Genomic DNA, 58,654 nt, shown 5'->3' with positions numbered 1-58,654 from the left:
GCATGGGGAATTTTTTCACGTGAACAAAGTTGATGAATGAAAAATGGGAAAAGGGAACATATTTCATGTAAAATATTGATTTGCGATAGGGGTGATTATAAACATAATTTATTTAAATATTGCTTATGATTTCCCAGCTGGAAATTGCTGGATCAAGCTGACTTTCGCAGAAGCACTCACATGCCCTGAATTTATCATAATTTCTGTAAAATTTTAACAGGACAAAATCTACACGTAATATAGTACTGAAAATCTATAACATTTGCAACACCCAGATAAAAAATATAGTTGTACATGATGACTGCAATAATAACAGGATATTCATTAATATTGTGATAATTGTAATTATTTATATGGTTGCTGCAATCATGTGTGATTGTAAGGAATTCATGATGAATCATGATTGCCACAAACACATACTTAATTACTACAATCATATCGATATAGGATTACTACAATCAAATGAATCGTAACTGTAACATATTATGATTGCAGCAACCATGTAAATAATTACAGTGACCATAATATTGTTAATTTACAAATATATTTTATTTCTGGGTGCAGCTACAACTTGTCACTACTAAATATCGACAACCAAATTATTTTAAACATCTCATATTTCTCTAAAATTAAAAGAAGCAGTTGCAAAAATACACCATGCTTGAGGTATTTCCAGCTGGAATTTATTTAAGAAATGAAAACAAAAAAAAAAATACTTCATATTACGTATTTCTCACATTTTACCTCAGTAGTTTTAAGGAATTAAATATATACATATATGAACTAATAAGTAAAAAAGGAAAACTAAAATATCTCATACTAAAACCACCAAAAACACATCTACACTAGTTACTTCTCTTCAAAAATAAACAAGACAAAATGAAAAACTACCGAATTAATTAAAAATTTAAAATTGTATTTAACTTAAGAAACGTAAATGGTATAGACAACAACTAAATATTTAACTGGAAATGTGCTAATGAAAGGAATTAAGTAGAAATAATACTACAACATAGAAATAAAACCCATTTGTTTTGAGTAAACATTTCCATGAAAATGTTATAAAAAATTATGAATGAGTTTTAAAAATTACGAAAATTTTATTTAAAATGTAAAACAAAATATTATATGGGGTTTAATACAGTGAGTGACAAAAATTAAGTTTCGAAGGTGTAATAAATTATTGTAGTACCGTTCGGTACCGTTAATATAATTAATATTCATTAATTATAGTTTGGTATTTTAAGTCATTATTTTTAACAGACTGGTTTCGAAATACAACACGAAGAGAAAAAACATAGTTCGGCATGATTAGAGCAATTATACTGTATTCTTTGTAAGAATATATTGTCTCAAAAATATCTTTTAATGATAATATGATTACTATTGATCATAATATGATCATATTATGATCATGTATGAAAATGATATTACGACTATATTTGATCGTATTGTTACGAAATTGTACTTGAATTCAAATATAACGATTTTAACGGCTGATTTAAAGTTGCATAATGCTTTCAAATAGCAGTGCCCAAACTTTAACATATCTGTGGGCATTATTAACATTGAATAAAAGCTTGAAAAAAGTTGACCATTGATCGTAAGTATGGCAACGCTGTTTGCTGCGACCGTATATTCGAATTCGAATATTCAGTTAAAGAACATTGTAGAAAGTACACCACAGATGGCGTATGTATTAGACAGTTAAAGAGCAATTTAGAGTGCAGATGGCAGTGTTATAAATAGTGGCAGAGGTTGCAGTAGTGAGTGAGTTTATGAGAAGCTTTTCGAATAAACATCAACTGAGTGCCTGTGTGCTGCGTTTTTCAAGTGAATTCGTGTACATTATAAAGTGTGTCTGTATTTCTGCGAATTTATAAACTTGTATAAAAAAACATTGAGTGACAAACATTCTGTTGTTGTACATTTTTAAATAAATAAAGAGTTGTTACAATTTTTAAACTACTAAACGGCTTTTATTTGCAATCAAAAGTATCCGGTTTATTTAAAGGAAATAAACCAACGTTTTGAAAAGGTTAAAACGTAACAGTATTTTATGATACTAATAATGATCATAATATGTTTGGTCTACAATCCTCATAATATGTTGCTCTTAGATTATTTTTACCACAACCATGTTTTTTCCCTGCGTATAGATAAGAATTTCGAACACAACCGTTCAGGGCAACGACAAATTTAAGTCAGTGCTGATTTTACAAATTCGCTCAAGTTTTATAAATGGTGGCAGATTTGCTTAAAATATTAAACGATTTTGTTTACAATATTATTATTGGACGTCATAGGTTAGGTCAGGTTCCATGGGCAGCCACTCATCAAGCAGTTCACTTGTGTCCATTCAAAACTTATCTCATTGTGATACCCAAGAAGTAAACAGCAGGATACTTATACTACATCCGTTGTTTCCAATGTGATGCAACCAGATTCTCTGATGTCTCAGAATCGTCCTTGATAACTCATTTAAAAACAAGAGGAAGGTGGTTCCAAAAATACGTTTATTTGAGGGTCATAAAATCAAAAAGTTGGATATGGTAAAATACATTGGGAATACTGATATAGCGACTAGACTATGCCACTCTTTGGCGTTGTGGAGATCCTAAACTTGTTAAAATTATCGAAATGGATAAAATTGGAAGATTGTAAACCAAAAACGTAATCAGAAAATGTGTTCATTGTTTTAAAAATATTGTTCACCATAAATATATCTTGAACTAAAAGTGATAACCATGTGTGTTAAGCATATATATTGTAGATATATTACTATCTAAATAATATTTCTTGACATTTGGAACTGAATTTTTGGTGATTTCTTTATGGGTCAACCAAACTAAACTTGCTTTGTCAGTTTCCAAAATTGTATTACAGATGAAAACAGGCAGTTATGATTGCCCTCTGGTAACGCAACTGAAGTTAAGTTGCCATCCATAATCCACCCATTAAATTTTGTTGGCCCGAGATGAACAACTTTAGTGGTCCGCCCACTAGCCACCATCCCAACTACTAGCCCATGTAAATACAAAGCAACTCACTACTGACTATTTGAAATTTCATTCATTCACGAGTTATGATATTATTTCCAAAATCAAAAGTTTGTAAGTCACTGTGCAGTGGCGAATTATACATTGAGGCCAGATATTACGTTTTGTCAAACAAAAATAACAAATCATATGCCCGATAAAACAACATAATACATTAAACTAGCATGTATTTTGTTATTGTAAGAGTTAGGTTTTTGACAATTACGTCTCGTCTCTACCCTACTCTACTGAGTTTAAGATTTTATGTCACTCACTAAAACTTATTTCATATGATAAACTTTACAATTCCATTTATAGCTATATATATTTATTATTTTACACACATAGAAAGTTTTAAAACAGAACAAATTTTAATAGTTTATCTATCTCCTAAAATAAACACATAATTCAAATCTAACGAACATTATTTAAACCCATGATACAATAATTGTAGAAGGTAGAATCACTAGGGAGAGTTTTCAAATTTTGATTTTGATTTTTTTCATATTTTTATTGGTTTGACGTTACAAGAATTGTATAATTGAGACTTTATTTCCTACTGAGTGTACCTTATATTGTTGTGTCATGATTTAAACCATGACACAACAATATAAGGTAGACTCAGTAGGAAATACATGTAACATCAAACAAAGGAAAATATGAAAAAATCTAAATGTCTAAGAACAAACAAAAATTATTTCTAGTTTTGTTAAACAAAATTATTTTGAAACATTTGATTTAATAAAATTGTGGACAATAAATCTATAAAGTATCAAATATTTAGTTGATTTTTATTTATTATAATTCCTTTAGCTATAGTTTGATTTACAATTTCTTTAGCTGATACTTTTCGTAATCCATTTGATTTTGCTGAAGGAGAATATGAATTAGTATCAAGCTTATGTTAGTCTAAAATTAAGTGGAACTGGAATGTACACAATTGGCAAGAATATGCATTAAAGGGTTAAGATGCCAACAAAATATCTATCCGTCTGTATGTTGAAATCAACTTTCCGTAGCCCCCAAATAACTTACAAACATGATTGATATATCAATATATCGGGAATTCGGCTCGGTTGCTATTTTAAATCGAAAAAATCGGCCCACAAATGGCAGAGATATAAGGAAAAAACTGGGACAACCTCGATTTTTGGCCTATTTTTTATTTATATCCGGATTACTAGTCATTAATATAGACAATATTGATATCGAATGATAAATATTTCAAAGTCCATTGCAACGATGTATATAAAGCTTACAAAATCAAAATCGGAAAAAATATTTTTTAACCCGAATTTTCCAAAAAAAACAATTTTTTTAAATTTTGTTTATCTTACAATATTTAAAATTTTTATTTTGAAGTATAATTTGGTGAAGGGTATATTAGATTGGGCACAGCCGAATATAACTCCCTTACTTGTTTTGTTTCCCATCCTATTTCAAATATACATATAAATATTCTGAAAATAGGACAAGTTTTTTATACCAAAATGTTCTTCGTAAAGATACCTTACAGAAAAATATAAAATTGTTATATGTTATTAAAGAAAGTTATGTTTTAATAAAAAAAGAGTAAAGTCACCTTTTGGACCAAAAAAACAGCAAAAAATCTACTATTTTTGGAATTTTTTAATTGAAAATCGTTTATTTTTGAATCCATAATTGATATTGCTCTGAAGTCTTCTGTATATTATTGGTAATTTAGTTATGTAACTAACAAAAGAAATTCAATTCCAGTCGGTCCAAAAGTACGATCTATATTTTTAAAAAAGCTGACCAAGGTATGGTAAAATTTTCAATTTTGAAATGCCTATAACTCGGAAATTATAAGAGATAAATAGCGCACGCAAGACCTAGCCAAGCGATTTCCGAAAATATTAAAAATTTTACATGTCGATGGTACCCTAATTTGATCCCCCATAGCGCCGCCCCTGGAGCATATGTAGAGTCCATTTTAATAGCTTAAACTAGAATACTCCTTGTATACACTCATGTCATATATTATCCCGATCGGACCAGCCGTTTACAAATGCCAGATTTATTTCCAAAAAATTTTTAGTCTGCCCCACTGTGTACAGTTAGAATCAGGTTATCGAATATACTTAAAAACAGATTTAGTTTTGGCGGCACCAAAATCATTATCGACCTATGTTATGTTTATTTAACAACAAACCTTTTAAATGTATTAAATATCTCGAAATGAAGTGTTGAATCCACAGTTAGACGTCATAGAGATAAATATTGAAAACTCTTCCTAATGATTCTACCTTGTGTATTATTGTATCATGATTTAAACTAAAAATTCAATTTATTTGAATATAATTACAATATGTACATTTAATAGAAGTTTATGAAAAAAAAAATAAAACTACAAGAACCCCTGTATAACAACAGTTAAAATGTATAAACATACATACGATACATATAGAAAAATATATAACAAATTTGTATATTTTTTTAAAAACTATTTTCAAAATCTATTTAAAACTAAACTGGCAACAGCAACAACAAAACACGAAACCACAGAAATTAAATAAACTACACAAACTCACCCTAAACAAAAATAAAACACACAATTAGTTCAATGTCAAAACAAACGAAAATCAATTAAATTTAATAATGAATAAAAACAAACAAAATAAAGTAAAATAAAACTCCTAATAAATACTCAAAAGTACTCGTACTACAATATATTTTAAAATTGAAATTTTACTATAGGTTTTGACAAAAGCGTTGATTTATATTGTTAAATAAATGAAATTATTAATAATCCATACTCATGCAACAATGAAATGAATTATTCATTAACTTTATTTTTAATTTAATTTTATAGACCCAATTACATACAAACAATTACTTAATTAATAAAAAATATTGTTATTTATTACTACATACATACTTACATACCTATTAATGATTACTTATTTTGATTATAATTATGATGATGATAATGATAGTGATGATGATTAAGTTAATTATTAAGTATGTTGGTTGAATGATAATGATGCTTGTTTTTAGTAGCACTAAAGTGGAACAATTAAAATACAATTAATTATTTAAAACAATTTTAATAATGTTATGTAGACATTAAAGCATATAAATACTTACATAACAAAATAAAAATATAGAAAAATTATATATATTAAATTGACAAATATTATATTAATAATATAGAAATTATATGAAACGAATTGTAAAGCTAATAAACAAACATTAATGAATAAAACAAAGAAAGACATTTAATAAAAACAAAAGTTTTAGAAATACCAAAAAATATATATATTTAAAAATTTGAAAATTATAAATAAAATAAAAGAAATTGCAATAAATTAAAATAATTATAATATAAAAAGGAAATTCTAATAAAATTTTAAAACCAAATACAAAAAAAAATAAGCCACATGAGAGTTTTATTATGGTTAAACGGAAAACAAGGTATGGTATTGAAAACTAGTTAAACTGAGTTTAAACGTTAGTGCGATAACACTGTGGTACACTCAAAAATAACTTGCCGAATGACCTAGTACATGTTGTAGGTCTAGCAGAGTGTATTACAAAATATGCAATACACAATAGTAAAATTAAATAATTTTATAAAATTTTGGGACTTCATTTACCTTTCGTGATTTTCCACGAATAAAAATATAAAATTTGAATTAATGTAAAATTTTAACAATTAAAGATATCATAACAAAATTTTGAACCAATATAGACTCAAATGTCCTTAAATCAATGGCATTAGCATTTTTGAAATTTTTTATTTTCAAATACCGAAATTCCTAAAACGGGGAAAATAGGTTCCAAAAACAGAGTTTTTTAGAAAAGTGCCTAATGTGACGATATTTACCGTGTGATAGTAAAACTACTTAGTAGGTATTTAAGAAACATATGGGGTTATACAAGTATGAAGCTTTTTCGTGGATCGGTGCTTTGCCTTTTTATAATTTTTTACTCAAACCGAAATTTTTTTTTAAAAATTGTCCAAGTTTGGATAGGACTGGGGGGTGATATGTCCGCTTAAGTGAGCCAAATTTTTCTTTACACGCTTTTGCATTAAGTTATCTTTCCCGATCATATAAAAATTCTATATAGTCCCGAAGAAATTTTTTTTCTACAAAAGAAAAAATATATGGGCTTCTTTGGGAAAAAACGTAAAAAATACGGCCCTTCTTACAAGTTCCAACTTTGGAAGCCTATATCTTTTTATAGGGAAGAGATAACTGTTAGCAAGTTATTTTATTTTATTTAGAATTTTATCGCCAATATAGCTGAAATAAATTTCGGCCCTCCGTTCGAGCAAAATTTGCCTCTATTAGCGCTAGGAAGCTGAACGAACGTAAATCAACTCGAAAACACCTCAAACCATGCAAAATTTCGTAACAATATCTCCAATAGTTCCCAAGATACCGAATTATTTCCAAAAAAAAAAGTTTTTAAACCACTGTGCGGCGTTAATTGTAATTAAAACAAAAAGTTTTCAGAGAATTATCTTAATATTTTTTATTATGATAGGAGGATCTATGACAATTACGTATGAAACAAAATATCGGCCAAACGTTCGCCACGGCTTCGGTGGCATATCTCTATCCGATGGTCCATATTTTCAATTACTCTGAGACATAATTCAGGTTCAATGTCGTTAATGTGCCCAATTATCTCATCCTTTAGCATTGAATTGTTCCTGGCCTATTGACGTACACTTTTTCTTTTAAATCGGTTAAATAATGACTGAGTAAATAATGTTTAAATTTGCGGGTCCAAAAAAATATACTTTTGCCTATATCTCGAAAATTTGAGGATGTATTGGAACTTTTAAAACCGGTTTTGTAATACACTCTGCTAGACCTACAACATGTACTAGGTCATTCGCCAAGTTATTGCACAGTTATTGTACCACAGTGTTCTTAATTAGTTTTAAAACGTTGAAACGGTTTATTTGATTGAAACCAGAGTATGGAAATAAATAAATCGAAACGTTTGCTATCGTTTTGTTTTGTTCTTTGCAGTGAGTAAAACAAAAACCAAACATAAACAATAAGAATGATTGTTCCATTTTGTTTTGTATTGTTTTTGCTCATGAGCGCAAACTCTACATTAATATAAACGTACGCAGCTAGAAAAGAAAAGAGTAAGAATAATATTGAAACATTCTGATGAAAAACGTTTAACAAACGTTTGGTAATTGATTTACTCATTATAATAGAGAACACAGTACAAAAAAAAAACAAAACGAATAAAAAATACGTTTCTCTATCTGTTTTGTACTCAAATGCACGATTGTAACGGTAAATTAAATAATGCAGATGAGTGAAAAGCTAATCGTTTCGTTTTCTCTCTTTGTCACTTGAAAAGTTTTTGTTTTGTTTTTGCTCATGTACAAAAAAAAATTTGATTTGTTTTGTACATTTTTCAAACGTTTGCGAAATGTTTGGTTTGTTTTCGTACTCTGATTTAAACATTCTTGAAATTTGAAATTAACAAATTTTAAAAATATTGGGTGTATGACTTAAAAATGCGCGATTTTTTCATATTATTAGCTTTTATTTTGAAACATTTGTACAACATAAATTTATTCAAAGTAATGGCCATTTTTAACTATGACCATTTCCCATCTTTCTGGCAACATGTGGATGCCGCGCCAAAAGAACTGCAAATCTTTTGAGGCAAAGAACGAATCAAGCCAATTTCGGATACTCTGTAGTGAAGAGAGAGAGAGGTCATTCTGCATCGATCGAATCAAATACTAGTCGGACGAGGCAAAGTCTGGCATATATGGTGGGTGAAGCAAAACTTCCCAACCACTTCTTTCTAAATAGTTTTTAATAGGTATTACATCAAGTGGCCTAGCGTTGTCATGATGGAATATTTCGGTTTCATGTCTGGCCTCTTTTTCGGCTCATGCTCGGTTTAAACGAATCAGTTGTGTTTGCTACAGGTTTCCTGTGATGGTTTGGTTAGATTTCAGCAGCTCATAATAGATAGGACACTTTTGCATTCACCAAATACCGAACATTATCTTACCGCCATGGATATTTGACTTTGGTGACGATTCGACTGTGTGGCCAGGCTTCACATACGATCTCTAACGCTTCGGGTTATCGTAATGGACCCATCGCAAGTAATGATTCGGCGCAAAAATGATTTTCTTCTACAGCGTACACGCAGTATTTGAGACAAACGAAATCGTCTTTGAAGTTCTTTCGGCTTAAATTCGTATTGTACCCAATTTCCCTGTTTTTGGATGAATCCTGCTGCTTGCAAACATTTTGAAATTGCTGATTGAGTAGCTCCTAATGATTTTGCAAAATCTTGTTGAGTTTTACAACAATCTTCATGGAGTAATGCCCCAAATTCTTGGTCTTCAAACTATTTTGGCTGGCCTGGGCGATCTTTGTCTTCCGTGTCAAAATCTCCACTTTTGAACCGAACAAACCATCTCTCGTACGTTGAAACCTATTCAACACATTCACCATGTAACGACAGGTTTTTCCACCTTACGCTGGGGTAGAGCTCGCGGCTCCCAGGGTTCGTTACACAAATTTATTTTAAGCCAGGGGATTAAAAAGCCAGTTTCTTTTTCTTATAACGTTATAAATAGTACTTTATTTTATACACTAACACAACACTTTATTATGACGTTAGCCACCGACAGACGTAGTACACTGTTACGAAGAGGGGGGGCACGGCGATGACGGGGAAAGGCTTCCCGTAGTACTCTTTCACGGAGGTACGGAGATGACGGGGAAAGGCTTCCCGTAGTACTCTTTCACGGAGGTACGGCGATGACGGGGAAAGGCTTCCCGTAGTACACTCTCACGGAGGTACGGCGATGACAGGGAAAGGCTTCCCGTAGTACACTCTCACGGAGGTACGGCGATGACGGGGGAGGGCTTCCCGTATATACTCTCTACGTCTTAGGACGCAGGGATTCTCTCCGTTGACCGCGGCACCACCACGGGCGTCAACAAGAGGGAGTACCGGAGTGGGAAGATGATTGAGTAAGCTGAGCACGGGTATAACCACAGAATCCCACCAATACTCAATTACCACAGTTTTATTAGGTGGCAGAGGTATAACCCCTTCTCCGACTAATAAAACCTTTAGTAAATCTCACCAGAAAAAAATGCAAACTACGAGAGTGGGTATAACCGCTATTCTCGGAGTTTGAGATATTATTTAATTGTAAGAGGTATAACCCCTAAACAGCTAAATAAGATCTTACCTCTTCGCCGGCTGCTGGCTGACTGCCTGATTATTCACAAATACTCTCCTTTTATAGGGCAGATCAACCATGCATACATACACAATAGTTAATACACAGCGGTGTTACTGTCCCATGGTTGCAAATTAAGTGTACTGATATTTGTTTTGTTTTCCCTACTTACTACTAGGTGGCGTTACTTAAACTAAATACAATTAACGTTTAGACAAATTTGAATAATAACAAATAAAAACTAATGTGAGGCAAAAACAAGTGCCTACGACTTTTGCTCGTCACAACCATAAGCTTCGATGAGCAATAGGTGTGCTTCGGCGGCACTTTTTTTCAAACTAAAGAAGTAAAGCAAAACTTCCCGCATATGACGCTTTGTTGGCACAAAATTCTAAATTTTCAAAGCAAAAAATGCTTCTCCTTTACACTAAAATGTTCAATAACAAAGTGATTCTATTCAATTTCAACAATATTTTAGTAAACTTTTGAGAAAAAAAATTATTTTTTCAAGAAAACCGCAAAATTTAATTTGGAGGTACAAAAAAACTTTGCTAGATACGAAGATGGGTCAAAAAGTCCCAAAGCCTTTTTGAATGAAACACAGGCTTTTGGACGAAAATAAATTTTATTTTTCAACATAGTCTCCTTTGAGCTATATACACTACTTTGTCCAATGTTTTAAAACTTTGTTATCCCTTGCAAAAGTAGTACCTGTCGAGGTCATCAAAATCGGTGTTTTTGTGAGATTATTTCATCGTTGGAGACTAATCGCTTTCCGTCGAGAGATTTGTTCAGGCTTGAAAAAAAAAATAGTCACTCGGGGCTAAATCAGGAGAATATTTTGGAAGAGGGAGCATTTCGTAGCCTAATTCATGGAATTTTGCCATGGAAACTGCACATGTGTGTACCCTTTTGTACACAAACGCGGCAGACGTCTTTTGGAAAGCTTTCTCTTACCCAAGTGATCATTCGAAATTGAAAACACGGTGCCATGTGAGATGCATATGGCTTCCATAATATCTCTCACTTTCAATATCCGATCGACCAACACCAAAGCAACAAAGAAATTTAGTAAACCATTTTTTTACAATTGAATTGGATGGTGCAAAGTTCCTTTAGTATTTATCTAGCTTAGTGTTGATAAATACTAAGGGAAATGCTCAATAACCCGAAAAAATAATGCTCAATAAGCCGACGAAATTCTCTTTTTTTCCAATTTCTCCGCAAATAACGAGGTAGTCTGCTATCAATGGCTGTCAAACACAACCTAAATGAAGCAGCTTGTTCAAATTTTGACAGGTGTCAACTGACAGATACCTGTTGACAGGAGCAGTGTTTCCCTTTCAGTTAAGAGCCAGAAAATTAAAATTCAAGATTAAACTCGGAAGGATATAGGGAAACCCCTATCAGCATATTTTAAACATTTTCTATTTTAGAGCATAAAAATATATAAAAGCTTTATAATTGCCATAAGAATTTTTTTCTATGAAGCAATATCAGTAAAAGATATTGCTTTGATATTTTTTGAATTTTTTTTTATGAAATCGGTCATACATTAAATCCGATATTATGAAAAAAGTGTATAAACTATAAGAGATAAATATAACACGTTTTTTGTATGCCCAATCAAGGGCTTTAAGAATATATTAAAATCTTTGATTTTAAAGCATTTATATTATTGGTCATTATGGGAAGTGGGTGTTGCCCATCTCAAGGTCATGCATAGCATGATAATTGGCATATTAGTTATCATAAATATAAATCTCTACATGTTTCTGGCTAATTAGTTTAATACCACTAAATTAAACATACCTGACACTGTGGCCTAGTTTAAGTTATCCGATCTAATTTAAATTAGTTTCTATAGATACTGTTTTGTTGGGAAAACATAATAATAAATAATTAATTAGACAATGGGCAACCGTATCGTTATCATTTAAAACAATTATAATAAATAAGGAAATTCTAATAAATTTTAAAACCAATACAAACAAATACCTGCAACTACTTTTATTATGCCATTAAAATAACAAGGTATAGATAGTATTGATACATATATTCGAGTGTATGGTTAGTGAATTGTGGTAATAAACATTAACCCATAAACGCAACAACTTACTCAGCTTAATGGCGAGATAATTTAGGAATTACATTAGAATGAAGATACGCATATCTACAAAGAGAATATGATTCTCATTCCTAAAGCGATTTCGCTCACTGACTACCAAAATGCATTTGCATGAATTTGCAGCCATTTATTACGAAGTAAATATTATGTTTGTATTCTACTTTAAGCTCGATCAATATTTTGATGACAATCTAAAATCTGATTAACTTGATAAAGGTTCTACAGATTATAGCGTTAAACGAGTAATAATCCTAAAATATCCTCAATTATAATTTTAAGTTTTTAGTAAAAGCGTTAAAACTTCTAAAGACTAGTACCTGTTGTGTCAATATTTTGATTATTTTATGCGCATATTTTCCAATAATAAATGATTTGCATGTTATCACAGATGACAATGTTTTGATTTACTTCGATTATTTAGATTAGTTTCGTGTTCTTCACATGAAAAATTAGTTTCTGGATGAAATGCAATGTTATTGCCAATTAATTTTCTTGATTAGATTTTCATATAAAAATCTAATTTTACTACTAAGCTTATAATATTACTAAGATTACGTTTATCTTACTTAATATACTACTTATATGTAAATTCCCATTTGATTACCTCTTCAGAGGTAAATGCTCTCAAAGGGTTTAAATACCACTACTTGTTCATGGACGTACGTACGTACGTAGGTACTCGTACATGTATTAACTTGTATATAAAATTTTATTGAAGTAGAAATTGTGGTAATTTTATACATTTTACAATACGGGTATTTATTTAGTTTGTATGTGGTATGAGTACATTTTCCCGAGCACAGCCATTTATGTGTAGGTACCCAGCAGTTCTAGGAGACAGTCCCGAACTATTGATTTTATCCATCATTTAGGGTGACAACTAGTTACATAACTATCTACGTGACTAGTTATTTTAACACGGGCATATCCAATTGACCCTTTTTGATTACAATGAGACTGTCTGATAGCTAGTCCAAAGTAGTCAACGCATTGGATTCTCATACTGGTTGCACAGCGTCAGTTACCTTACTAGTTACTTTATCAGTTACATAAGTAGTTATTTTTACATGTACGGATGCTAATTGACCTCAAATAGTCAGATAAAAAGACATATCATAGACAGATCAATTAACTATTGCTTGTAAACAAACCTTCCTTGGGTAAGATATATTAATTGACTTCCTATATAAAGTGACTATTGACATCATGTTATGTTACACGAGATATTAGTATACTTAAGCAAAAATAAAAATGAATTGCATGAAAATAATATCAACACAATTTGTATAAAGCAGTTTGTACGAATTGCTCAAAAAACGTTTAAAGTGACTACACTCCAGATTACTTAGAGACACTTAAGTGACAATTGTCTCCACGCTAGATTACCTGGGATGTATAAAGTAACCAATTGTCTTCTCTCTGCACAGTGTACATATGTGTCAAATGACCCAAATGATAGGATATTAGTGACAATTACCGTCTATAAGGGATACATTGACTACTTGCTTAACTGCTGGGAATGTTCATATACATACATTACGTACCAGGGATGGCAAAAGAATTTTACAATTGTTATTTAAGATTTAAATTTTTCAGTTATTAATATAAATTTTCTAAAATTTTTACAAAAACCAAAAAGTATAAAATTTATATACATACATATTTATATTAAAATTAGGCAGTGTAGTTTTAATTAGTTATTTGAAGTAACACTTAAAAATGCGGAATTCACAACAAATGGCGTATCTTTTGAAGGCAGTTTTTGTCTTTAATAACTTATATGTCATATCTGTCATTTATTCTCAATTAGCAATTGATCATTATATTGGAAAGTACAACGTTTTTTATTTGCTTCGATAATGTAGAATGTTGTACCCCGCGTCATATGCGGGAATGCAGCTTGAACGCTATAAAATAAAATAATTTTTGCATCAAATCATTACTCTGTATTTGAAGGAAACAAAAGGATCCTATTATATTATGAGCTGCTGAAGTCAGACCAAACCATCACAGGGAACCTGTACCAATCGCAACTAATTCGTTTGAAGCGAGCATTGGCCGAAAAACGATAACACGAAGCGTAAGAGGGAACCTTTACCGAACGCAATTGATTCGTTTAAAGGGAAAATTTGCCGAAAATCGGCCAGATATAAAACAGTAATATTCCATCATGACAACGCTCGTTCACATGTTGCAATACCTGTTAAAAACTAAGTCATACACCCAATATAAGGTACGATATAATTAAAAACATGACAATCACTTGTTTCCTTAAAAAAAAAATATTAAAAATATTCTACGACAAACTTCCAACCCTATCTATTCTTTTATAGATGACAGCAACATTTGCCATTCATATTCACTCAGTTAAAAACCAAGACTGTCGGAGATTGGGGCAATGAGGCAAAACATGAATGATTCGGGATCGGGACCTTGTGGCCAATGTTTAAAAAACTAGACTACAAGTAGCAGTAGCAACGACAAAACATAAGTAGTCTAGTTAAAAAATTAATAAAAACTAGGAGTCAATCAATTACTACTACTACTGCTACCTTCACATTTTGGCAGCAGTAGCTGTAGTAGTACCAATAAAAGAAAAATTTAAAAGTAGCAGAGTAATTTATTTGCTACCTTAAAAAATAAAAAAGTTTTTGTGTAGCAGAGTCATTTGTTTTTTATTAATTCTGCTACTTTTAAAATTTAGTAGTAATAGAAGTAGCAGTTGAGGTAGTAGAAAAAGTAGCAGTTTAGGTAGCAATAAAAGAAGTCAAAAATAAATATATTCAGCCAAAAAGTATATTGTGTGTTGTTGTTGTGAATGTTCGGCTTTTTTGTTATACACACAGAAAACACGATCTTTCTGTTAGCTGAGACGATTAAAAACGAATAATTCATTCAAACACTCTCAAAACAAAAACAACACACAGTGTTTAATTTTGTAAATTTTGGTGTTATGACTGGAGATTTTCTTTTTTGACTACTTCTATTGCTACCTCAACTGCTGCTTCAACTGCTTACTTATAAATAATAAAAATTAAAACTCGATATAGAGCAGTAGCAATGATTTGTATGCTACTACTCCATTTACAATTCATGTTTTATTACTAATGCTCTGTTAAGAGTTTTATATTTTGAAGGTAGCATTAGTATTTAAAAAAACAAGAAAACGAAAAAAGACAAATGCTACTGCTACCGCTACATACACTTTTTTGAAGGAGTAGTTGTAGCAATTGTTAAAAATTTTTTAGTTATCGTAGCTTTTTAAACACTGCTTGTGGCAATCTCTGAATGGGGTGACAGAAATACGAACGACAGACTATGTTGCTTCATCTGTATTTATGGATGGTGTAAATATTGTGGAATCAGATGCTCTTGATGTTCTTGCCATGAGAATACAATGTGGTGTCCGCTGGTCTATACAGTGTCTCGGTTTTCTGAAACGGATCCTCACAGATCTCCTCACTATTTACGCCACCTATATCGGACCAAAAAAGGAATACAAATCTCATGTATGGGCCGCGTACAGTAAAGCTGGAGCACCAACGCAATGTGGGCTGTGTCTCACTGTTATATATGTACAACAATGGAATGTGATCTGATGAAATTACGGAACTTGTTCCTGATACCCGTAGATATTTACCTAATACACGTTTTGCATTAATAACACATCCCTTTATGGTCGATTAAAAATTCGTTCTTCAGCCGTACCGGAATGACAAAATCAATATAGCATTAAAAAAACTAAAATAGTACCAATTTTTCCATCCCCGATACGTACTAGTAAATACAATGTGAAAACCATAAAAGTAGTTGTATGGCATTTTACGACAAGAAACGAAAATACATGCAATTTATCATCATGATGTTGGTTTTTAGTTCACAAAAAAACAAAAATATTGTTAAATAAAATTTTACAGACACGTGTTAAACCATGCGTACGTATTTAGTATTCATAAATATTAATGTAGTGTGTAGGTACTTGTACAAATATGCATGTATGCATATAAAATTTATATAAAAGGATGTTGCATAAATTAACTATGAATATCATAAAACAAATTGAACAATTTAGCTAAATTAGTTGTAAAAACTAAATAAAATTCTCGCAATAATTTTCTAATATATAGTTTTTTTCCCCCAAAATGATTTTTATTTTAAATTTACATTCGCAGAACTAGTTTAAAGGAAATTTTATGACCAGGGCAAGTTTAAATATGCACAAAATATGCAAGCAAAAAAACTGTAAAATATGTACACGAATGTGCAGAAAAATACACGGATAAGAATAGGAAAAATATAAATTAATTGAAATAGGTATTTAGTTATTGTGAGATGATTTCATCGTTGGAGTCAAATCTCTTTCCATTGAAACATTTCTTTTGGTTTGGTAACAAAAAATAGCCACTCGGTCTAAATCCGAAGAATAGGGCGGAAGACGGAGAATTTCGTTACTTAATTCATGGATTTTTGCCATGGAAACAGCATGTGTGTGTAACCTGTTGTGCACCCGATTGTCAGCAAACGCCGCAGCCATCTTTCGGTAAGCTTTTTCATACATGATCATTCAAAATTGAAACCATGGAGCCATGTGAGATGCATATGGCTTCCACAATCTCTCGCCCTTTCAATCTCCGATCGGCCAACACCATATCGTGAATTTTTGTCAATTGTTTCAGGTGTAGAGACCTCAACCGGGCGCCCCGAATGTTCGGCATCTTCTATGCTTGTACGACCACAACGAAATTCAGTAAATCACTTTTTTACCATTGAAATTGATGGTGCAATTGATGGAAATTAAATTTTTTCCAATTTCTCCTCATGTGCTGTCAAACACAAACTAAATGACACAGCTTGTTCAAATTTTGAGAGGAGTAAACTGATGAAAAATAATTTTAATTTCAACAGACAACAAATCGACGGACATTGCTTGAAGGCCTTTAAGTATCATAAGGAACAAAACTTAAGTTATGGATTCTACAACCAATATTCGAGTGTTGTGGTGGATAAAAAAAAACTCAAAGGTTATATTTTCGTTAAAGAAATTATAGACGACGTGTGAAATATTCATATTTATGAAAGGTTCAGCCAAAAATTTATTTTATTCTAAAAAAAGTGTGAAATATACAAAAGCTTACATTTTAAGTTAAAATCTAGAAAAACTTGATCAAATTCCACTTATTTAGGACAGTTATTTAATCTGAACTAGTATTTCTAGTAGGGGTTATTAAACCGGTCTTTAATTAAAAATACAGGACTCAAAATGGTTTGCCAACCTATAAGGTATTAATATTCTACATCTTTATAGAGAGCGGAGTCGATAAAGTGTTACCCATTTGAACCTCCGTCCATGTATTGGTTGAAATAGGCTTTCTGAAGGTATTCTTCGGTACCAATATTTGGTATTAAATGATATCCCATGACTGTTCCGTCAGCCTGGCGTTGATGATGACGACTGTTTTTCTGCATTTTCCACCCATTAGAAAACCTTCGTATAACCTTTTCCAAGCCGATTAATACACCAGGTGTTAAACCACAATCAACGTAAAATTTCCTATTTTCAAAATAATTTATTCCTTTTCTAAAACATTCCAAAAACTCAACTTGTTATAGGAGAGCAAAATATTTAATTTAATTTAAACCATTTCAATTAATTTAAAATTTGTTTAATATTCAAATTCCAAGAATAAATATACCAAATTGCCAGATAGATATTTCATATACTACACATGTAGTATTTTTGTCAACATTTTTATTAATTGTAAATTACGCTATCGACCCTTTGTAAACTTTTGAATAGCATTTTGATTGCGTGACTTTAACGACAACAAAGAGCAAGTGCTAAAATTTCATACATACGTTATTATAGTCAGCGAAATATTTTCCAAATAACTATTAAGTATTAATTTGTATTTAGTTATCAATTATTAAAGAACCTAATAACAATTTCCAATGGGCGGTGTAGAAAATGACACCGCATTGAATGAATAAAGGTGGTGTGGCATGAACAATAAACTAAATTGTATAGACACGGTATGGCTGCATTAAATATTTATAATATTTACAATGCAACTTAGGTTAGTAGTTAGTTAAAAATATACTATATACAATGTACGAATGTGAAAGTGAAATGGTGAAAGACATTGGTAAATATTTATTACAAAAAACACTAGTGGGTTTATGCGTGTGTCTTTGTAAATTAAACAATTTATTTTTGCAATCAACACATAAATTGATAATGTTAATTTTAAAGGAGACCTTTAAGAATAATAAACTATATATCAATTTATATATATATATGAAATAGTAACGTTACTGAGTGACTACCTGATACTACATCGCCCAGCCCAAACGCCAAAAGGTATAAACATGAAATTTAGAATGTAGATCCACTAAAATAGGACTTTTGGAAATTCGAATTTTTAGGGGATAAAAACGGATAAATTCGATAACCTTATATATTCAAAACTAATATAGATACAACCAATATTTAAAATACATCTTTATCCACTTAGCAGATGGGAGAAATCAGGTAAAAACTGTACTATCCCAATTTGTATTCGATTTTTAGTATAAAAAACTCAAATATCTTAAATCGTGAATAACTTTGTAAATACTGCGATTTTAAGGAAAACTAGCTCAATCTGTGATCATTCATATTTTATACCAAAAATTGATTTTTGGTATAAAATTTAAGATTTTAGACTCAAATATCTTAAATCGTTAATAACTTTGTAAATACAGTGATTTTAAGGAAAACAAGCTCAGTCTGTGATCACTCATATTTTATACCAAAAATCGATTTTTAAAAGAAAAAAACTCAAATATCTTAAATCGTGAATAACTTAGTAAATACTGCGATTTTAAGGAAAACAAGCTCAATCTGTGATCACTCATATTTTATAACAAAAATCGATTTTTAGTATAAAAAACTAAAATATCTTAAATCGTTAATAACTTTGTAAATACAGTGATTTTAAGGAAAACAAGCTCAATCTGTGATCACTCATATTTTATACCAAAAATTGATTTTTAGAAGAAAAAACTCAAATATCTTAAATCGTTAATAACTTTGTAAATACTGCGTTTTTAAGGAAAATTAGCTCAATCTGTGATCACTCATATTTTATACCAAAAATCGACTTTTAAAAGAAAAAACTCAAATATCTTAAATCGTTAATAACTTTGTAAATACTGCGATTTTAAGGAAAACTAGCTCAATCTGTGACCACTCATATTTTATACCAAAAATCGATTTTTAGAAGAAAAAACTAAAATTTCTTAAATCGTTAATAACTTTGTAAATACAGTGATTTTAAGGAAAACAAGCTCAATCTGGGATCACTCATATTTTATACCAAAAATCGATTTTTAGTATAAATCGTTAATAACTTTGTCAATACTGTGATTTTAAGGAAAACAAGCTCAATCTGGGATCACTCATATTTTATACCAAAAATTGATTTTTAGAAGAAAAAACTAAAATTTCTTAAATCGTGAATACCTTTGTAAATACAGTGATTTTAAGGAAAACAAGCTCAATCTGTGATCTATATATATAAAAGAGTAACGTTACTGACTGACTGATTCATCATCGCACAGCCCAAACGCCTGAAGCTAGAATCATGAAATTTTAACTGTGGGTTCCTCCCTCCCCAAAACGATCCACTAAGAAGGGATTTTTGGAAATTCGAACGTTTAGGGGGTAAAAAAGGGTAAAAACGGGAAAATCCGGTAATTTTATATCTTCAAAACGAATAAAGATACAAAAAAACTCGAAATTGAATGTTACTCCATTTAAAAAATAAGCTGACAGGTGTTTCGTACTTTTTCGAAATTCGAACATTTTAGGGGAGAAAACGGGTAAAAACTGTATTTTGGTACTTTTTGGCACCCTATGTATCTTTTAAACCAATAAACATAGAAACAAATTTTAAATAGTATTCTTTACTTATCAAAAAATAAAAAATATAAGTTTGGTACTTTTTGGAAATTCGAACCCTTAAGGGATAAAAATTGTGTTTATTTTTGGTACTTTTTCATAAAATATGTTTTTCTATAATTTGACACAGACATACGAATATTTTATTATGAGCTCCCACCACGATAGAGAAATTTATTTGAATAAAATTTTACCACCGCAATGAGGATAGAAAAGGTACCAAAAAGGGGATAAAATCGGGAAAATACATTTTATTTGAAATTATTAATCCAATTTTGATAATTTTTTAACATTGGTTCCTGGATTCATACAAAAATTAACTAACAGGGTGTTATTTGGAACTCGAGTGAATAAAATAGGTGTATATTGGGCCAAATCCGGGTAAACATTTTGGTACTTTTTTTAAAACATATTTTTTCTTGGGCACATTAACACAGATTTCAATCGTTTGAGACATGTCTGTAGCATAAACAATTTTGGCAAAATGGAGTATTTTTAAATTTCAAGCTTTAGGGGTGTTCAAGGAGGAAAAGGGAAATTGGTACTTTTTTCCTAATGGTACTTTTTTAATATTTTAATTATAACACTTATAAACATTATAAAGTTAGCTGAAGTTAGTGTTAGGAATAGGGGATAAGATTTAGGTACCAAAATGTGTGAACTGAACTATACTTTTTAGTTCTTCTAATGGTACTTTTTTGAAATTTCTATAACAATGGACTTAGAAACATGAAATTAAACATATATGGTCCTAAGTGAGTGAGAATTCTAGGGGGAGACTTTTTGGTACTTTTTCTTTATTCGAATGGTCTTTTTGTAATTTCTTCACCAATGAACCTGGAAACATGAAATAAAGCTTATATGGAACCGAGTGAGTGGGAAACTACAAGTGGTTGCTTTTTGGTACTTTTTCTATATTCTAATGGTACTTTTTGAATTTTCTATAATATAATGGACCTAGAAATATGAAATTAGGCGTATATGGTCCCAAGTGAGTGAAAATTCAAGAGCATACTTCGTGGTACTTTTTCTTTATTCTCATGGGTACTTTTTTGAATTTCCTATAATAATGGACCTAGAGTTTCCAAAAAATCGAAGAATTTAAATTTTGTGATAATTTATTAAATATTATGTATTATAGAAACAAAATTAGTTGATAATATAGGAAATGATATACAAATCTAAAATTCAAACTTGACGGGTTATGGTTTAGTGAAGGCGAATTTAAAAGTTGTAATCAATGGTACTATTTCCTTATTGCAATGGTACTTTTTCAATATTTTATAATAATAAACCTAAAAATTTTAAATTAGGAACACATTTTGCATTTTCTATAATAATGGACCCAGAAATATGAAATTAGACATTTTCAATTAGATTCACAAAGTGAGACTTGATAGTACTATTTCTTTCTTCTTGGGGTGGCGAAGCGCACCGGGTCAGCTAGTCGTTAATAACTTTGTAAATAGAGTGATTTTAAGGAAAACAAGCTTAATCTGTGATCACTCATATTTTATACCAAAAATTTATTTTTACAAGAAAAACTCAAATATCTTAAATCGTTAATAACTTTGTAAATACTTCGATTTTAAGGAAAACAAGCTCAATCTGTGACCACTCATATTTTATACCAAACATTGATTTTTAATAACACTTATTCAAAACCAAACATTATTATTTTTTCAGTGTAAATACTAAAAAACACATCACTGCGAATGTTCGTATTGTATACAACACACTGCAACCCTGTTCTAATCAGAAATAAAATAAAAACACATTTTGACAGTTGCCGTCCAATTTAGGAAATCGGGAAAATTGGTTGAAAATCGAAAATTGTATTAAAAATATAAAAAAAAACAATCAATAATACTAGACTTGTAATAATAAATAAACTAAATTTTAGTAACGACAACATTAACAAACAAAAACTAAAACAAATGGTAATAAAAAAAGCAGCCACAATTAGATACAAGGAGCGATCAACGATCACTCTAGAATATCTAGGGCGAGAACTTATAAATAACAAGGGGAACAAGGTTATCGAAAGTTCAAAATGTTATTAAATGTATAGATAGTTATGGGTTTCTTAAGATACATAATTGCGTATTTATAAAGTAGTAAACATTTGTTTTCAGGTTTAATTAAAGCGCCAACCGGTTTTTTAACACTTCTGGAAATTATCTAATCTCTGAGCTACAAAAACAATTTGAATTCACTTTCTCAACTGGAATTTTTCATTAGACTGACAAAATGTTACCTGCCACTATATTTCGCCAAGTTTCCCGACACCACAATGGTCTCTGCAAGGGTCTCACAGAGTTGGTAGGCGGTACAAAAGCCTCCTCGTTTCCTCCCTCCACTTCTGTGATCAACTGTCTAAATCGATATGCTGCTGCTACTGGATTCATACGCATATCATTCTTGGATATTAATCAATATCGTAATTGGGATGTGGCCACTTTGCGTATGTATGCCGATAGCAAAAAACAATCCCTGCACATGAAAACACTAAAGGGCCGTGACATTTTACAAGGAGTCATCGATAAGAAACGCGTATCATTTATAGAACGTAAAAATGTTATTGTCGAAGATATCCGTGAGGCCAAGCACAAGGTGCAAGAGCGGATGCGGGAGAAAATGGAAGAGGTTTATGAAAAGGAAAATATTATGACCATACCCAATTTGTTGACCATGAGTCGTATGATTTTATCACCTTATATTGGCTATGTGATTGTGGATGGTCATTATGGTATGGCCATGAGTTTGTTGGCGGTAGCGGGTATAACAGATTTGGTAAGTATTTTTGTTATTTTATAGATTTAACGAAACCCGTTTTTGATTACATATTTTTTTTTTAAAACTTAATTTTTATGATTCCAGCTTGATGGGCAAATTGCCAGAAGATGGCCCAGTCAAGCCAGCAAGGCTGGCTCATTTTTAGATCCGGCTGCCGATAAAGTGTTGATGGGTTGTTTGGTAATTTCTATGGGTTATTGTGATCTACTGCCATTGTGGTTAGCTGGTGTTGTGCTGTCTCGTGATGTGTTCCTAATAGCTGCTGGTTTCGTTATACGTTATATTAGTTTGCCACCGCCAGTAAGTTGTATCTTAATATCAATACTTAGTAAATCCTAATTAGATATAAAACAAAACGCTCAACTTTTCTGTTTACAGCGTACCTTTTCTCGTTATTTTGATGCCACACATGTTACTGCTCAATTAGAGCCGACATTTATAAGTAAAGTTAATACTGGTGTGCAATTAGCAACTGTTGGCATCAGTTTAGGTGCTCCTGTTTGGCAATATATGGGTAAGTTTGTTATTGCTAAAAACTCAAATTTAATTTTCATGAAAACTATTACTTTTTTACAGATCATGTGGCTCTTCATGGTCTTTGGTATTTAACAGGTGCCACCACAGTAGCAGCTGCCTTAAGCTATATAGTTAATAAGAATACTTTTAAAATTTTAGCAAAAAATACCTCCCCCAAAAACTCCAACAAGACGTAAAAAGAAGCGGTATAAGTGAAAAAAACAACGATGAAACAAAGCTTCCGTTTTATAGACGCCTTAGCTCAAGCTACTAAGCTTTAACTACCAATATCCTTTGATAATATCAGTAATCATTTACCCCGCCTAAAGGGATTGTCCTTTTTTAATTCTTTAAGGAAAGTATATTTTTTGTTATTTTTTTTCATTTTATTAGTTTATATTTAATTATTGAAAGGAAATTTTTGTTTAATTTGAATTTAGTTTTAAAGTTTTCCATAGATTTTTTTTCTTTCCTTTTCGCTATTTTTTTTTTTTTTGTTTTTAATTATTTCTAAGGACTGAAATTTTCTTAAAGAAAACAAAATGACTATTGTAATAAAGTTTGCATATAAGATTAGTTGTTACACCTTGTTCATATCAATTACCACTAGTTTTCATTTTGTAACTTAAGAGCTCTCTTTTCCATCAGCCAGTAGTACAGAGGAGGACATACAAAACGTAACCAAAACCCAACTCTAGCCTGTAAATCACATATCAAGACATCGTTTTCTTCGTTCAACAAAGCCTCCAAAATTCGTTTTGCACAGGCATCCGCTGACATGCCTTGGGCAGTAGTGGCATCCATTTCTATTTTAATTAAAGAACAGCCATTATTTTAAAAGGTTCAAGTGAACTGAAGTAAAAAGAAAAAAACCGTTTCTACTTACTGCCATGCTGTTGGCCGGAAGAGGTTAAGGCATTTACCGACAGTTGTGTCTTAATGTAACCAGGACTCACGCATGTAACCCTTAAACCCTTACCGGCCACTTCGGCTCTTAGGGAATCAGAAAAGGCTTGAATAGCGTGTTTAGAGGCTGAATAGGCCGATCTATAGGGTAAGGCAAATTTGCCTTGTACCGAACTAACAAAACAAATATGACCCTTATGTCTTTTAACCATAGAAGGCAATATAGCTTTTGTTAAGGCCACAGAGCCAAAGTAATTGACCGTCATTACTTTTAAATCCACATCTAAGGCAGTCGTTAAGGCATCTGCTCTAACACTTATGCCACCATTATTAATGAGTATATCAATGCCATTATAAATATTAACTGCTTTTATAGCCAAGGCAGGTATAGCATTTAATTCGGCTAAATCTAAGGGTAAAACCGTTGGAGGATAAGCAGGACCCACCTAAAATTTACTTTATGAAATGAATGATTTTTAAATTAAAAATTTCCAACACAAACCACTTCTAATGACAATAAATCCTTTTTAACTCTCTCCAATTCCTCCACACGACGTGCCGCTAATATGACTTTACAGCCTGCCTTGTAGAAGGCATGAGCCAAAGCTTCTCCCAAGCCTGAACTGGCGCCAGTTATTAATACCACTTTACCGGGTAAACGTTTACGTTCCTTTGCTATCAAAGACCTCCTCCAGAGATTGAAAAACACCAAAGGTATGGCCACAGGCATACATATAGTACCCAAAATCCAATATAAAATATTCCAATCATTAGTGCCAGTCGGTGCTGTACATTTTCCCACTGTGTCGTACGTCATTTTATGCAACTTCACTACTGAACTTTGGTCTTTGTTTTATGTTAAGACAAACCAATGTAAACAAATATTTAGTCAAAGATAATAAATTTTTAGCTGTATGGTTACAGAAATCAATCGATGACATCTATTTCGGGGTATTGTTTACATTTGGTTGCCAAGTGATACCAAGTTTTAAAAAGCTATCTTAACCTCCAGCTGTGTTTTTATGGCGAATATCTAACACAAAGAAGAATATAGAAAAACAGCTGGCACCATTTCTCTGCCAGCTGTTGAGTGGTTACGCATTTGTAAATAAAATGTGAGTAGATTTCAAATCTATTGAAATTTATTAAAATTATTAACAAAAAATCGTTTTAAAATGTTTACAATAATACGAAAATGCCCTCCGCTCAAACGGCTGCCCATAAAAACCATCTGTCTGCAAGAAAATATTTTCAACAGTCTAATTATACCTGTCACCTATGTGCACACCACACCGGTATGTAAGACATTTTGGGAACGTGAGAAAAAGTCCGGTTACAAAACTTCTTTGCCGGTGCCTTCAAAGAAGAAGTTGATACTCGATGGTTTGAGAGAACTCAAAGAAGAAATTCATATGTGGAGCGAAGAAATGAAAGAGAAATTAGAATCAGATCCAATTCTAGTATATCGACCGGGTGAAACTGATATAGTTTTTAATTTTAAGGAGAAATCATCACTAGATAAATGGATAGTTACCACCGACATGGATCATAATGAGGGAAAAAGTACGGCAGCATTGGAATTAAGTAATTCGGGAGCTGGTCTCTTTCATGGAGAGGTCAATTCAGAACATGTTAAAGATGGTATTATAAAGAGGACAGGCTATGCAAATATTCGTACGAAACGAGTTAGGGTAAGTAAACTTTTCATTTTAAAGAAACAGCAAATTTTGAGTTTTTTTAACCAAAATATATTTGAAAATTTTCAAAGTTCATAGCTAAGTTATAGGCATAGTATCTTTCAATTGCATATCATGAATTATTGCAATTGAAAATCAGCCAAATCTGTTAAAAAATGGCTATGATACCTATAAGGCTACGAAAAAGTTGATTTTTTTAAATTGTTTTTACAAAGGTTTGTTTTATTATATCATAAATTCCATCAATTACATCATTCAAAAATTGCATTCTAGATTCAAATACAATTTTTAATATGGAAATGTTCTCCCTGTAAAATTTAATATTTTTTTAAATATGTAATCTTAAAAAGTGTTAAATTGACTAAACAACCATGTTAAAATTTGTATGTGACGGGAAGTCCTACTATTTTTAATATTGTTTATTTTTAACTCCAACACTTTTCTCCACGAGTTTTCGGAATTAGAAAACTCGCAGTTTGCAAAGCAACACTGCAATGCATAAGCGGTATTCACAATGTAGAGTACTTGGCCTGGTAAAAAAGCAGAAAAACTATTTATTGACAAACATTTCAATTTCTTTTGTATTTTGTTCTTAGTTTTTTGATATTGTGCTCTTGTACTACATTACCAGGCCAAGTACTCTACATTAGTGGTATTCACAATGTAGTTTATGAAGTCAGCCTATGTGTTTACAAATATGATCAAAATTGGAAGACCAATTTGTTTGTGATGTCTTATGGAATTCATGATATACTTAAGTGAAGAATATATAATATTCAGCACAGTTACAAATAAAATTTTCTAAATATGTATATTTTCTTATTCATGTTTTTATACCCCACAGAAATCATTTAAACGTGAGGCTACTTATGACTGGAGTCAATACAATATGTTGGTGTTAAAAATACGTGGTGATGGTCGTAGTTATTTAATTAACTTACATTGTGAGGGCTATTTCGATTTAATGTGGAATGATGTTTATCATTATGCCCTGTATACAAGAGGTGGACCACATTGGCAAATAGCAAAGGTAGCCATTAAAATTAAAAAATATATAAAAAAACATTACTTATTTCAAATTCCTTTAATTTATAGATCCCTTTTTCAAAGTTTTTCTACTCATCCAAGGGACGTGTACAAGATCGTCAACAGGAAATACAACTAAATCGTGTTACCCATTTTGGCTTTTCAGTGGCTGCCAAAAATGGTATGGATGGCCCATTTAATTTAGAAATCGATTATGTGGGTCTAGAATTTGATCCTAGTCATCGTGAGGAATTTGCCTATGAAATGTATAAAACGCCTAAATATATTGTAGCCACATAAGGCAAAAACTGAGCCACTAAATAGAAAATTTGTTTAATAAATTGTAATTTTTGTTTAATCTGATTTTAGATCAGATCAATTTTAGGTTTTTAATTTCATTATTTTATTTAGTAGCTTCCATTTATACATAAATGACCATTAAGGTTTGGTTATACCTATAAACTGAAGGAAAATCGTACACACTTTTCACATTGTTGCTCATCTATTAAGATGAGCAACAATGTGAAAAGTTCGTTGACGATTTGATCTAGCGGAACTCATTTACATCCCTAAATCACAAAATTCTTAAATATTTCCTAAAATAATTACATATTTGATCGTCAATTAGGATAGATATAATCTTTTTCGGAAAAGATTAGCAAAAAATTAAAAAAAAAATTGCATACGTTCAGAGTAGTAAATTTAAGCCGATCTGGTTGTGCCTCATATGTCTTCGAGGAATATACATTGTTGTGCACCTACCATTGATAATATCGTGTGTGTAAAATAAAACTTATACTTTTAACCAACAATATACCCAGCTTCATGTAAAATTGTACTAAACAAACAACAAATTTACTTACTTTGTATGATATTTGAAGAAGACATAACACTAACGTTAAATTAATTGATTTAATTTATTTTTGTGCACTTTACTAAAAATTGTATTTAACTTTTATAGTTTAAGGACAGTGGAAAACTTGTATATTATAGTTGCACATGTACTTTATATTACTTTTCTTTTAAAAACACTTTTTTCCACTCTGTACACTTTATTTTATAGTATTTAAACAATTTCTATTTATCATTAGAACTTTTACAAGGAACCGGTACCGTTATCAAATTTTTCGTAACAAAAACTAATAAAAAGCGCAAAAAATGACAGCTCAAGAAAAAGTGCTGTAAAGTAACAATAATGTAATTAGTGTTGTAAAGTGGTGTGAATTTAATAGCAATTAAATATATATTTGAATTTATGAACGTTAATTATCCTATCATTATGAAAAAAATATATTACATAAATAAAACTTTTTTTTAAAAAATGTTTAATTAAATGTAATTTTTTATATTATATTGACTTCGAATTTTATGTATTAGTTCCCCCTTTCGCTACAAATTTTAACTGGAAGTGTTAATAGATGTTTTAAGTTTATCATATGGTTGGTATTGATATCAATATTGACTGATATTAATATTAAGGTCCTACGTGTCCTGGTTTATCCGTTATACCAAATTAAATTTTTAGTCCTGGAAGCTTATCCTGAAGCGCCCAATGATTTTTTTTTAAATATTTTTTATTTTTATATTTCCCTAATATGTTTCTAAGCATTCTAAATAATTTCTATTACAAAATTATAGTTTTTACAAATTTTATATGCAAAAAATCGAAGGCACTTTTTTAAAAAAAAAATGTTGGATTCAAAAATCTATTTTCACACATTTTCAAATTGCTATCAATCGAACACGAATAGCGATAATTCAATAAAATAAATTGTAAACATCTCTAAATATATTCCAAAAATAGACTCAAAGACTATTTTTTAAAAATATTCATAATTGTCGAAGTTATGTGCAAAAATCTAAAATGTATCCATATGGATACAATGTAGCGAAAGGGTTAAATGATATAAATATTTATTTCATTTTGATATCTTTTTGAATTTTTTTTGGGCACAGTAAATATTTAAATTGCAGGTAAAATTTCCTAAAAAAATGTTATATATTTAAAAAATAATTTTATAATTATAAATTGATAACTAGATGAAAAATAAATAAATTTTCAATTCATGAATTATAAACATATGATTTTTTATATTTTATATTTTAATTTAGATTTTAATGCAGTAATGTACAATGAGTAAAAATACATTGAATACAAAGAAAAAAATTCAGGTTATCTCGTTTTTTGAAGTGATGAGCATAAGCGCCAAGTCCAATTTATCACAAGACCTGTAAGACCTTAAAAAAGTACTTTTATCTCGGCAAATACTTATTTTTTCATTTTGCTTTACGCACATAGAAAACGATGATAAATATATAAAAATTTGGCATAAATCAAGATCATCGAAACAGCTTGCATTTTAATATTTTGTTTTGGTGTTTATAGCTCTCATAATTATAAGTACAAAAATGTTAACATTTTTGCCTGCTCTCTTTTAGTTTACGAGTTATAGGCATTTAAAGTCAGTATATATAATAGTAAATTTCTCATGTATTTGGTAAATAATCTGATCATTATGAGTATCATTGAATAGTGCTTCAAAATACCTTTAATATGATATATAATATGGAACTGTTTATTAATATTGTGAACCAAAAATTCCTTTTTGAATTTATATGACAGTATTTCAGAAAATTTTGATATACAGAAAAAGTGATTTTAGCGAAGGCGGTGATCGATACACCCCAGAGTTTGAAGTCCCTTCGATTGGCCGAAGGCCGGCAATACAGAAAATATGAATAGTAACAGAAAAAAAATTATAAAAATATAAACTGTTGCGGGGATCTTGATTTGTTCCCAAAAAATTGTTAATTAATTATTTAACATAGCATTAATTAATTAATGCTGGATTGAAGCATAGAACCAAATTCAGAAAATCGTATGTTTACTTCATTATTCAATAATTGTCATGAATCGCTGGATGCAAAAAATTAAAATTCTTTTAAAAAAAATTTGCAAACCCATTATTGGCATCCCTTTTCTTACAGCTGTTCTTTTTCTATTTCGCTCTTTAAACGTCATATTTGAATTCTCTTAATTTTCGTTTTGTTTTTTTCCTTCATTCTTGGTAATTTTGTTTATTTTCGTTTTTATTAATTTTATTACATTGCTAATTAATCGTTTAAACCACAAAGTATACAGAGGCGTCACGAGACAGAAAATAATATAGTTCTATATTTGTTTCATTTTTAGTAACTGCCCTTTTCATTTTGTTTTAGTCTTAATTTTCTGCCGCAATAATTCAATTTCTTTCCGATTTAGTTTGATGCAATCATTTATTTTTGTAATATTTCACTTTTAATTGCCATTGTACATGTGGAGTTTATTTTGCAAATGTAAAAAACAACCAAGAATTTTGTTTCATTTAAATTTACACGTAAACAATACAAACATTTTTATAATTTTCCATTTTAAAAAATTTTGTGCCACAGACTACGAAAAAATTGTCTTACAAATTTATTTGTTTGTTTTGTTCACATTTCTTTGTATACCAAATTCGTGTTGTATATAGCGTTTTGCTTTAACACATCACTGATATTGTAGTACAAAATATATTGCTATCTCTTTTTATGAGAACTGCCCTAACATGTGATTTGGCGTTTTTTAAACGTCAAATTTGACACTTCTGTATATTCTGTGGTTTAAACGTAAAAGTTAAATAACAATAAATTGCAAGTTAAAAGAAACAAACTAGAATAACATTCACAAACAATCGCCACTAAGAAAAAAACTATCGTCACCAATCAGTCTTCCATTGGTGGTGATGTTGGCAGAACGTTTTTTTGCGTGATGATAAAAAATATCCACATTATACCAATCGAATATTAACGAAATAAGAAAAAAATACGCAAATTGTTTATACGTTGAGTTTGTTACAAGCTGCAACGTGGAACTAGAGTTGGTGAAGTACTTTTTATCTAACAGAGAATTGCTGATAAAAGAAATGGTAAGTTTTTTTATATTTAATGATAAACTATTTTTGTATAATTGGTTAGGTTTTTTTGGTGGTTAGTGAACTTCTGAAAAATGTTTAGTTTTATTATTTTTTAAATCATTTTAAGTTCAATCAACTTTTTGAAAATCCATTAATGCATGCACGCCACTAAAAATCTGTGAATGTTTTAATTTATGCATTTATTATTTAACATAAAACAAATGGGTAATATAGATTTTAAAATCAATAATGTGCAGTCACTACTAATGCACAGTGGTTTCAGGGAATGAATTTAAAACGTAAGCAGCAGTGGAACTCAATGATCTTAATAATAATAATAACAAACTGCTACAAAAAACCAATTTTGTCAGAACTTGAAAAGCGTTCTAGTGAATGTTTGTAGGCCTAGGTGAGGAGATAGAAAACCGTTTTCAATGATTTTGATACACCCTCAAAATTTTGAGTTATTTAAAAAAAAAGTTTTCGGGTAGGTTGTAGTACTTTAGTATATCTAACTCACACAATTTTTGACTGATTTCAGTTTTGGAATGGAAAGAATTAAGCTTTCATAAAATGTATATTCCAAGAAATTAGATAAGTTTTTATCAAAAGTTATTTTAATATCTATGTATTTTAGGTATAAAAACCTATTTGTTTTTGCACAGGTTTATGACAATTTTCTATAGAAAAAAAGAGACATTACTTGTTAAAATCGGTTTATATTAGAGAAAGTTATTAATTTTATTTAAAAAAAAATTCGAAAAAAGTTTGTAAATACATATTTATTTGTTTAGTTAACTGTTAATTGTTTTTACTAAAATCAAAAAAGTTGATAAATTTGGTTTGTTTTTTAGATATTCTTAACAAAAACAATACTTATATCTTACAAATGCATCAAAAATGTTCTTAATTTTAAAGCGTAAATCAGTTTTCTTTCCAAACCAGTTATAAAATTAAAATCGGACAAAAACTGACTGAGTTACTGGTGGATAAGTTGACGAACATCACTGAAAACGGGTTTTTTAGAATAAGCAGGCCTATAACCCACGCTATGTATTCATATTTAAAAATTATAAATTAAGAGTGAAATGTAAAATTGTACGCCAATGATTTATTTTTTGTATGTAATTATGACTTCCCGCCAAATTACCGCTAGAACTAATTTCTTTGGTATTAAATTATTCTCTTTAAGAACCACTGTTTACCAAAAAAAAAACTTGCATTTGAATCTTGAATAACCGTTTTTAAAATGTTTATATTTTCTATTCAAAACACAAACTCTACCGGTTCAGACTGCATTTTATTTTTAAATAACTTGCTCTTTAAGACTGGTTTTTGTGCTATAATAGCCTTCACTGTCTTTAAAGGTTTTGTGTCTTTGTCTCATTTGTTTGTACATATTTTTTATTTCTATTATATATGTACATACATCCATATGTATAAACAGATATATTTCTAGACAAGAGTTACACCCCTTAGTTTTTGTTGGTATCTCAGCATAAATGCGACTTGAAATGATAAAGAAAGTGTTTCTCAGCCAGTCAGGTTTATATGTACATATGTATGTAAGAGACACGTACTAGAAGACCTTGTGTGGAATTGTTAATAGTAAAACAGGCAGAAAAAAAAACAAAAATAAAAACGCTCTACAAAACCGGTAACAATTTATAATATGCATTGTTGTGGTTGGTTTATTGGTTTTCCTTTTAGTCTAAAAGTCTTAAAGAAAACATCAACATTTAGATGAGTTTTGATTGTGGTTACGTTGACACCTTTTGGTTGAGAAAATTTCAAAAATCCTCAAATATAAAATTCAATTTAAATTCAAATAAAATGGTGGGAAGGCAGGTAAGAAATATTCTATAAATATTGAAAAAGATATTGTTGTGGTTCTATTAAATAAAGTATGTAGTTGAATAATTAAATTGTGCTTTAGTTTTTGTAATAAACATTTTGCAGTTACATACGTATATACATAACATTTACATATAGATAGTATGTGTTATCTGTTAAAACAAGTGTTTTATTTGTTATCTTTAATTGCTATCTCTTTGAATGTTTTTTTTAATTAATTATTTTTGTTTTATTTTTAGGAAGAAACGTATCTTTATGACCCTGATTTGTTATTGAAATTGGATTTCCATCAAAGTCCTGCTAAATTTAATCCATTTATTTCTGCCGCTTGCCCAGGAGAATCTTGGCTAAAGGTTCGCCCTTTAAAGGATGGCGATTATGATCGTGGTTTCCTGCAGCTACTATCGCAGTTGACACATGTTGGTCCTGTCTCTAGAACGCAATTTTTAAGTGAGTTTTTTTATACCATTCACAAAATACATGTAAATCATTTGGTCAATTCACAAGGTATCTTATCAGTCTCGGCTTAACCGACTCTTAGGCGTTCGGCGCAGGTCTCACTGGTTCGTTACGATAACACAATAAACATAGCATACAGAAGTAGTATTATTCTGTGAATTGACCAATTGTGTTTTGTTGTTGTATCAGCCATAAAATTTGGGAGAGAGAGTGATCATTTTTACACTCGGTTGCGTATCTAGTTCTACCCTATGCCCTTCACCATGAGTGTTAAGGATATACATATATAAATTTGTCGTTCCGTTTGTAATTTCTACATTTTTCATTTGCGACGCTATAAAGTATATTTATTCTGAATCGTTATAGACAACGGAGTCGATATAGCCATGTCCGCCTGTATGTTGAAATCAACTTCCCCAGCCCTCAAATAACTTAGTCAAGACATAAACATCAAAAAAATAAATATGAATGCCAAAGAAAAAAATATTTTGGGGAGAATTTTTCGAAGTTTATAAAACAATGCCTTGCCTATGAATTTAAAAACCAATGCTACAATAAAATGGTAGAACAATTGAAAGAGGTGGGCCAAGAGCAAGAATGGTAAAAAATCAACGTTTTTCGAATACAGCAGGAACAGATAATGTTTTGGAGTCTTCGTTGTGGTATTACGATAAACTCAATTTTTGGAAGATCAGGAATGTTCCAAAGAAGAAAAATGTACCATCTTCTTTTAGAAGTTGAGTGTGTCCTAGTTCTCCATTGTTTTCTAGCAATTTCTTCATGCAAACACGTTTTTTTTTTGATCATTTTTCGTTTTTGTTTATCATTATTCATTACAAACTTTTCCACACAATTTTTGGTAAAAAATTAATTTTGTACCAGCATGCTGGAGTAATGTGTGATTCAAGCTTAATTGCACAATCACTTCATTGCTCAATAATGATGGTGTTGTGTATGGGCGCTATTACATACATGATTGATACAACAATGTATCCGCTATAGTACATGTTCAGTTGCTATATATGTATATTCGGGAAAATCGGCCCACAAAAGGCCTCGATTTTTTACCTAGTTTTGATCAATATCTGGATTACTAAGTCATTAACATAGACAATATGGATATTTTATTTATTTAAAGACATTTGAAACAACGTATATTATGCCATAGACATTCCAACTGAAACATTTGTTTCAGTCTTTATCTTAAAGTATACTTCGGTGAAGTGTATATTAGAATATAGTTCTCCTACTTGTTCAAGCTCAGAGTTTTAACAATTAATGTTACTTTTCCAGCTCGATTTTCACAAATGAAAGCCAGTGGTGACTACTTTGTGACTGTCATAGAAGATACACGCAAAAATGAAATTATTGGCGCTGCATCCTTGATTATAGAACGTAAATTTATACACAATTGTGCTATAGTAAGTATTTAAGAATCACATTTAAAAAAAAACGTAAATTAATTAAAAATCTATTTTTAGCGTGGTCGTTTGGAAGATGTGGTGGTAAATGATACCTATCGAGGCAAACAATTGGGTAAACTGTAAGTATTAATTTTTTAACATTTAAGTATCAATTTTTTAACATTAATTTTTCTTTCTTAAAGTATTGTAGTATCAGTTTCCCTGTTGGCCCAATATTTGGGTTGCTATAAAATGTCTTTGGATTGCAAGGATAAATTGATAAAATTCTATGAAACCTTGGGTTATGTTTTAATACCCGGCAACTCCAATTCCATGACCATACGTTATGATGAATCTCCCGCTGTTAAACAGAATTTAACAGCATTTAATGGCGCTGGCAGTGAAGCTTGTCAAACCGTGAGCCTCGATTTTAACTCTTGACAATTAGCCGCCAGTACTGCCGCTAAATCAAAACTTTAAAAATTGTTTTAATTATAAACAAATACAGCTGTAAATATGACCAAATAAAACGCCATCAAATGATTGTAAATACAGCTGCTATTTTTTTTAAGAAAAAGAACAAATAGTTTAACTTGATTTTTTTTTTTAATTTATTTGTTCTTTTTTATGTGCGTTTATAATTCTCTAAACAAAAAACAATTTAAAGTTCTGATTTCTCAAAGTTTTGTTAGAGAGAGAATATTTTCTAATATTTTCTCGGCTTTGGGGGCAGTGCTGGCAGTAGTTGCTTGGCTAGTAGAAATTAGTCGTAGTCAAGTGTTATCTGCTTAAGTACTTAACTTAATTCTAAAACCAACCACTATTTACTACATATTAAAAGTTTTCCAAATTATTTAAAAATTTCTTACAAAACCTCATAATTTTTTTCTTTTCTTTAATGCTGTCTTCAAATTTGTAAAAAAAAAACTACAGGTAGTTTGTATTTTACCTTTTAAAAGTACATTTATTAATTGAAAAAACATATATTTTTATTATTAGAGTTATTATGTATGTATTCTGTCATTATTATATGTTTGTATGTATAAAAATCATTATGAAATTAATTATTTTCAAGTCTTAAAATTAATAGTAACCATGTTTTTTTTCTGGATAGTAAACATAAACTTAGTAAGTACATGATTTAGAAAACAAAATCAAACAACGAAATTAGTTACTCTTTCGTCATTTTACATAAAATTAATTATACTCACACAAATGGCCACATTTGGGACACTTTGAGTGATTGGCAAAATAATCCATGACATGCTTTATGTGACCACCATGTGAACAACCTTGACACCAGGCATATAAACCTCTTACAATCAAACAGCATATAGAACATTTAGCCAAACGCATTGATTTACATTTCTGACAATACCAGCCCATACTGCCACCCAATGGTCGACCACAATCGCCACAATTTGTATGAACACCGGTTGATTTTTGATTCAAGTCACGAACGGATCTCAGCCATGATAAATTCATAATGGTACAGGCCTCATTCCACATTTGATAGCGATGCAATTGATCGATGTAGGTTTGAAACCAATGTTCCTGGAAGAATATAAAAAATAAAGTAGTAGAAATAAAGTAGCAAAGAAAGCTTTATTTAGAAATTGAAAATACAAAATTTAGTAAATCTTAAAAATACCCAGAATAACAATATTGAACTTATGACTGAAAAACAAGTAAGGGAGTTATATTTGAAGTGTCTATCATTAGATATCCAATCATAATATAAATAAAAAATGTTAGAAAATGCGCTCTTCATTCGGTCATTAGAGTTTAGACATCGCCAAACTTAAATTAGTTTTTTTATGTTTGAAGTATGACATAAATGTTAAATTTTACAATCAAAATGGCTTTAAATTTAATTTAAAGTATATATTATTTAGTCAAATTTTATATTAAAATATAATAATATATACCAAGCTAAAATAAAAATTTTTGGGCCAATTTCGAACTAATTTAGAATTATCGAAATTAGTGGAAATTATTACTTTTAGCTACTCTTTTGCATATGTTTTGGGATACTTTGGAATATTCGAACATAACTTTAAATATTTTAAGTTATTATGTTTAGCTACTTTTCATATAAAATATAAGATTTAAAGTCTAAAATTGCTCAATTTAATAATTTTATAACAATTAGAAATTTTCGAATTTTCAAAACTAGTGAAAACTATTATTTTTAATTAATTTCCACATAAAATGCAGTTTTTAATTTAAAAAAATTATCTTATTTAATAATGTTACGAAATTGCACTATGAATTTAACGGCCTGTGACATTCATCATGTTTATAAACATGTCCATCAGTAGAAGCCTCTACTTATCAACATAGTTATTAGCATTCTTTAAGTATGGCAACGCTAAATGTTTAAGCTGCTAACATTAACATTGAAGCTGCTGAAAACTCTATAAATAGAGCATTCTAGTTTTGTTCGTTAAGATAATTCATGAAGCTACTGAAAGGAAGATGGCACTATGTGTTAGTTGATCGTAGGCGTTGTTAGAATTAACATCAACTGCATTACCAGTGTATTGTTATACATTAAAAAGTGTGTAAAGCGAATGATTATTTAAACTGTTGTTGTGTAAATTTTAATAAAAAAAGAGTTGTTACAATTTTAAACTGCTTTTATTTGCAATCAAAAGAATACGATTTATTTAAAGGAAATTACCATCGTTTTTAAAAGGTAAAAACGTAACAAATAATTTTACCAAAAAAAATATGTTTTTGCTTATTTTTAAAAACTTTCAACAAACAGACTGTCGACTCTGTTATCTATTACTATCTATAACAAATATACTTTATGTGGATCGTAAATGAAAAATGTTGAAATTACAAACTTACCACTCATAGTCAAACTACTTACAATTAAATCTTCATCAATGGGTAAAAATTTACGATTCTCTCCCATAACAATCAAAATTGTTAAGGCTGTTTGAACATCACCGACATCATTTTGCAACATCAAGGCATCTGCCAAAAATTGATGAGGTTCCCACAATGGTATAGGAGGTATTGAGGAGATTTTTAAAACGGCCGGCAAATTTGGAGGCTAAATAAAACATCATATACAAATTAAACAATAAAAAAATATATATATCATTATACTTATTAAACCCACCGGTGTCTTATCACGATTTTTCGCTTTTATATCCAATTGAGGCCTGGCTGCCTTGACATCACAATGTAAAGCCGTTTCAGGCAATGACAAAGCTTTTGTAAAATCTGGTGGACCCACATAAATGAAACCATTACGCAGCGATTCAAAATTATCAAAAGTAATTTCAGATAAAATTAGCGACTCAGTAAGTATAACGGAGCCATACGGAGGATAAGTTTGTTTGCCGCCAGAACCACCACTATCTGTTAAATTATCATCATCTTGAGATTTTATGTCGATTTGATCATCGGAACCATTAACATTATTATTCTTATTGTGGTCCCATTTGGAGACATCAGTACTAACCACTTGGGCGGTACGACGAACATTTTGGGCGTTCTTTTGATTTGAAAACGAATTACGGTGTTCGTATTTTTGTTTATTCATGTCATTGGAAGCATAACAAATTTCTATGAAATTCCAAAGAGTGGTGGCATTGTGCTTGCCATGTTTGCGACACACATTTGCATTGTGTTTGCATATATCGGCCAGCTTTTTGCCAGTCAAAATTAATTCTTTGGCACAGCCTATAAAACATTCATGTTCCTTAATTGGTATGGAAGAGTTCTCGGGATCAATGTAGCCAATGAGCTAAAATGATATTTTAAATAAAAAATAGTTTGCTTAAAACATCAAAACTTACCGATGTATTTAATAAAAATCTACACATATCAGATTTACCAATATGAAACTGTTCCAAACCTGTTATGGACTTTTGTCTAGTACTATTAAAATCAAAAATAAAAATATTTAGTTATAAATTTTAGTGTTTTTTTTTCTTAAAACTCACAGCATAGCATTCGATTTAACGACTTGTGCCGCTGTTACAGGCATATAAAACTTCAACTTGTTGGCAAATGATATGTCTCCTTTACGTCCTAAACTAGCACCTTGCACATTAGCTTTTAGAGCTGGACGAGAAGCATCCTTAAAAGCATGTTTGTATATGGTAGAATCTTTACTGGTTGATAATAGACAATAAGGATCATTGCCTTTCCACGCTATGCCGGTTGTAACATCTGTGTGATCATTGAAGGAGGCGAAGGGTACAAATGGACGACGTATATCCCAAATGTGTATACTATAATCAACTACTAGAGAACAGCTGGCAATATGGAATCTAAAAAAATATATAATTTTATATGAGATTTTGGATTTGGTTAAGATGTTTTTAATTTAGATACTTACGTTTTTTCCGGACGCCATTTAACCCTGCCCACGACAGCTATTGTGTGTATTGTATGTTCCAGTGAGGCTTTGCCTTCCATATTCCAAATCTACAATTAGAAATTTCAAAATTTTTTAGGACAAAATCGAAACATTTGTTTTTTATGATATTATACCTTTATCTGTTTATCTCTACTACCAGTTGCTAACCAATTTTGTGTAGGATGCCAATCACAAGTATAAATTGGCTCCATATGGGCAGGAAATTGTAGCATACATTTCTCAGTTCTGAAATATATAAAAATCCAATAATTAGAATATGAATATATTTCTTTTAATAAAAAGTATGTGAGACTATACCTTCTCAAATCCCACAGTTGCACAGTACCATTTTCCAAAACAGCCGAAAATAGATTATTACTATGAGGACTGAATTTCACATCCCTTACCGACTCGGAATTACTATAAAACGTATTGCAGGCTTTTTCGGTACGTGTATCAAAACATTTAATAGTACCATCCTGAGAACCCGAAATAAGCGTATTCACTTCCGTGTTATGAAAAGTGACAGCATGGGCAGTACGTTCATGGTCATTATACACCAACCATTGTTTTTGTTTGCCAAATTTCGAAAGATCCCATACGGATACCACACCATTAGTGGCGGCTGTAGCCAAAATATTTGTATCCAAACTGCTCCAGGCTACATCATTGGAAGAATAGCTAAGGTTTTGATTTTTACCACCGCGCATATTACACACCTCGGTGAAGCCATCATTATTGATTGCAAAGACCTTGAGTACTGGAATATTTTTCAAAATATTAATCTTTATATGTTTATCAATTTTATTGTCTAGTACTTACGACTTCTTCCTGCTACAGCTATTTTATTGCAGTCTCTATTTAGCACTAACGCATTAGCATGGCCCTCTTGGCAAATGCGTAGCGAAACGGTGCCCGATTCTTCCAACATTTAAAGGCACTTGGAAAATACGTTTTTTATAGTTATTTTTTACTATTTAGTTTTAAATTTACATACCACAACATAGAATGCTTAAAAAAACGATAACAATAAACAAAAGTGCAATTTGTCGGATAAAACATATGTTTTTGATAACAATTTCCTCTCTTCCGTTATGCAGCTTGTCAAACATCATGAATTTCTCTTAAATTCTCTTTGAAATATTGTTTATCTGTTGCAGGGTTTACAGGTTTTGACATTATGGCCATAAATAAAAGTTAAGTGGCAACGTATTATCATGCATACAAAATAATTTATTCATTAAACTAGGAGTTAATTTTCATCTTATGTAGTTCTAGCAAGGTACGCAAGAAAATTTCATTGTTGTTTTTAATTTTTTTAAATAGTACACAATATGAAAAAGTGATTGTTTCGAAAGGCCTTTCCGGGCACTTTCAAATGACATCCCAATGACATCGAATGTTAAAAAGGTTCCCACTAGGGTTCTAGGGAAGTTCAAAAATTATTAAGCAGTTTAATTAGAATTTAGCCACTACCCTGTTGATTTTGATTTCAACTCTGTGTAGATAGATAAAATAAATTAAAAAAACAAAAATATGCTGTTCATATTTTAAAAAGTTTTAAAATATGAATAGCTTAGTTCACTAAGTTCATATTTTAGAGTATCCTATGGAAGTAAAAAGTGTTCATATTTTGGGGTGTTCATATTATCGCGAGTGTACTGTATTCGTCTTTTGGTAATTTATGAAAAGCCAACTTTTTTATTTAAATACAGACTAGATTTAAATTTATAAAATAGTAATCAACATTACAGATTAATTAATCTTGTATAATAAATTATTATTATCCCAAAATACCTCAATATAATAACTCAAGTTATCGGTAACCCTACGTATTTCTCATTTCTTTTTGTTCGTAAACACAACGTTTTCTTCTTTAATTACAGCGCCAATTCTTCCAATCTTAACATACTCTCTTTCGAATTTTTATCTGTACTTTATTTTGTTGAAAACATGATTTAATTGTTGTTAAATATATTGAAATTAATAGCAAATAAAATATTGGTAAGTGTTAAAATAAAAAAATGTTAATTAAGATGCGGAGGAGTAAGGAGATGAAAGTCAGCTGTTGCAGCTAACAGCGACAGCAAACTGTGGAAATTTTCTTTCTCAAATTTGCTTTTTTATTATTAAATATTTCATTTAATTGTTTGTTGTTCATTAACATTTTCTTGTGTTTTGTTTATTTTTCTTTTAAGTTACAAACGAGCAAATAGTAAAATAAACTACTTAAATGCTGCTTTAAATCAAAGCAGAGTGTGTTTGCAATTAAAATTTATACAAAAATAGGAACAATTATTAAGAGACCTCATGCCGGACATTAAAGTAACACCTTTGGGAGCTGGTCAAGATGTGGGACGCAGTTGTTTGCTTTTATCGATGGGCGGTAAAAATATCATGTTAGATTGTGGCATGCACATGGGCTACAATGATGAACGACGTTTTCCCGATTTTTCATATATTGTGCCTGACGGTCCCATCACCAGTCATATTGATTGTGTTATCATTTCTCATTTCCATTTGGGTAAGTAGTGGCTAATTACTTCTTTTTTCTAAAAACCTAAGTTGTATTATTGTCGTATCTATAGATCATTGTGGCGCTTTGCCTTATATGTCCGAAATGGTGGGCTATTCTGGTCCCATCTATATGACCCATCCTACTAAAGCCATAGCTCCCATTTTGCTTGAAGATATGCGTAAAGTGGCCGTAGAACGTAAGGGTGAATCGAATTTTTTCACCACTCAAATGATCAAGGATTGCATGAAAAAGGTGACTGCTGTGACCTTGCATCAAAGTGTTATGGTTGATAGTGAATTGGAGATCAAAGCTTATTATGCCGGCCATGTGTTGGGAGCCGCTATGTTCTGGATACGCGTTGGTTCACAATCTGTGGTCTATACGGGAGATTATAATATGACGCCCGATCGTCATTTGGGTGCTGCCTGGATAGATAAGTGCCGACCAGACTTGTTGATCTCTGAATCTACTTATGCCACCACCATACGAGACTCTAAACGTTGCCGTGAGCGTGATTTTTTGAAAAAGGTACACGAGTGTGTGGCTAAAGGTGGAAAAGTACTCATTCCTGTATTTGCCTTGGGTAGAGCCCAAGAATTGTGTATTTTATTGGAAACTTACTGGGAGCGCATGAACCTTAAGTATCCAATTTATTTTGCTGTGGGCCTAACCGAAAAGGCCAACACTTATTACAAGATGTTTATCACCTGGACAAATCAGAAAATTCGTAAAACCTTCGTCACCCGCAATATGTTTGATTTCAAACACATTAAACCATTTGACAAGACCTATATCGATAATCCTGGAGCCATGGTCGTCTTTGCTACCCCGGGTATGCTGCATGCCGGTTTGTCGCTGCAGATTTTTAAAAAGTGGGCTCCCAATGAAAACAATATGGTCATTATGCCTGGTTATTGTGTCCAGGGTACGGTGGGCAACAAAATTTTGAGCGGCGCCAAAAAAGTGGAGTTTGAGAATCGTCAGGTTGTGGATGTTAAAATGTCCGTGGAATATATGAGTTTTTCTGCTCATGCTGATGCTAAAGGTACATTTAGATTACTTTTAGTAATAATTTCTTATAATTTTAAATATTTATCTTATTAAAATATACCTACCACTATTTGTAATTTTTTATGATAAAAAAATGTATTTTTATAAAACATTTTCAGGCATTATGCAACTTATACAAAACTGTGAACCCAAAAATGTCATGCTCGTCCATGGTGAAGCTGAAAAGATGCAATTTTTACGCACAAAAATCCGCGAAGAATTCAACATTGAAACATACATGCCGGCCAATGGTGAAACTTCCGTTATTTCCACTCCCGTTAAAATACCAGTAGATGCCTCAGTCTCACTGCTCAAAGCGGAAACCCGTATTTACAATGCCCAACCACCCGATCCCAAACGTAGACGTTTAATACATGGCGTTCTAGTTATGAAAGATAATCGTATAATGCTACAAAATCTCACCGAAGCTTTAAAGGAAATTGGTATAAATCGTCATGTAATGCGTTTCACATCCAAAGTTAAAATGGACGATCCTGGTCCGAAAATACGTACGGGAGAGAAATTATTGGCCTTACTGCAGGAGAAACTAACCGGTTGGACGGTGACGATGCAGGAGAACTGTACAATTGTTGTTGAATCGGTGGAGATTAAAATCGAAGAAGATGAAAAGGATCTTAAACATAAAACTCTCTTGATAACATGGACTAATCAGGATGAAGATATTGGGGCATACATATTGAATATGTTGCAAAATATGTGTTAGTTAAAACAATTTCTTATTAAAATAAAACTATTACTACAATATAATTAATTTTCTACTATATTTCGAACGAATGAATGTTTAAATTTTGTAAAATATGACTGAAATAAATATGAAAATGTTATATTATATGGAAATTGTTTTTTTTAGGAACGTATTATATCATTCACCATGAGTACCATGGGTATTATAAGTTTGTCATTCTGTTTGGAATTTTCACATTTATATATTTTTGATCGTTATAGAGAGCGCAGTCGATACAGTCATATCTGTACTGTGTACATAGTACTGTTTCATTAGATATTTAAATTCTGGCAAATCGGCCCATAAATGGCTGAGATAGATATAAGCAAAAAAACCACGACTGCCTCGATTTTGGACCTATTTTTGATCTATAACTGGATATAGACAATATGGATATCTAATGGTAGATATTTCAAAGACCTTTGCAACGACATATGTAAGACATAGTAAGTTGGACCTACAATGGGTCAAAATCGGAAAAAATATTTTTTAACACGAATTTTTTTTCGCTAATTATTAAAAAATTGAAAAAGCAAATAAAAAAATTTTTAAATTTAAAATAAAAAAATTTAAAAAACAATTGGAAAAAAATAAATTTTGTTTACTTAAAAAAATTTAAAAATTTTATTTTGAAGTATCATTTAGTAAGGGTATATTAGATTCAGCACAGCCGAATAAAGCTCTCTTACTTGTTCAGCAATATATTTTTCTTCTATACTTTCAAGGGGTAAACATCATATAAAAATATTATTAGAGTCCGAAAATTATTATGCGAAGCCCGGATGAAGGCTTTCTACTCAGAATCTAATTATTATTTTAGGAGATATTTAAGATTCTAGTGATTTATAAATGTTAATGAGTCCCAAAATATAGTTATTTTAATTTTAGAGCATGTTTCAGCCCATTTTTACATTGTACACTCCAAAAATCTTGGTTTTTCATTACGAAAACTTTATGCAAAATATTGAAATAAAAATATAAAGATTATTATAAAAAGGACCTTTGGTCTGTTCAATAAAAAAAAACTGTTACAAATTATTGCAAATTTTTACACAAAAATTTTGTTTGAAAAACTGGAAAATTTATTAACAATTTGTGAAAATTCGTAATAGTCTTTTGTTATTGAACAGGCCACTTAAGTTTAAATAAATATCATTTTAAAGTTTAATAAAATGTTAAAATTAAATACAATAACTCACAAAATTTAAAACTATTAATTAATTTTATAAATTTTTATAACAAAAGTACCAATTGAAACAAAATGAAAACGAAACAATTTTATTAACTATTCTCGCTGTCAATTTCACGCCTCAAATCGTGTATAAACATAAAATGTCAAACGACACAGATGACACAAAGTTTAGTTGTCAAGAAAAATAAATTCGCATACGTCATGAAAAGTTTGTGAAAAATTAAGAATTTATACAAAAATATGAAAAATTTTACAATAAATTGCACATTAAATGAAACTTTAATTTGTAACATTTAAGTGTGGCTACAAATCGTACACGAAAATCAAGTTTGAAACGGAGAATATTGGATAAGAACATTTTGCTTCAGAGGTGATGGTGTAAAGAAAAATAGTGAAGAAGCAGAAAAGTAAAAAAGCAACAACGTACGAAGGGCGATCATAAAAACAAACGGGAAAAACAAAAGATTTTTTTGCATTTCACCAACAAAAACCAGCAGCTGTTAAAAAGAAAAATTGCGAAATTTTGTGGAAAAATATTAGCAGAAAAGAAAAAAAAATAGTTTAAAACGCAGCGATAAACATTTAGTTAAGTTTAATTTGTTTTGCTAAGTAGAAATTTGTAACAAAATATTTGGGCGACGAGCAAAGCACATGATGTGGTCGTTCTTCTCGCGCGACTCTTCCAAGGACTTTCCTTATGATATTGGCGAACCAGTGGCCGGCTTCGAAGCACATTCCATATGGACACTGCATAAGGCCAAACGTAAGGGGACGCTGGAAGAAGTGTCGGTTTTTGTGTTCGATTTGCGTAGTGGCTCAGATGCCAAGTGCGAGTTGGCGAAGGCCTCGTTGAAGAGATTGAAGACTCTTAGACATCCTAGTATATTACAATTTTTAGATTCATTAGAAACGGATAAAATGTTGTATGTGGCCACCGAGCTGGTTGAGCCCTTGGGAACACACATACAAAAACTATCCACAGATGGTCCGCAGAAGGACCTGTATTTGGCCTGGGGTATATTTCAAATAACGGTAAGTAGAGTAATTTAACAAATAAATATTTTTTGTGTAACCATGTATTTTTATTACAGAGAGCCTTATCTTTTCTTAATAATGATGGCAGTCTGAGACACAATAATGTTTCGGTGTGGTCTGTCTTTGTAAACTCCTCGGGAGAATGGAAATTGGGCAGCTTAGAGTATGTCTCACCAGCCGATGGTAATCCCATGCCACCTATTAAAGTGCCACCTTCTTTGGAGGTCTATGATCCCCCAGAGAAAAATGATCAATCTAAATTGAAAGCCGCTACAAAATGGTATACATTTTTATAGATTTTACTTAAAATTTTATTTTTACTATAATTTCCTATTACAGCTCTGCTGACATGTGGGGTTTAGGCTGCTTGGTATGGGAATCTTTTAATGGCCCTTTGCGTTCTCGCAGCAGTCTCAAAGATATCGATAATATACCCAAATCTCTGCAGTCTTTATACTGTGAACTTGTGGGCGCTTCTCCCTCGAACCGCCCTAATCCTGCAGATATTATAACTAGATGCCGTAAACCCGGTGGTTTTTTTAAAAATGATTTAGTGGACACTTTACTATTTTTGGAAGAAATTCAAATCAAAGATAAGGCAGAAAAGAATCGTTTCTTTTCGGGTTTAACTCTGCATTTGGACAATTTTCCTGGCAATGTGTGCAAGTAAGTTTTGTAATTGAGTGTGATAAGCTTGAATTATTTATTGTTTCTTTTTAAGACACAAAATTTTACCCCAACTGATAACAGCGTATGAGTATGGTGATGCTGGTTCAGCTGTATTGGCGCCTATGTTTAAGGTAGATGTGATAAGAAAATGAATTTATTACAAAAGTACCAACAAAGAATTTTACTTCAATATTTTGTTTATTGTTTTCTCTTTTTAGTTGGGAAAACTTTTGGATGAAGCTGAATATCAAAAACGTATTGTACCCTGTGTCGTTAAATTATTTGCCTCCACAGATCGTGTAACACGATCACGTCTTTTGCAACAATTAGACTTATTTATTGCCCATCTACAGCCACAAGTGGTGAATGAACAAATTTTTCCACAAGTAGCTCATGGATTTTTAGATACGAATGCCACCATACGAGAGCAAACTGTTAAAGTAAGTTTAACGAATTTACAAACTAATTCAATTAATAACACAATTTTTCAAACAGTCAATTATACATTTGGCTCCTAAATTAAATTATAATAATTTAAATGTTGAAGTATTACGCCATTTTGCACGATTACAAGCAAGAGATGACCAGGGTGGTATTCGAACTAATACTACAGTGTGTTTGGGTAAAATAGCACCACATTTGCATCCGCAGGTGAGTAAAAGTGATGACTGTTTTGCGTGTAAATTTCCATAAGGGGAATTATAAATAAAGCTGTAAATATTTTAATCTAATTACTGTAATATTTAATAAAAGGTACGACAACGCGTTTTGGTATCAGCCTTTATCAGAGCCATGCGAGATCCTTTTCCTCCTGCTCGTGTGGCCGGTGTTTTAGCCTTAGCAGCTACCCAACAATACTTCTTATTAAAGTAAGGTTATGACAACTATTTCTTTTTATAAATAATAATAAATTTTGATGGTTTATTTTATAACACTACAGTGAAGTAGCAAATCGTGTCTTACCTGCATTGTGTTCGCTTACTATAGATCCTGAAAAGTCAGTACGCGAGCCAGCCTTTAAAACTATACGTGGTTTTCTAGGAAAACTGGAAAAAGTTTCTGAAGATCCCAGTCTAAGAGAAACTATGGGTAAATAGCTATAAAATATAGCAAAAATTAGTTAAATATTATCTTTATTACAGAAGCAGATGTTCATACCGCCACGCCCTCAATTGGCAATGCAGCGGCCACTTGGGCGGGATGGGCTGTAACAGCAGTCACCTCGAAATTTTATCGTAGTCAAAGTGATTCCTCTAGACCACGACCTCCACTCACCGGACGTAATTTATCAAAGCCGGCTTCATTAGGTAAAATCTGCATAAATGTTAGACAATTTTCAAAAAATAATTTGAATCTTTTATTTAAATATTATAGAACAACCTTCTAGCAGTAGTTTATCAACGACCACCTCATCAGTAACGTCCATGACTTCATTGGAACATGAAAGTAATGATACATCAGCCTCGGCTTCTGATTATGGCAATAATGATTGGGACAATGAAAATTGGGGTGAAATGGATGTAAGTTTAATTTTTTGGTTTTAACATAGTAAATTATAAGAATTGAAACTTTAACTTATTGTTAGACATCACAGGATCCTAGTTCACCAATGGTTGGTTCACCCAATAATGGTCCCATAAATGCCTCTACAACATTAGCTGAAGTTAGGGATGGCTGGGATAATGAGGAATGGGGCAGTCTGGAAGAAGATCCGGTAATTTATTAAATATTTAGAAAGAAAACAACATTTTCTAATTAAATTTATTTTTTTTTAGGGCGAAGAAGAAGCTCAAGAGCAGGAGCAACAGCAGTTACAACAATTACGACAATCACCTTTAAGACCGCATCAACAACAATTACAACAACACCAATTAAATGAACTTATCGAACCCTTGGCCAAGCTCAACTCTCACAATACATCGCCCTCGAAACAGCCACAATTATCCACAACGTCAACGACGGCCACTTTATCAGCAACTTTACGACCAAACGATTTATCAACAAATTTGTCTTTGCTCAGCAATACTATCAATACATCACCAACACCATTCCTAAATTGCAACAATGTTAGTCCCCCACAAATGAAATCACCGCAACATCATGTTAATAATTCAACGAATAATGCTAACTGGAATAGCGATTCATGGGCTGATGGTGAATTTGAACCAATTGATGAACCAATGACGGGTAAGTCAATATTACTCTGTTTATTTCCTCCATTGCTTGATATTTATGTGGTATTTAAAGGTTTTCATTTGCTCTACCTTTCAAATTTAAATCACAAGTTATAATTTTTTAAACAGCACTGATCATATTGATGATATTTTACAATATTACTCTGTTTTTTCCTACATTGCTTGCTATTTATGTGGTATTTAAGGTTTTCATTTACTCTACCTTTCAAATTTAAATCACAAGTTATAATTTTTTAAACAGCACTGATCATATTAACGATATTTTGTTTTAAAAAAGATCTCATGTGTTCATTTCATTTTAATATACTCTTTCATTTATGTTTTATGTCTTTTTAACAATATGCTTTATAATTTTCATGTTAACATTGTAATTTTATTGGTATTTGTGTGTAATTTAACATTATATTTTATTATTTTGTAATGTATTTTATTTATATTTGTAACATTATAATTAAACAGAAATATGCATTTATATAAACATTTTATACTAACACTTTTACATTATGTATTAAATTGAGATTTGTTGGTAATTTTTGATAAGATTTAGCTCTTTAGTAAAATTATATATGGGCATTTCTATGATCCCGAACGCGACAACTGTACGCATTTGAAATCTAAATATTTTTTTTCTTATTAACATTTTTCGAGAAAGGTTTTTTCGATTAGTTGTTTTCAATATATTAGCAATAAACATGATAATCCGAAAGGGACAAAAAATAGAACTCGTTTTCGACAGTCTTTAGAAAACTGCCAAAATCAGCGAATAATTTTTTAAAGATTTTTTGTTTTAATTAAAATGGAATAACGTCGTTCTCAAAGATGGCGCCGCCAAAATCGCCAAAATTTCGGGATGTATTGGACGACGCTCTTGAATCGCATGGGACGTAGGCATTCATCCTGAAATGGGCGTAGAGCTCGGTTAATTACCCGAACAGAACAACCATTATGATAAAACAGTTTTAACATTTGCAGGTGTTGTTGAACGCTATATCCGTCCATTTTGATTTAACAAAACAAACTGGATAACTCCTGACTTCTGTAGAAGATGTCATGATGAAAACGAGGAGGAAACGGTTGAACAGCTCCTCTATCTGTGCCCTGCTCTATCGGGGACGTGGACTACGACAAAGCAGTCATTTTATACATGGCCTAGTGGATCTATCAAGAGTGGATGTTATGAAAGTGGTTTCGTATATACTCGTGCATCAGGTTGGTTCGGTATTGAACAACTTTCCGACATTAAATGACCTCTAGAGGATCTGAACGTGATCTTTTAGGGAATCACAAAGGGACCAATTCATGGACCCAAGTGAGCTGGTAATATTGGCTGCTTTTATAACATAACCTAACTGAATAAATGACAGCCAAGTCGACAGATGTAGCTTCAACAATATGGCCCCTATCAACGGTCAAAGTTCGAAAAAACTATTTTTAAAATTGGAATTATTTTTTAAAATTTTTTTTTTTTTTTTAAAACTTTAAATGGATTTGCAACCTTTAGACGAAACGTTCTTGACATTGGGAGCATTTAAAATCGAAAATCAAAAATAAAGGCCACTCTAGTGTATACTACTTAACAGTTTAGTTTTGAGGCATTGTCGAAGACATTTTAAAATGTGTAGAGTAAATGTTGTATGTAAATATTTCTGAAATTAGTTTTTATTCCTCAGATTCATCTCAATATGTAATTAATTATGTAAATATGCTATTCTATTACAAATTTGTTTATTTATTTGATTTGTATTATTAATTTACTAACTTCATTTAAACTTGTATTATTGTATATAATATATTGTGTTGTTTATAATTAACAAACATTTATTACATTTATGTACCCTTTAATAAACAAATGAATGAGCTTGCTTTACATTAAACATTTATTGTTACTATTATTCATATTCTTTCTAATCTATGAATTTCACTACAAATTTGAAAATTATAAAAACATTTTTAGGTAATTCAAAACTAGATGAAGCACGACGAAAACGCGAAGAAAAGAAATTACAACGTCAACGTGAATTAGAAGCACGACGTGCACAACGTAATAGTGGTCCAATGAAATTGGGCGCCAAAAAGCTTTAAAAACTAGCATTTAACTGTCATTTTAAAACAGTTAATTGTTCAGTTTTACTTTTGTAACTAAACTATAAATAATCATTAAATATTTTTGTTTTTTCGTCTATACATACATATATTTTTTTCTACATTAATATTTTTAGCTTAATTATGCAATATTTAATATAAACAAAATTAAAAAAACTATAAAAAAACAAGACAAAGAAGAAATAATAATAAATTGCATGCCAGAATAATATTTAACAAAAAAAAAAATAATAAAAAATCTACAAATGTTTAGGAAAAGTATAAATACTTTACGCATTGAATGCGATAACAAAAGAAAAACTAATTTAAATAACACTACAAAATGTCAAAATAAGTAAAAAAAAAATAAAGAAAATCTCCCCTTCTAAATTTTTTAAGCAATTTATAACATTAGCTTAACAAATTATTTTGTTTTAGAATAAAAACCGTATGATATAATAAACATAAAAAACAATATAAAAAACGATAAATGTATAATAATAAATAAAATATGATTCCAATATTCATTAGTATTTTGCAATTGTTGTAATTTATTTATTAGTTTTTTTCTTTTCCATTGCACAGCATTTCTGTTTATTTAGTAAAACTTTTATTTACAGTATTTGTTATACAGTTCTTTTAACATTTATTAAACCATTTAAATTTGTATTTATTTTAAAATATAATAAAATTACTCAAAAAAAAAGGAAACAGTTTATCTTGTTGTGTTTTCTTCTTATCTATTTGTAGATTTTATAAATATCAAATATTTTGTAAAGGAAATTAAAATCAACTTGAACTTATATAAAATAAAACAACAAAGAAGAATATAAAAGATATTATTTGTAATTAGGTCTTAAATAAAATTTATTATTACAAAAATACTAAATTAAGCTTATCAATTTCGAAATTGTAAACGAATCTAATTGATGATTTAAGTTATATATTTAATAAAACAAAAGAATATCTTTATCATACATTGTAAAAAATGAAATGAACTAATTAAATATACATAAATATGAAGAAAAAAAAAACAAAATCAACCAAACAACTAAGAAAAAGATAAAAATATTATTGTAAAAAATACCAGATTTATTTTTTAAACTTTTCCATGTTCAGAGCTGTTTAAAAAATATTTAGGGAATTCTTATTTTTTTTTGTTCTAATTTTTGAATTAAAAATATTATTTTATTACCAATTTCTTATTTTACAATGGTTTATTTATTTTTTTTTGTTTATTGTATTTAATTTTATAAATACATATTAGACATTTTGTATACGCCGTTTCATCCTGCAATTTCTTATTAATTGTTAAACTGTTTAATTTGAGAGATATATCTAGCCCAATCATACACATTCCGCGGAAGATTTCTCACTTTTCTCCTTTCTCCTATTGTGAATTTGGGTTTCCAAAATTTGTATAAACTATTTCAATGGGGAAGAACATTGTTATTGGCATAGAAAAAGTGTTGGTTATAAGCAGGAGCACATGAGTTCCATCGACGCAACCGATAATACCTGGAATATTGTGCTTCATATAGAAAGTCAGTGCAAATTTCCATTTTTCTCCACATTGGGCAATGAAAAGCTTAAACAATGTTAAAGTATGTTATACCATACTAAAAGTAAACTGAATTACATTACGTACACCACCAACTTTTTTGCAAAAAATCGTAAACACCCACAAAGTTTGACAACAGGTGGATCAACAAATTGCATTTTGGACGATTGGGAGTGCGTTGAAGTACATCAAATGATCAATAAAAACGTAATTATTATATAGTTTATATTTATAATAATTGTGGCAACTCAAGTGGATTCGACGCCTCCTAGCAAACCTATCACTTTATAATTGTTGAGCTTATATTTGTTCGTTCCCTCGGAATTTGTAATTGTAGGAATGTTTTCTCGAGAAAAGTTATTTCCGTCGTAAATAATTTCTTGAGAATATTTGTGATTGTGCTAATTATAGGAAGTTTATATAATTATAAGAATGTTGGTATTTTTGATAATATTTTTGTTAATCGTGGATTATTCGCTGAAATCTCTGCAATTAATAAATCGGGTCTTTACAATTTTCGAAATTTACTGACATCGTTAAATTGAAATAAGCACCCAGACAAGGCTGTCATAGTATTTCTTAATTTGTAAATATTTAGACCAACTTTGAATGTAGCCAAATTTAACTAATTATCCCGCTAACGAATTCTTTATAAAGGCAGCCAGTTACATCAGCTCTCCTGGGTCCTTAAATTGCTATATTTGTGATCCTCCCTAGATAAAGGCGATAAGTCGTGATAAGTCGTTTTTTCTCTGTGTGGAAAAAGTTTACTTTTCTAGTAGGTGGACTTAATACAAATTGACAATTTAGGTTCTTAAATAAATTGCAAATTCTAAGGTTAAATTTGTTTATATACTTATAATTTTAAAAAGTTCTCTTTCGAAACAAATTAATTTTTTCCCAGATTTAGCATATTAGAGCCTTATTTAATTTCGACCGATTTAAACCTTTAAAATCTTTGGACCAACATTGGACAACTAAATTATAAATCAACAAAATTTTATTGATGGCAACCGAACTTTAGTTGCGTTATCAGTTGCCTAGATCATATTACAGATGGCAACAGGCAGCTATAATTTCTGTTGCCAAATTAGCAATCAGAAATTTTTGGTTGCCATCCATAAACGACCCATGAGCGATGAACGAATTGTCGGGGGGACATTTGTATGCTGTTTTTCTGTAGCGAACGAGTGCTTTGAGTGGACGTTTTAAATGTTAAATTTCCACTCAAAGTACTCGTTCGCTATAGAAAAACAGCACATTAGTTTGTCAGCTTTATTTATCGTAATGTTTTTAATACATTTTGTAAATTTAGTAAATTTTATTATAATTTCGATATAGAAATCATTTTTCGATGCAATAGCATTTCTTGGTATTATTAAGATTGAAATGTTTTGCTGTACAATGAAATTAAATATTCAATAAAGAAAGAGGTATATTAGTGTACATTAGTCACTATTAGAACCCTATTATTTATTTGGATTATTATTGTAATTTGTATGCTTTGGTTATTTCGTTCTGAACGTATAAATAAAATACATGTTTGTATATACATATTTATGCGTAACAACATCAAATGAAAATCAATAAGTTTTCAAAAGTATTAAAAAAATACAAGTTTAAGGAGTATTAGTTGATTTTTTAATGATCGCAGGTCCAACAGTCATCTACTTTGTGTTCTCCTAATTTAAATTGTATATGCTTAGATTTTTTCAAGAAGAAACATAACATACATATGTAATTGTTTTATTATTACTGTATTCTTTAAATTTTTTAAAAACTGATTTCTTTTCACTTTAGTTCTTGAAATTCTTAATTCGAAAGAATATATTTTCGAATTCTTACCCAGAATTGGTTTATTATTCCCCCTCATCAGAATCAGAAACACGCAATTGATGGTGCAGAGTTCCCATAGAATTTATCAAGTTTAGCCTTTAGTTGAGTGATGTTTTTTCCGCAAAAAATATTGCTTTATATGCTGACGAAATTCACTTTTTTTCCAATTTCTCCTTATGTCACGAGGTAATCCGTAGCTTGTTCAAATTTTGACAGGAGTCAACTGACAGATGCCCATTCGATTTTCGACTGTAGTCGTAATAGATGATCGGACGAATTGTCATTTGGTATTATGGTGCACATTCGTTGCTTACAACATTAGACCTGCATAAAATTAATGAAAATATTTCAGTAATAAAATTACAAATACTTACATTTTCAAAAATTGTTTTAATTTTATTTGCAGTGTCGAAAGCAAAATTGTGTTCGTTGAAAAATTCGATGCACAACGAAATTTTCGACAGCGATGCCAACTTATAATACGAATTTTACATTCGATAGTCGATATTCGATAGCCAACGAATATCGTTTGTCGAATGCAACTCATAATAGGGGCCTTAGTAATGAAATTCTTTGATAGGAGGGGGTTAGTAAATTATTCAAAATCTTGGAATCTTTAAAGTCATTTTATAGGACTTATTTATTTTTTGCATTTGTTTTATTTTATTTTTTTTTTCAATTAATTTTGAAATCTGTACAGTTTATAAAAATAATAAAGTCTATTTATATAGAAGATAAAATTTTAAATCATCAAATAAAATCTAATAAGAAGAAACCAACAAACAAAAACTTCAAAACTTTTCCATACAAAAATAAAAATGTATTTTTACGAAAATAATTTAACAAAAATAAATAAAACAAAAAAAAATATTTTTATAGTCGAATTAAAATGAAATAAACCTCACAATCCCCTTCAACAACAAGTAAATGTTAAAATCAAATGTATAAAAACAAATTAATTTTTAAGGCTTTTTTTTAAATTGAGGTTACAAAATAAAAAAAAAAGAAAACAAAACTAAACTAAACAACCCGACAAAGAAAAATCATAAAAACTCGAGCACCATTTTACATTAGTTGCTTTCAAAATGTTTACTTTCTTAAATAAATTTTTCCAAATAATTTTCTTTCAGTTCAATTTAATGCACCCGAAATTACAGAATTTTTAAAAATTAATTTTTATTAAAACCAAACGAACAAACAAACCAAAAAAATAAAAAATATTTTTCGAATTTTAAATCAAATATTTAAAACATAAAAAAACAATGTATTTTTCTTAAAAGAAGATTTAAAATCGTCAGCAGAAAACAAACTAATAATCAGTGTGTTATTTAAACAATATAAAAACCAATAAAAAAAGAAACAGAAACAGAAAGAGACAATTTAAACGAATTAAAAATTTTTCATATTAAATTCAGCTCCAACTTCCTTAATGCTCCTTCTCTTTACTATAGTTGTCATTTTTAATTGTTATAAATATATGATAAACCAAAAAAAAAATACTTTAAATTTTTTCCATTTTACAAACAAGCAAAGAAAAGAATCTCATTGTCAGTTACATTTTTCCTCGATTACCACAACAAATAGAATTTGTACAAACAACCAAGATACACAACATCTTAAAAGAAAAGAACATTTTTGGTATATAGAAGAAGTCATTGAAACATCCTCGCTATAGAAACAGGACTTAATTTCCAATTGTATCCTGTAAATATTGAACCTCTAAATACAAAAAAAAAATTAAAACACAAAATGAATAACAAATATACATTTTTGGTATCCTGTATCTAAAAGAACACAACAAACAAATTAAATATTTAAAAGAAATTAATAAATGAATGAATGAGTAAACAAACACATATTATTTAAATTTAACTAACAAAAAACAAAGAAAAAACAAACAACTAAATTAATGTTTAGAAAATTTTTTAAGACTGCAACAAACAAGAAAAACAAAAATGAAATAAATTATATAAAAAACAAAGAATAAAACAAAATTCATTGAAGTGGTAATTTAGTAATTAAACGTAAAAAAAATAAATAAAAAAATACAAAAAATTTAAAAGAGTTATAATGTTTTTAAAGGGGGCGGGATTTATTGTGGTGAATTAGTAAAATGAGTAAATTAATTTGCGTAAACAAGATGCATGAAAAATACTAAGCATACAAAATCAAATGCGGAATGACACGAAGTACCCAACAAAAACTCTACTTACCTAGTAAACCAGCAAGTAATATTAGAGCTTAGCTATTAAGCCAGCAAGGAATTTAAAAAATTCATGCGTCTTCACCTCAAGAACATGTAGCATTTTGTGGGAATCGAACCAAGATGCACGATTGTTTTTTTTATTTGAAAGCTTCTTTCTCACTGCTCCATGTACGAGTTAATTTATCGTAAGTTAACAATGGTTTTAACATAAACATATAAATTAATATATCGTTACCTTAATATAGAAAGGAATAACTCGTGGTTTTTTACGACGAGATTTTTTTAATAAATATGATATATGAGCGGACCATTTATCGAAGTAAACGAAAATCGGGGCTTACAAAATAAATCAGGAGTTAGGACCTTTCTATATTATGTAATATGAACAAAAATTTAAAATTCTGCCAAACTCACTAGATAGTAGGGTATTCAATCGGTTAACCGTTAATCGGACATCCAATAATCATGGTATTTATAGACGGCAATACTGTATCATACTACAATTTCATCATCAAAACAAAATTTGATTAGATTTTCAAAAAATACAAATGATTTTTTTTATTTACTATTCAAAATTTGTTTACTTTTTATTTTCATATGTATCGGATATCGCACTTGATCAACAAGAGGGTATTAACTCAAAATTTCACTTTTTGCAAGAAATCAATTACATAACAACATTAATATCTATCTAATGTAAAAGTTTCGACGTATTCCGATTACTCTTTCATCTCGAAAACCACATTTTAGACGATTTTGGTTATAATGTAGTGACTACTTTTATATCAACAAAAAGGTATTATTTTGAGTTAATATAAAAGTTGAAATAGAAATATCGTATATTTTTATAAAAAATTTATTATTTTGATTTGAGCCGTTATTCAAGTTAAAAATAATCAAATTGTTTTATTTAAATTTGGTTGTATTTTGAGTTGATACTGTTTTGTTGATAAAATTTTTCACATTTTTTCAGAAAAATGGTATTAACTCAAAAAATAGATTTTTTTTTTGCAATAATTTGAAAAATTTAAGAGAAAAACAATGAAAATATATTTTCAAATTGAATTTGTTTACTATGATGTATTCGGATTTTCTAATTCTAAATATTTGTAATACTATCGTATAAACAAGAAATGTTTTTTCGAAACGATTTCTTGACATTACGATTGATTTCAATAATATTTTCAATTTGAAAAGTGTTAATACTCAGTATTGCCGTCTATAAATACCATAATGAGTATACAAAACTGACATATTTAATTTACATGTATTTGTCGGTTGAGAACATAATAATAGACGAGACTGAAGATACTACGGAAATAAGTTTTTATCAGAAATTAGTAAAAGTATTTCTAAAAAATCCAAAAAGGACTTCAATGGTATAATGGAGATTTTATATGCTTAGAAAAAAAACTAAAAAAAAACTTAGATATTGGATATTCTTTACTTTCGATTTCACTAAGATCTACAAACAGCGAGAGAGTGTTTTCCAAGTCGAGTTTTATTAAAACTAAAGAAAATTAATTACTTTTTGGTTGAATTGCTATGTTTTGTCTATTTTGTATTTAAGTACAGAAAATTCGTGGATATATTTTCAGTTTAAAATTTAAATAGAAATTATTCGGTTAATCGATTAATTTAAAATTAACCGATTAAATCTTAACCCCGATTAATTATTTGCTCGATTAACCGATTAAACCAGAATCCCGATTAATTGAATACCCTACTAGATAGCTGTGCTAAATGCAAAAGTTCATTACCAACCTGTATAAAAATAAAACAAGTAAGAGAGCTAGCTATATTCGGCTGTGCGGAATCTTATATACCCTTCAATAAAAATTTTAAATATTTTTAGGTAATCAAAATTTATTTTTTTTGCACTTTTTTAATTTTTTGTAAAAATTTTTTTTCGAATTGTTTTTAATTTTTTTTTTAATTTTAAATTTTTTTTGTTTTCTCAATTTTTTAATATTTAAAAAAAAATATTTTTTCCGATTTTGACCTATTGTAGGTCCTACTTTTTATATACGTCATTGCAAAGGTCTTTGAAGTATCTATCATTAGATATCCATATTGTCTATATTAATGTCTTAGTAATCCAGATATAGGTAAAAAATCTATGTTGTCCTGGTTTTTTCCTCATATCTCAGCCATTTGTGGACCGATTTTGCTGATTTTAAATAGCAAACTTCTCGAAAGCTCTCTGACAGAATTATTGAAAATTTGGATCCCGAAGATATCTGGGGTCTTCAGAAAATTGATTTCAACAGACAT

At 30.3% G+C, this 58,654-nt stretch overlaps 7 protein-coding genes across 9 annotated transcripts; 5 read left to right on the top strand and 2 right to left on the bottom strand.

Annotated features, from left to right (window-relative positions):
- Positions 1-22,115: 22,115 nt before the first annotated feature.
- Positions 22,116-24,230, top strand: CLS (cardiolipin synthase). Its single transcript, XM_065516071.1, has 5 exons — positions 22,116-22,258; positions 22,454-23,111; positions 23,199-23,414; positions 23,493-23,628; positions 23,691-24,230. Exons 2-5 carry the CDS (start codon positions 22,569-22,571, stop codon positions 23,825-23,827), a joined length of 1,032 nt encoding a protein of 343 aa, XP_065372143.1. The 5' UTR covers positions 22,116-22,258; positions 22,454-22,568; the 3' UTR covers positions 23,828-24,230.
- LOC135964025 (dehydrogenase/reductase SDR family protein 7-like) lies at positions 23,995-25,504 on the bottom strand. The gene is made up of 3 exons (XM_065516072.1): positions 25,039-25,504; positions 24,517-24,982; positions 23,995-24,436 (listed from the first exon to the last, which is right to left on the bottom strand). The coding sequence occupies exons 1-3, from the start codon at positions 25,351-25,353 to the stop codon at positions 24,237-24,239; spliced, it is 981 nt and encodes a 326-aa protein (XP_065372144.1). The 5' UTR covers positions 25,354-25,504; the 3' UTR covers positions 23,995-24,236.
- Positions 25,505-25,613: 109 nt separating this feature from the next.
- Positions 25,614-27,638, top strand: CIA30 (complex I intermediate-associated protein 30). The gene is made up of 3 exons (XM_065516073.1): positions 25,614-26,227; positions 27,078-27,263; positions 27,329-27,638. The coding sequence occupies exons 1-3, from the start codon at positions 25,712-25,714 to the stop codon at positions 27,557-27,559; spliced, it is 933 nt and encodes a 310-aa protein (XP_065372145.1). The 5' UTR covers positions 25,614-25,711; the 3' UTR covers positions 27,560-27,638.
- A 5,252-nt stretch (positions 27,639-32,890) lies between these two features.
- On the top strand, positions 32,891-35,478 carry Gnpnat (glucosamine 6-phosphate N-acetyltransferase). The gene is made up of 5 exons (XM_065516070.1): positions 32,891-33,042; positions 33,288-33,498; positions 34,801-34,928; positions 34,989-35,050; positions 35,114-35,478. The coding sequence occupies exons 1-5, from the start codon at positions 32,938-32,940 to the stop codon at positions 35,349-35,351; spliced, it is 744 nt and encodes a 247-aa protein (XP_065372142.1). The 5' UTR covers positions 32,891-32,937; the 3' UTR covers positions 35,352-35,478.
- A 369-nt stretch (positions 35,479-35,847) lies between these two features.
- Positions 35,848-40,438, bottom strand: Wdr24 (WD repeat domain 24). 2 transcript variants are annotated; one of them, XM_065516067.1, is made up of 10 exons: positions 40,289-40,438; positions 40,114-40,231; positions 39,610-40,051; positions 39,426-39,537; positions 39,271-39,359; positions 38,873-39,202; positions 38,726-38,807; positions 38,044-38,673; positions 37,789-37,974; positions 35,848-36,464 (listed from the first exon to the last, which is right to left on the bottom strand). In XM_065516067.1, exons 2-10 carry the CDS (start codon positions 40,220-40,222, stop codon positions 36,108-36,110), a joined length of 2,337 nt encoding a protein of 778 aa, XP_065372139.1. In that variant the 5' UTR covers positions 40,223-40,231; positions 40,289-40,438; the 3' UTR covers positions 35,848-36,107. The 2 variants fall into 2 exon arrangements, with proteins under 2 accessions (XP_065372139.1, XP_065372141.1); XM_065516069.1 differs by lacking the exon at positions 40,289-40,438 and having other exon boundaries at positions 40,114-40,270.
- A 939-nt stretch (positions 40,439-41,377) lies between these two features.
- IntS11 (integrator complex subunit 11) lies at positions 41,378-43,709 on the top strand. Its single transcript, XM_065516066.1, has 3 exons — positions 41,378-41,815; positions 41,880-42,854; positions 42,979-43,709. Exons 1-3 carry the CDS (start codon positions 41,602-41,604, stop codon positions 43,581-43,583), a joined length of 1,794 nt encoding a protein of 597 aa, XP_065372138.1. The 5' UTR covers positions 41,378-41,601; the 3' UTR covers positions 43,584-43,709.
- A 1,235-nt stretch (positions 43,710-44,944) lies between these two features.
- Positions 44,945-51,304, top strand: yata (N-terminal kinase-like protein yata). Of its 2 annotated transcripts, none has more exons than XM_065516065.1 (13): positions 44,945-45,828; positions 45,888-46,111; positions 46,171-46,497; positions 46,553-46,631; positions 46,719-46,940; positions 46,996-47,151; positions 47,254-47,369; positions 47,441-47,589; positions 47,643-47,807; positions 47,875-48,020; positions 48,095-48,214; positions 48,276-48,687; positions 50,650-51,304. In XM_065516065.1, exons 1-13 carry the CDS (start codon positions 45,448-45,450, stop codon positions 50,775-50,777), a joined length of 2,625 nt encoding a protein of 874 aa, XP_065372137.1. In that variant the 5' UTR covers positions 44,945-45,447; the 3' UTR covers positions 50,778-51,304. The 2 variants fall into 2 exon arrangements, with proteins under 2 accessions (XP_065372137.1, XP_065372136.1); XM_065516064.1 differs by having other exon boundaries at positions 48,086-48,214.
- The last annotated feature ends 7,350 nt before the right edge of the window (positions 51,305-58,654 follow it).

The sequence above is a fragment of the Calliphora vicina genome, chromosome 1, assembly GCF_958450345.1.
Source record: "Calliphora vicina chromosome 1, idCalVici1.1, whole genome shotgun sequence".
Classification (NCBI taxonomy): Eukaryota; Metazoa; Arthropoda; class Insecta; order Diptera; family Calliphoridae; genus Calliphora; species Calliphora vicina.
Note: the sequence above shows the minus strand (reverse complement) of the source record. Positions and strands in the feature narration are given on the sequence as shown.

Bases quoted from the DNA above. Each gene is read 5' to 3' on its own strand.
- LOC135964025 (XM_065516072.1), bottom strand. From the start codon at position 25,353: ATGACGTACGACACAGTGGGAAAATGTACAGCACCGACTGGCACTAAT. The intron at 24,983-25,038 runs GTTTGTGTTGGA...AGTAAATTTTAG, and splicing joins ATTTATTGTCATTAGAAGTG to GTGGGTCCTGCTTATCCTCC. The intron at 24,437-24,516 runs GTAAGTAGAAAC...TAATTAAAATAG, and splicing joins TTCCGGCCAACAGCATGGCA to AAATGGATGCCACTACTGCC.
- CIA30 (XM_065516073.1), top strand. From the start codon at position 25,712: ATGTTTACAATAATACGAAAATGCCCTCCGCTCAAACGGCTGCCCATA. The intron at 26,228-27,077 runs GTAAGTAAACTT...TATACCCCACAG, and splicing joins TTCGTACGAAACGAGTTAGG to AAATCATTTAAACGTGAGGC. The intron at 27,264-27,328 runs GTAGCCATTAAA...TTTAATTTATAG, and splicing joins CACATTGGCAAATAGCAAAG to ATCCCTTTTTCAAAGTTTTT.
- IntS11 (XM_065516066.1), top strand. From the start codon at position 41,602: ATGCCGGACATTAAAGTAACACCTTTGGGAGCTGGTCAAGATGTGGGA. The intron at 41,816-41,879 runs GTAAGTAGTGGC...TCGTATCTATAG, and splicing joins CATTTCTCATTTCCATTTGG to ATCATTGTGGCGCTTTGCCT. The intron at 42,855-42,978 runs GTACATTTAGAT...AAACATTTTCAG, and splicing joins TGCTCATGCTGATGCTAAAG to GCATTATGCAACTTATACAA.
- Gnpnat (XM_065516070.1), top strand. From the start codon at position 32,938: ATGAGTTTTGATTGTGGTTACGTTGACACCTTTTGGTTGAGAAAATTT. The intron at 33,499-34,800 runs GTGAGTTTTTTT...TTACTTTTCCAG, and splicing joins CTCTAGAACGCAATTTTTAA to CTCGATTTTCACAAATGAAA. The intron at 35,051-35,113 runs GTAAGTATTAAT...TCTTTCTTAAAG, and splicing joins GGCAAACAATTGGGTAAACT to TATTGTAGTATCAGTTTCCC.
- yata (XM_065516064.1), top strand. From the start codon at position 45,448: ATGATGTGGTCGTTCTTCTCGCGCGACTCTTCCAAGGACTTTCCTTAT. The intron at 46,632-46,718 runs GTAGATGTGATA...TTCTCTTTTTAG, and splicing joins TATTGGCGCCTATGTTTAAG to TTGGGAAAACTTTTGGATGA. The intron at 48,688-50,649 runs GTAAGTCAATAT...AAACATTTTTAG, and splicing joins AATTGATGAACCAATGACGG to GTAATTCAAAACTAGATGAA.
- Wdr24 (XM_065516067.1), bottom strand. From the start codon at position 40,222: ATGTTGGAAGAATCGGGCACCGTTTCGCTACGCATTTGCCAAGAGGGC. The intron at 39,538-39,609 runs GTATAGTCTCAC...TATATATTTCAG, and splicing joins CAACTGTGGGATTTGAGAAG to AACTGAGAAATGTATGCTAC. The intron at 39,203-39,270 runs GTAAGTATCTAA...ATATTTTTTTAG, and splicing joins AAATGGCGTCCGGAAAAAAC to ATTCCATATTGCCAGCTGTT.
- CLS (XM_065516071.1), top strand. From the start codon at position 22,569: ATGTTACCTGCCACTATATTTCGCCAAGTTTCCCGACACCACAATGGT. The intron at 23,112-23,198 runs GTAAGTATTTTT...TTATGATTCCAG, and splicing joins TAGCGGGTATAACAGATTTG to CTTGATGGGCAAATTGCCAG. The intron at 23,629-23,690 runs GTAAGTTTGTTA...ACTTTTTTACAG, and splicing joins TCCTGTTTGGCAATATATGG to ATCATGTGGCTCTTCATGGT.